This window comes from Hyperoodon ampullatus (assembly GCF_949752795.1).
Source record: "Hyperoodon ampullatus genome assembly, chromosome: 4".
In the NCBI taxonomy this organism is placed as follows: Eukaryota; Metazoa; Chordata; class Mammalia; order Artiodactyla; family Ziphiidae; genus Hyperoodon; species Hyperoodon ampullatus.
In genome coordinates, this window is record NC_136917.1 from 36,327,863 (window position 1) to 36,384,633 (window position 56,771).

The window sequence follows — 56,771 nt, forward strand, 5'->3', positions numbered from 1 at the left end:
AGGGACATCCTTCATAACCACTTTGTTTAAAGCAGCCCCGCTCTCCTACCGCATCACTCTCTTTTAGTATTTTAAGACTATCTCAACACGGAGCGAAATGGTTCATCTATTTATTTGCTTTTACTGTCTAGTCTCCTCCCCAATGATATTTAACCTGCATGAGAGCTAGGGCCCGTTTTGTTAAACACTTTCCCTCCCAATGCCTAGGATGGGGCCGGACATGCAGCAGGCAGTCAGTACATACACAGGTGGTGAAAGAACGAATAAATGAAAAAAAGCGAAGGGCAGGGAGGTGGGTGATTTTGTCCCTGGGCGGCTTCCGTTAACAGTCTTGCATTACCCAAAACCAAGTCCCAGAAGGGCGCGCCACAATCACTAGTCCGACCCCGCGGCGTCCACTCCCTGCCTCGCGCGCGAGGGGGCTCGGCGGCCACCGCTCCTCACCCGGTCTCTGCGGCCACGTGGCGAAACGGTGAGGTTCGCGGCTGTCACCGGCTGCGCCGCCTCTGGTCCCTTTCGGCCGCCGTACGTGCGCAGGCGCTTTGGCGCCGCCTCGCCTCGGCCTCCCTCAGCCCTGTGAACAGCTCCCGGGGTGACCACGGGTGACCGTAAGTGCACGTAAAGCCGAGGGAGCCAACAGGTGTGCGGCGGTGGCGTCTTTGTCTCCTTTTTCGGGCGGTTCCCGTTGCCGCCGCTCCAAGCAGAAAAATTTTTTGCCTCAGGAGTGTCCGCCCTGAAGACGGGGCAGTGCGCCTGCGCAAGAGGGTTTGGCGGCGGCTGCCTGCGCCTGTGCATCAAGGCTCGGCGGCGGCCTGCGCCTGCGCGGCGCGGCGCTGCGGAGACCGTTGGCTCATTTGCATGTCCCCGCCTCGCGCGGTGGCGGCGGCGGTTGAGGAACCTGAGGCGGCGGTTGGGGGCGGCTCCGCGTGCGGTGGGCTCGGGGTGAGGCCCGGGCCAGGGCGTTGTCGACGGTTGGGCCCCGGGGTGGGGGCTTTGGGCTGGACCCCGGGAATCCCGAGTCTCCACGATGGCGCCGCGGGCTCGGCCCTTGGCTGCGCGGCGGCCGCGTCGCGTCCGGGTCGGCCTGGGGGCTGTCTGCGGCCTGCCGGGCCCGACGCCCCCTTTTCTTCGTCCTCGGAGGCCGGTAGGAGGCAGGCCGTGCCCGAAGGGGTTCATCCGTTCGGTCGTTCATTCATTCAACCTGAGCCGGGAGAGACCCCTCTGGTGGGGCGATAACGGCGGCGGGGCGCTGAATCCGGCTCTTTGCCATTTTTTAACTGGTTCAGTCCCCACAGCAACCCCCATCATGAGCTGCCCATTCCATAGATGGGGAAGCGGAGGCACGGAAAGTTTAGGTCACTTGAATTGATCCCGGGCCACCTGGCCAGGAGACCCTGCCCTTCGGTAGTAGAGAAAAAGGGGGCCCCGGGAAAAGGGCTGAAGGATAGTAAAAGGGGGTGATGGTTATAAGAAATGACTATAAGGCAGGGGCAGACTTGGGTTGTGAGGCTGGAGGTTTCAAGATGGAAGGGAAATCTTGGTGGGTAAGGACACTGCCACTGGATTGCTCAGTGTTGCTTCTCAGTCTTTTTCTACTCAGTCTTCAGGGTTTTGTCCCCACTTCCAGTGCCCTGTTTGCCAGGTTTCAGTTTGGGCTGGCTGACCTTGGATGGGTCACTTAGCCTGAGTCTCCCTTTTGCATTTTGTGTAATTTCATTCATAATAGGACCCACTTCTTTATGGGGTTCTTGCAAGAAGTAACCGGGATTGTGGGAGTCCCTCCCCTGCAACAGGACCTGGCACAGAATAAGCTCTGTCAGTAGGTCATCATCACTGGTTAGGGATTTCTCCACTCACTCGTTGAGACACCTCTCTCAGAGGGGAAGTTAGCTCTCAGAGCCTCTTCGCCATGTCTGTGAAAATAGGAAAATAGAAATGGGAAAGATCACATCTTTCCTAACCACCATTTGCAAGGGTTATGCTCCTACTGCCCTACATTGTTGTGTTTAGCTATGTGTGTTGCTTCATGTAGTCCTTCAGCAACCCCGGAGGTAGGACTCCTTTAATAGAGCTTCTTTTAAAGGACTCTGGGAAAATGGGCTCAGAGATGCAAAATAAATTGTCCAAGATCAACATGCTTGTCTTACTCCTTCTCAGCCAATACACACCTGTGAGGTTCATGAGGGCAGAGCTCCCCTTAAAATAATCTGGCCTCCCTCTGAAGTACCATGCCAGATTATGGATTAGTGCCTCGTTACTTTGAGGATTAGGTGAAACAGATCAGGCTCTGTGAGCATTAGTTGTCATTCTTAGTGTTTTTCGTTTCCCCTTCTCACTACAGGTCAGAGAAACATGGCAGCAAGGAGAATTGCACAGGAGACTTTTGATGCTGTATTGCAGGAAAAGGCTAACCGATATCATATGGACCCCAGTGGTGAGGCTGTAGGGGAAGCTCTTCAGTTTAAAGCTCAAGGTAAATTAAAGTGCCTGTTTTTTGGGGGGGGATGGAGCGTGTGTTTAGGGTTGGGACAAGACCCCGACCTGCAACTCCTCAGATCCTACCTTCTTATTTGTTAAGGGGAGAGAAAATTTTCTCTTGGTCCACCTGTCATGTCACATCATTATGTAGAAGGAAGTATTGTCATTATCTTGAGGTTCTTCTCCCTGGGCACCTTCCCCCACCTAAAGACGGTTCTTAAATAAACCTCCTGGCTCCATCCCCACCATCGCTACCCAGGTTTGAGCTCTTATCAGTTCTCACCTGGATTATTGCAATAATCTCCTCCTGAAAGGTCTTTCAGCTTCTGGCTTCATTTCCTCAAATCTGCCTTCCCCACAGATCTCTTAATGCCAACCTTGCTGGGCCAAGTCCCTGCTTGGAACCTTGGGGCTCCCCATTTTGGGTATACATCCTCAGACAAGTGCAGGAGCAGCCAGGTAACTGGTATGTGCAAGACAGGAGGGCCTGGGGGGCCTGTGGAGCTGCTGAACGTAGGCCCTGCCTGAAAACATTCCTTTTGCAAAGTTTTGAAACATCATGCCAGCAGAATTAAAAACGGTGCCCATGGGGCTTCCCTGGTGGCACAGTGGTTGAGAGTCCGCCTGCCGATGCAGGGGACACGGGTTCGTGCCCCGGTCTGGGAAGATCCCACGTGCCGCAGAGCGGCTGGGCCCGTGAGCCATGGCCGCTGAGCCTGCGCGTCCGGAGCCTGTGCTCCGCAACGGGAGAGGCCACAACAGTGAGAGGCCCACGTACTGCAAAAAAAAAAAATGGTGCCCACACAGATTGCGGACAACTTGGAGGTCCTTCACAGCACACGAGGCTCCTAGCCCTCATCCCCTGCTTTGGGCCTGTTGTTTCAGTTATACTGTGTGCCTCTCTGTGTTTTGAATCCCTCATCCCAGCTCTGCATGGTTAATTCCCTCAGGCACTAAGACCCAGCTCACAGGTGCCTTCCCCCAGGAGGCTCTAGTAGGCCTGGAGATTGATTTTTCACTGTGTACTTGCTCCTCTGCCGTGGGCTGGCCTCCTCCAGGCCTCCTTTGGGCCTGTGCTGTTTGCTGCTGCACCAGCCCTTGAGCCAGCTGAGGTGTAGAGGAGGCTTTCTCAGTGTTGGCTGGATGCGCCTAAGTGCTTGGGGTAGGGATAACTGTTATTATGTGCTTTGGACCTGGAGAAACAGGCTAAGAGGCTGTCTCCAGATTCTGAGTTTTCAAAAATGAGTAGCAGACAAAACTATTCCTGTTACGAAAGATGGGAAGAATTAAGTTGTTAAGAATAGGATGTAGGGCTTCCCTGGTGGCGCAGTGGTTGAGAGTCCGCCTGCCGATGCAGGGGATGCGGGTTCGTGCCCCGGTTTGGGAAGATCCCACATGCCGCGGAGCGGCTAGGCCCGTGAGCCGTGGCCGCTGAGCCTGCGCGTCCGGAGCCTGTGCTCCTCAATGGGAGAGGCCACAACAGTGAGAGGCCCGCATACTGCAAAAAAAAAAAAGAATAGGATGTAAAAAGCCTCTTTGCTGTTTCCTTATCCTTCAGAAGTAACCATATCTGTGGTGTTTTGTGCATCCTTTAATTCTTTTAGCCATATGTGAATCCTGAATACTTAATGTGTTTTTATATATACATACATATACGTGTGTATATGTATGTGCATATATATGTGTATATACATAAACGTGTGTATGTATATGGGTATTTGAATCTTGGTTTATCTTTATCTAGAGACTCAAACACTAATACATATCTTAAGTTACCTCAGGAAAGGTTGGGGGCAGGGGAGACTGTGAACCCAGTAGGGTGCTAGATGGTTCTGGAACCATCTCTTTGTCACAGAGCTGCATGGTCCATCGGTCAGCCTTTCTCTGTGCGTGTGCTCTACTCTGCACTTTTCCAATGCCTTGTAAACCAAGTCATTGGAAGATCCTGTTGTGTAGAATCCAGCCACTGCTTTACCTCTAGTGCTACCACCCTCACCAGGCCACCAGTAACCATCACTGTCTGGATTATCTTGGCGGACTCCTTGCTGGAACATCCACATCCACTCTTGTCCCTTGTGGTCTGTTCCCCACAGCAGCCAGTGAGGTTGTCCCTCTGCTCCAACCCTCCCTCACCCTCCACCCCCATGGCTTTCTATCTCGTTCATAGTAAACCCCAGAGTCCTGTCAAGGGCCTGACTTGATCTGGTACCCACCCCGTTCTGTTTGCATCTCCTGTCATAATAGTTCCCTAATTTTGCTGCACATTAGAATCATTTGGGGGCTTTTTAAAAACCCTAATGCCCAGGTCAAACCTCATTCTAGTTAATTACGTCAGGATGCCCCAGGGACTTAAGTGTGCAGCAGAGTTTAGGTTCTGCCTTCTTTACCACTTTGCCCCTCTTTCCCTCTGTTCCATTCTGGCCACATTTGTCCCCTCCTCGTCTTACCTCAGGGCTTTGTCCTCACACTCCCTGTGCTTGGTAGGCTTTCCCCACAACTGCCGGTTCTGACCCCCACAGCAGGTCTCTGCGACTCAGATACATTGTTTCAGAGTTGCCCACCTTGACCAGCCTGTCTAAAAATGTCCTTCCCTCCTCACAGTTCCCGCCTGTTTATTTCTTATTGGCACTTCCTTACACCTCAAGGACTTTTTATGTTTGGCTCCCTCAACTGACAGGTCCAGGAAAGTGGGGTCTTTGCTATCTCCTTTCCCTGTTGTAACTTCAGGGCCTATAACAGCGCCCACATGCAGTAGGTGCTTAGAAAGTACTGGTTGGACAAATAAACTTGGATTTATACAAAGCCCTGGCTTCCTGTGGCCTCTTGGCCCATCACTACTTCCTGGCATCTCTCTCTCCCTTTTCTTACATTTGACTTTTTGACTAGGTAATAGATTCTGATTCAAAAGCTAGAAAGTAAGAAAGGCACTCTGTGCAAAGTCTCCCTGAGGCCCACTGTTCCCATATGCCCATAGTTCACTTCTGTTGCTGGCTTCTTACAGTTTCTTTTTTTTCTTCTTTTTTTTTTTTTTCTTGGCCACACCACGCCTCTTATGGGATATTAGTTCCCCACCAGGGATTAAACCCAGGTCCTTGGCAGTGAAAGCGTGGAATCCTAACCAGTACATCGCCAGGGAATTTCTCTTACAGTTTCTTTATGTACAAATGAGCAAGTGCAAACATAGTTTCCTATTTTTCTCATTTCTCCACAGAGGAGGACAAAAGTACACAGTGTTTAGTTTCCATTGTGGCCTCTGTTGTTGTGGCTTGTTTAGCTTCTGTCTTCCCTCCTATCTGCTTCAGTCTCTGTTTTTCCAGGAACTGGTTGGCCTAATGGACCTTTCTGAGGGAGCCTATCAGCCAACTTTGGGTCAGATGCTCAGCCAAGGCCCAGCCAGCTGTGGTGGGTGCAGTGTCAGATGTGGCTCCTGCCTCAGTGGCACTGTGGGCCAAGAGTTCCTCATAGGAAGCAGGGGAAGCAGACATCCTCTAGAAAACCCATCTGCTGTGTGATAGAAGTAGAAATACACAGATGTTCTGGTTGCAGTAAAGAAGCCCAGGTTACTTGGGGACCAAATACCCTTCCCTGAGTCTAAAAGAGGACTTGTAAAACAGAGCCAGGGCAGGAGATCTGAATGAGTGAGAGGCACTCCTGCCCAGCCTCGATGGACTTTCATCAGGGCAAATGCAGGCCCAGTACTTGTAGGTCTTCTGTTTTTTTTTTTTTTTTACTTTTTTTTTTTTGCGGTACGCGGGCCTCTCACTGCTGTGGCCTTTCCCGCCGCGGAGCACAGGCTCTGGACGCGCAGGCTCAGTGGCCATGGCTCACGGGCCCAGCCGCTCCGCGGCATGTGGGATCCTCCCGGACCGGGGCATGAACCCGCGTCCCCTGCATTGGCAGGCGGACTCCCAACCACTGCACCACCAGGGAAGCCCGGTCTTCTGTTTTTATAAGTAGTAAATCTATTTTTAAGTGAAACCACATACGTTTTAAATGTTGGCAACAAATATGAGCTTCTAAAATGCACTCTGACTGATAAAGCACCCCTGCTGGCTGGTGGTCTGTGGATCATCCGTTTGCAGCCTGTGGTCTAAAGTACGTTTGTGTTTCTTTTTGGATTGTTTATTTCAGATCTTCTAAGGACAGTCCCAAGAGCCAGAGCAGATACGTATGATGACATTCATAGCAACAGCAGATACACTCTGGGCGGATCTGTAGCTCATCCTCGAGACACTGGGAGAGAAGGCCTGAGAAGTGATATATTTCCAGGACCTTCCTTCAGATCAAGCAACCCTTCTGTAAGTGACGACAGCTACTTTCGCAAAGAATGTGGTCGGGACCTGGAATTTTCCCACCCTGACTCCCGAGACCAGGTCTTCGGCCACCGTAAATTGGGACATTTCCGTTCTCAGGACTGGAAATTTGCACTCCGTGGCTCTGGGGAACAAGACTTTGGCCATTCAGTTTCTCAAGAATCCTCCTGGTCACAGGAGTATAGTTTTGGTCCTTCTGCATTACTGGGGGACTTTGGCTCCTCCAGGCTGATTGAGAAAGAGTGTTTGGAGAAAGAGAGTCGGGATTACGAAGTGGACCGTCCAGGAGAGGCAGACACTGTGCTCCGGGGCAGCAGCCAAGTCCAGGGCAGAGGCCGAGGTCTAAACATCGTTGACCAGGAGGGTGCCCTCCTAGGAAAGGGGGAGACTCAAGGCCTGCTCACGCCTAAAGGAGGGGTCGGGAAACTTGTCATGCTGAGAAATGTGAGCACAAAAAAGGTACCCACTATAAGTTGTATCACTCCCAAAACTCAGGGCACTAACCAAATTCAGAAAACCACCCCAAGTCCTGATCTGACCCTGGGGACAAACCCAGGGACGGAAGAAGTCCAATTCCCCACTCAGAAAATCCCTTTGGGGCTTAATCTGAAGGATATTCGGCTCCCCAGAAGAAAGATGAGCTTCGATCTGATAGATAAGTCTGATGTTTTTTCGAGGTTTGGGATAGAAATAATCAAATGGGCAGGATTCCACACCATAAAAGATGATGTTAAATTTTCCCAGCTTTTCCAGACTCTCTTTGAACTTGAAACCGAAACCTGTGCTAAAATGCTCGCCTCATTCAAATGCTCCTTAAAACCAGAGCACAGAGATTTTTGCTTTTTTACTATCAAATTTTTAAAGCACTCTGCTTTGAAAACACCCAGAGTTGATAACGAGTTTTTAAACATGCTTTTAGACAAAGGTGCTGTGAAGACCAAAAATTGCTTTTTTGAAATCATAAAGCCCTTTGATAAATACATAATGAGGCTACAAGAGCGGCTGCTGAGGAGTGTCACACCCCTGCTCATGGCCTGCAATGCCTACGAGCTGAGTGTCAAGATGAAGACCCTCAGTAACCCCCTGGACTTGGCTATTGCCCTGGAGACCACCAATTCTCTCTGCCGGAAGTCTTTAGCTCTTTTGGGACAGACGTTCTCCTTGGCCTCTTCTTTCCGGCAAGAGAAAATCTTAGAAGCTGTCGGCCTCCAAGATATAGCTCCCTCTCCTGCCGCATTTCCAAACTTCGAGGACTCAACTCTGTTTGGGAGAGAGTACATCGATCACCTGAAGGCCTGGCTGGTCAGCAGTGGTTGTCCACTCCAGGTCAAGAAAGCTGAACCCGAGCCAACCCGAGATCAGGAGAAAACGGTTCCTCCTACCAAACCTGAAATTCAGGCTAAGGCTCTGAGTGGTCTGAGTGATGGTAAGGAAAGCAGCAAAAGTTTCTATTTGTTGTGATTTGCTTGCTTTTCATGTTTTCTTGTAATGTCTCTCATTCTCTTTGATATTTGTACATAAAACTCCTTTAGCCAGTTGGAAACAAATCAGAATTTTAGTAGTTAACTCACAATGACCCAGTATACATGCCTGCCATTCATTCTGTAATCATGTAAGCATGCATTAGGAATCTTCTGTCTGTTACAGAAGTCCTTAGACTTTCTGGGTCACAGACTCCTTTGGGAATCTGATGAAAAGCTGTGGTCCTTGCCAGGGAAAATACATATATGTTTGTACACAGTGTTGCACTTTCTGGGGTGTTTGTGTCCTCCTGCAGCCAAGTTTTAAGAAGGCTTGTTCCAACAGCACCCCTTCTCTACCCCCGCCAAGTTATTACTAGAAGGGAGAGTAAATGCTGGGCACAGTCTCTTAAGAATTCCCCAGGCTTCTAAGGGAAAGAAGTCACAAAACCCAGCCCCTCCTTTACTGGGATTAAGGGGGCTATAGGAGAGGCCCCAGCTCAGCTCAGCATGGGGAGTCGGGAAGGCCATGTTTGAGCTGTTTTGAGGGATGCGTGGTGGAGGCACCTTTTCACCTGCTCGCTTTTCTAGACTAGCTAAAGGTTGAGAGATCACTTAGGTATACCTGGTAACCTGCAGTTAACGAGTTGGCTTACTGGGGAGGGGAAAGACCTAGAAGAAGGTAATAGAAATAGAAATGACTGGCTGGTGTCCCTTGTCCCTCCCCCTTTGCTCTCAGGATGGACGTTCTTACAACCCAGACATCCCAGAGGTCATGAGCACACATAGTGGCCATGTGGCCATTTAGGAAGTCCCCTTTCCCTCTGATACAGTTTTCAGCTTCCATTGCCCCAGCCAAGTTGGGAAGTCTCATTTGTCCCTGAGTCTCTTCAATCCTCTCCACCCTCATGGAGCCCTGACTGTGATAGGCACTGGGTAGGTCACTCCACGGATGGACGGCCACACCTGCTCCCAGAGAGAGAGCCTTCCACTAGTGGGCTCAGGGCTGAAGCAGGACCTCTCCCCACATCCCCCAAAGTAGTGGGGTGGAAAGTCAGTATAACAGCGATACTGAAAAACTGTAAGGACAAAAAAGTCCCCCATAACCTAAAGTTGCCTGCCACCGTTCCCTGGTTGTGCTGCTATGCAGGCATGCCTGTAGCTGCAGTCTTGCTGTACTGAAAACACTATAATCTGCTCTTTTACAGGATTATCAAAGGCTCTTTTTTGTGTTTCTGTGGCATTTGCAGCATCATGACTAAATGTGAATTTACCTCACCTCTCCCTTGATGTTGGACTCATAGTGCCTTTTACTAGAGGCTTCTGAGGCTGAGCAGAGCTCGGTTCCCATGAGATTGGCATCTGCAAAGCATTGGCTCCTTTTCTGGTCAGCAGGTAGACAGCACCAGCGCCCACGTCTTATGGGGCGCTGCCCTGCCATTACTTCAGTACTGTTAGAAATGCTGGGATGACATCTTTGGTTGCATTTATTATTGCTGTTATTTTCGTTAAAAATGTTTTTGAATCCTCCCTTAAAGGAGATACTCACAGAATGATTGCTGGGCCAAAAGTAGGACCCACTTTCTGGCCCTTACTATGGTCATCTTCTCTAGAGATGGTTGCAGTGATGCACAAATTTCATTGTCTTTGAAAGCTTCTGACTTTGAATCTCTTATTCTTTTGTAAAATCATATAAAACTAGCAGTTCTATAAAATAAGAGCCAACAACAAAAAAAGGGAAAGTAATTTCAGAGGGGAAATGACAGGACAATTGAAGGATTGACTCATCCTGTGTTAAGAACTCACATTGATGTTTAAAATACCATTCCACAGAACAAACTGGAAAACCTCTCTAGTTTAGGGGTGATTTTTATTGAATGAGTGAACAAATAGACCATTTGTGCTATTAAAACTAGCAAATATCAGAAAACTAAACAATCTTAGTGTGTAAGGACATAATGCTCTTCTGCGTTGCTAGTGGCATTGTAAATTACAAGTCATTGGAGAAAATTCACACTTTAAGAAATCTTTTCTTTTCATACGTTCAGCAGACATTTTCTGTGAACACCTACCTTGGAACTACTGACTTTTTTTGTTTGCGGTATGCGGGCCTCTCACTGTTGTGGCCTCTCCCATTGCGGAGCACAGGCTCCGGACGCGCAGGCTCAGCGGCCATGGCTCACGGGCCCAGCCGCTCTGCAGCATGTGGGATCTTCCCGGACCGGGGCACGAACCTGCGTCCCCTGCATCGGCAGGCGGACTCTCAACCACTGCACCACCAGGGAAGCCCTACTGACTTTTTTAATTGGGAAATTTTTCTTTGTAAATTTATGTATATGTTTTATGATTACAAAACACATGTGTGTTTAACTTTTATAGATAAAGCAAACACACAAAATGAAATCCCTGATAAATCTACCACCCATAGATAACCTCTGTTAACTTTCTGGTATATTTCCTTCTAATTTTTTTCTGTGTGTCTGTAATTTCGTATCTCTTTTCCTTTTTTTCGTATTGCAACTCACAGTTTAGATATACTTTTTACATATTTTATACCTAGATACATTTTATGTCTTTTGTTCTCCCCTTAATATTATGAACATTCAAGTTAAGATGTATGCAAAAAGTGGTTTGGAGTTGCTACACACCATTTTCTCCTATAGAATATGTATATATATTGCTCTGTACAGTCATCGTAAGTTTGTGACTATTTCTCTCCTAGCGATTATGCTGTTACAGCTTTTGAGAGGATATTTTGCATATTGGTTTCAAGAATAACAGGCCCCTTTCCTCTTTTCAATGCTGGTCTGTCATGAACGAGGATTTCAGTTCCTGGTGCCTGCTTAGGCTCCACCCTAAGCCTTCAGTTCTGTCCTGGTCTTCCCAGGACCCATGTGGTCCAGTGTGTTTCTCAGAAAAGCCCTTCTGTGTGTTCCAGAGGTCCCCCAGCGAGCAGACCACAAGGTGGTGGACACCATTGACCAGCTGGTTACACGTATTGTTGGAGGCAGCCTGTCTCCCAAAGAAAGAGCCCTTCTCAAGGAGGACCCTGCTTACTGGTAGGTCTTTAAATGTTGCTCTTCAGAATTCCTCCCATTAAGTACATGGCAATGTTTTTGTTGCTCTGATGATGTCCAGAGAAGAGGGTGAGATGTTTATTTTGTGCTGTGGTGTAGTCAGTGGGAAGAGCATGAGGGTGGGTCAGGTTCATGTGGGTTCAAGCTCCAGCCTGCTGCTTACCTGCCATGTGGCCTTCTCTCATCGGGACATGGAGCACTTTGTCCCTGCTGTGCTGGTTTGAGGATGAGGTGAGAGGTGTATGCAAAGAGTGAGTGTAAGATAAGGAATATATCTCAGCAGTTGTTTGTGATTTATTGCTACTGTTTGTTAAACTTTTTCCTTTTGCCTTATTGCCTCTTCACTTGAATAGAACTTTTTAAAATTAAGGTTTTCACCGTAAATACAGTATTTGCTCATTAGAGAAGGTAAAGAAGAACAGAAAATTGGGCAAAGCCACCTGTGTGCTTACTGGCATTCACTGGCATTTTTGGGTATTTGCTTCCAGTCTTTCTGCTCATTGCAAGCTGGTTTTTAACACAGTTGTGATTATGCTGTGATATACCCTACTCCTTTTAGATAACACAGGAAAATGCTCGTATTCCCTACTTTTTGTAAACATTTCAGATGGCCGTGTTTAACAGTTCGCAGAGTAGGTGATCAGTTTATCTAGCCATTCCTCTCTTGTTGGATTTTTAGAATATTTTTGATTGTACACTATTTTTAATTTTTTCTGTGAATAGCTTAATGCGTCACATTTGTGTGTGTGTTTAGGATTATCTCTAGATTAGATTGCTGGAAGTGGAAAGGTTTTATACTTTGTTAACTTTTTAAAAAATGATCAAAGTGGCATACGCCCTTTGTAAAAATAGAGAAAAGTAAAGAGGCAAAGATGGAGTTACTCAGAGCTCTCCCACTTTTCCCCCACAGTGTGTGCTCTGTAGTTGTGTCCTGTGGTTTTTGTTTTTTTTTTTTGCGGTAGGCAGGCTTCTTACTGTTGTGGCCTCTCCCGTTGCAGAGCACAGGCTCCGGACACGCAGGCCCAGCGGCCATGGCCCATGGGCCCAGCCGCTCTGCGGCACTTGGGATCCTCCCGGACCGGGGCAGGAACCCGCATCCCCTGCATCGGCAGGTGGACCCTCAACCACTGCGCCACCAGGAAAGCCCGTGTCCTGTGTTTTAAACTTAACATAATTGTCCTAATTATCAATGAACGCATACTATTCCTTCTTACACAGTATACTACACTCAACCATTGCCCATTGGTGGATTCTTAGTTTCTAATAACGTTATGATGAATGTTGTTTTGCTTTTATTTATGTCTACATTTCTGGCAGTTTATTACGGTAATATCTGGGAGTAAAATTGCTAGTTTAGAAGGAAAGCTCATAGGGCTTCCCTGGTGGCGCAGTGGTTGAGAGTCCGCCTGCCGATGCAGGGGACGCGGGTTCGTGCCCCGGTCTGGGAAGATCCCACATGCCGCGGAGCGGCTGGGCCCGTGAGCCATGGCCGCTGGGCCTGCGCGTCCGGAGCCTGTGCTCCGCAGGGGGAGAGGCCACAACAGTGAGAGGCCCTCCTACCGCAAAAAAAAAAAAAAAAAAAAGGAAAGCTCATTTTAGAGGCTTTTGATCTGTGTCAGTGTTTCTCAACTGCAGCATTATTATTATTATTATTTTTTTAAAGAAGATGTTGGGGGTAGGAGTTCATTAATTAATTAATTTATTTTTGCTGTGTTGGGTCTTCGTTTCTGTGCGAGGGCTTTCTCTAGTTGTGGCAAGTGGTGACCACTCTTCATCACAGTGCGCGGGCCTCTCACTATCGCGGTCTCTCTTGTTGCGGAGCACAGGCTCCAGATGCGCAGGCTCAGTAGTTGTGGCTCACGGGCCTAGTTGCTCCGCGGCATGTGGGATCCTCCCAGACCAGGGCTCGAACCCATGTCCCCTGCATTAGCAGGCAGATTCTCAACCACTGCACCACCAGGGAAGCCCAACTGCAGCATTATTGATGTTTGAAGCTGGATAATTCTCTGTGGGGGGACTGTCCTGGGCATCCTTGGCCTCCACTCCCTAGATGCCAGTAGAATCCTCCATCCCAGCCAAAAATACCTTCAGACATTGCTCAGTGTCCCCTGGGGGACAAGTTGTCCCTGGTGGAGACCACTGATCTTTATCATCAGGTTATTTTCCGTGATTGACACCCTCACTGCCACTCTGTACATGTGCCATGCCCTCACATGAGTGTTTTGACTTAAAGATAATTTCATAGTGTGATGTTTTACCTTATATTCTTTTGTTAATTAAAGAGATTATGTGTTTACTCATAGGATTTCTAGTTGTAGTTCCTCTTTTTTGAGTGGTCTGTTCAGGTCTGGTATAGTCAATGTTGTATCCATACCAAACTCTCTATTTTTGCTGTTGTACTTACTAAAGATGCTTGAAAGGTGTAAATTTCTGGGTAATGGCACCAGGGCTTTGGTCCTAACCAGCACGATTTTTCAGGAGAAGAGTTGGAAATTGTTATGGTTTTATTTTTACAGATTTTTTTTTTTTTTTTGGCTGCACTGGGTCTGTGTTGCTGCACTCAGTCTTTCTCTAGTTGTGGCGAGCGGGGCTACTCTTTGTTGTGGTGCGTGGTCTTCTCATTGCGGGGGCTTCTCTTGTTGCAGAGCACGGGCTCTAGGTGCGTGGGCTTTAGTAGTTGCAGCACACAGGCCCTAAAGCGCGCAGGCTTCAGTAGTTGCAGTGCTTGAGCTCAGAAGTTGGGGCTCGTGGGCTGTAGTGTGCATGCTCAGTAGCTGTGGCTCACGGGCTTAGATGCTCCGTGGCATGTGGGATCTTCCCGGACCAGGGCTTGAACCCGTGTTCCCTGCATTGGCAGGTGGATTCTTAACCACTGAGCCACCAGGGAAATCCTTTACAGAATTCTTGAATTCATTTAGATTATGTTCCTGTGTTGAATAAGATAGGCATGTAACTTAAAAGGTAAAAAAAAAAAAGAAAGAAAGAAAAGAAACTCAGTAACCTAATTGCCCCAATATCATTTATTGAATACTTTTAATTTAGCAAATACTTTTGCTTTCTGTGCACTTGGTATCGTTCTAAGCACTTTACTGCTTTAAGCATTAGCTGGCCGAACCCTCATAAACCTTTTGAGTTAGGTATGTTGTCATCCTGATTTTACAGACAGAAAACTTGAGGCTCAAAAGAGACCTCTTGCCTCAAGGAGGCACAGCTAGTAAAAGACAGAGCTGAGATTCACATTCTGGCTCTGTGGTCTCAACCAGCGCTCATACTGAAGGAAGGAGGCTAGATAGCCTCAGATTGACAGATGAAAGCAGAGACCAAATCCTCTGGGTAAGATGTCATCTAGACTTGGAAGACCCAGGGGCAATTTCCAGGTGATTGCCGAGGTGATTGGGCTGGAGGGAAGGGGGACCCTGAGAGGACTAGGAGCATGCCTCTCTGCCACATGACCGCTGTGCACTACCCAGCAGGTTCATGATCTCTGACAGTCAGGGGTGGCGGACGGAAGCATAGCCAGAGCTGGGCGTATGTGTGGCGGTGGGAGGGGGTTGCAAATCAGAAATGAATATTGAGCTCTAAACCAAGTATTTGAGGGAAACTGGCAGCATGAAAGAGGGCCACCCAACCCAGCAGATCTGGCACCTAAGAAGTTACTAGAAGGAAAAGAAGATTGTCTACAAGTACAAATGTGTAATTAATAGTCTTGGGTGGATAATAGCATATTGTATCCATGAAATAGGAACTGCTTGTTATGGAAAAGAACCAATTAAGGATCTTGGAATTGACAAATGTGATTGTTGAAATGATCTCAGTGGTCGGCTGATAGAATTGACCTGGACGAAGAACAGATTAGGGAGCTGGACTCAGAGACTTGATCACCTGTGACTTCCTTCAGAAAGAATTACCCAGAGACTGTAAGAAGAAAGAGTGTGCAAAAAACAGTGTTAAAGAACTAGTAAACACGTGAAAGAATGCTCAACATCATTAATCATTAGAGAAATGCAAATCAAAACTACAATGAGATATCATCTCACACCAGTCAGAATGGCCATCATCAAAAAATCTAGAAACAATAAATGCTGGAGAGGGTGTGGAGAAAAGGGAACACTCTTGCACTATGGAGAACAGTATGGAGGTTCCTTAAAAAACTACAAATAGAACTACCATATGACCCAGCAATCCCACTACTGGGCATATACCCTGAGAAAACCATAATTCAAAAAGAGTCATGTACCAAAATGTTCATTGCAGCTCTATTTACAATAGCCCGGAGATGGAAACAACCTAAGTGTCCATCATCGGATGAATGGATAAAGAAGATGTGGCACATATATACAATGGAATATTACTCAGCCATAAAAAGAAACGAAATTGAGCTATTTGTAATGAGGTGGATGGACCTTGAGTCTGTCATACAGAGTGAAGTAAGTCAGAAAGAGAAAGACAAATACCGTATGCTAACACATATATATGGAATTTAAGAAAAAAAATGTCATGAAGAACCTAGGGGTAATATAGGAATAAAGACACAGACCTACTAGAGAATGGACTTGAGGATATGGGGGGGGAAAGGTAAGCTGTGACAAAGCGAGAGAGGCATGGACATATATACACTACCAAACGTAAAATAGATAGCTAGTGGGAAACAGCCGCATAGCACAGGGAGATCAGCTTGGTGCTTTGTGACCACCTAGAGGGGTGGGATAGGGAGGGTGGGAGGGAGGGAGACGCAAGAGGGAAGAGATATGGGAACATATGTATATGTATAACTGATTCACTTTTTTATAAAGCAGAAACTAACACACCATTGTAAAGCAATTATACTCCAATAAGATGTAAAAAAAAAAAAAACTAGTAAACTTAGGTTTTTGGTGTGTATATTGAATTCTTAAGTTAAAGTAGTACTTGTATGTGATTTACCAAAAAAATGAAATAAACACAAATGGCAAAATGTTTCTGCCATGATATCGATGGCAGAAACCATGGCTGTGTCCCTGTGGCATGCAGGATCTTAGTTCCCTGACCAGGGATTGAACCCTTGCCCCCTACAGTGGAAGTGCAGAGTCTTAGCCACTGGATGGCCAGGGAAATCCCCAGTTCCACTCCTTGGAGACAGTCGCTTTTAGTTCATTAAACTACTTTTAACAGTTACTTCTGTATCTCTAGAGATGATAAGCCTATGTTGCTCTTTTTTGTTTTGTTTTGTTTTTTATGACCACACTGCAGGTTTCGTGGGATCTTAGTTCCCCAGCCAGGAATCGAACCCGGGCCCCGAAAGTGAAAGCACCAAGTCCTAACCACTGGACCACCAGGGAATTCCCCAAAGCATTTTCCTTATAATGAAAAGTGTATAATTCAAGCCTCACAGCAACATGATGAAGTAGCTTATTATTATCATCCGTCTCATCTTACAGATGGAGAAACTGAGGCACAGAAAGATTGAGTAAATCTCACAGCTAATAAGTGGCTACACTGGGATTTGAACTATGCTCTTGATGTTATGCTCCACTAGAACTAAGGGAGATGGGTTTGTGACATGTCCTCACACAGCATGCACTTAGCATTAGAACCGACCAGGGGAAAGGGACTTACATCTTGGGTATCCAGGTCACCTGGGCACTGACTCCACTTTCTGCCCTGGATTAGGGGCTGCGTTTGACTTGAGAACTGGAGCTTCTGTGTTGGTCAACCTTCCCTTATGTGGCAACCCTTGCTTGTTAGGGTGCAATCTTGCAGTATGCTGCTGTTGGCCCAGCAGAGTGTCCAAGGCAGCAGAGGAGCCAGCACACAGGCTGTTTCCTCAGATCCAGCCAGACCTTGACTGTGCAGTGAGCATCAACAGGAGCTTCATATGGAGCTGCCCACCAGGGACATGCCACATCACACGGTGCTGCCAGCGTTCTGCTGTGCACTGCCACCTCACAGCCAATCAGCTTCTGTTATTGGTAATTGGGAACCTCATCTAATATATGATCTCAATGTCAAGCAGTCCAAAAGCCCCATGAAATATTGCCACACTCACCAAACAGTACTCGTTCTTTAACACAAACAAGCCTTGTTATGAATGAGGTCGTGGAGAAAATTACAGAATATCCCAGGAAAGGAAAATCACGTGGGCCACATTGTGCAATGCATAGAAGTTGAAACCAGCAACAGCCAAAATAAAACAGGCTTCTACATAACTTTTGTATGAAAGAGAATTAGAATTGGAATTAGAAACTCTTCAGAAGGAAGTAGCAGGGAGAGCATTGCATATAGAATGCAGCCGTTAACAGTGGTTGGGAGAAAGGTGCGACCTTGTGTGTGTATCAGAAATAAAGAGTGAAGGTAAGCATTCAACTCATGAAGCAAGAAAGAAATGGTGCAAAAAGCCCAGAGACTACAAGGAAAGGATTAATAGAGATGAAAGAAAGTGCTAATGAAATGGTCAACAAAGTAAATAATGTGACCTTCCCCTCCTAACCCAGTCATTCCCCTTTCTAACCCATTCCTTGAGCAAATCCTTAAGTTTGCTTTATATTCTTTCAACCTATGTGAAAAAACCAAATATACGTGGATGTCATGTACACAAAGCAGTTTCATATGATATGTATCAGTGTTGGTCGTCTTCTCTAGTTTGCTCTCCATGGGCTGTATTACGGATCTCTTTCTATGTCAGTACATGTAACTCAAACTCCTCTTTTCTGTACTGTTCTCATTAAGACTCTGGCACGTGATTTCACAGCAGTGGCACACTGGCCTTAATGATGTAGTTAAAAGGTCGCTGAGTGCCCACCATTTGAAGGGTGTCATCTCCTGAAAGTGATGTCCAGGAGCAACAACTGCCACTCCCTGACAGCAGAGCACTTCCATGGTTTCAGGGTAACTGGTTTGTGTTGTGAGGCCACCAGGAGCTGGGAGCTCCTTCATGGCTGCTGATGACGGAAATTGAGGAGGAATCGACCAGTGTTCGGTCAAAGCTCCTGGTCACCCTGTGGTCACTCTGAGCAGGACAGATGACCAGGGCCCAGCTCTGGGTCTTTGGTGGAGCCGGGCAGAGCCTCTCCAACAGCAGGGAGGCCACCAAGTAGAAAGGGTTTGCAGAAGTGTATTTACAGCGACAATTTGGTTATGCTGGTGTATTCACAAATGTTCTGCTATTCCTGTTTTGTTATATAGGTTTTTATCGGATGACAGTAGTCTGGAGTATAAATATTATAAGCTGAAGCTGGCAGAAATGCAGCGGATGAGCCAGACCTTGCCAGGAGCAGATCAGAAGCCGATGGCGGCAGCGTGTGCAGTCCGGGCCATGCTATATGCCCGGGCGGCCCGGAGCCTCAAGAAGAGGCTCCTACCAGGGCGGCGGCGGGGGCTGCTTCGAGCTCAAGGACTCCGGGGCTGGAAAGTGAGGAGAGCGACCACCGGGACCCAGACCCTCCTCTCCTCAGGCACCAGGCTGAAACACCATGGCCGGCAGGCTCCAGGCTCCTTGCAGCGAAAGCCGCCCCAACCAGATGGAAATGATGCTGCCAAGGACTGCCCACCAGACCCACCCGGACCCTCACCTCGGGACCCCAGCCCAGAAGCCTCAGGCCCACCTCCCAAGCCAGCAGGAGTGGATGTCTCCGAAGCCCCTCAGACCTCTTCTCCCTGCCTGTCTACTGATGGTGGGTGCTCACTCCTGTCCCCCTCCTCTGGGCCCCAGCCCCAATGCTCATCTATCCCCAGGGGTCTCTGCAGAGACAGGTGGCTTCAGTGGGCTGGGCTGGGCAGCAGGCAGCAGCGAAAGGGACCTGGCCAGGATGGCACACACACGGGCACTCTCTCTCCTCTTGCTTCCTCAAGAGGCTGGCCCTAGACTCCTGCTCCACCCTTCCTCTTATCCTGAGTGTGGAGCTGACACGAGGTGCTGCCTGGTGACTCTGTGCTTCCCTGCAAGGTCCTCCTGCTGGCCAGCAGGGTGTGCCATGTGCCCGTGCTTAGGGCTTTGAGCTCCTTGATCCATTTCTCTCTATTCTTGCCCGTTACATGTTCCATAAGGCTGCCCGTGTTCTCGTTCTGCTTCCTCTTTCCCGCTAAGGTCTCTGTTTCCTTCCTTAAAGTTAGTTGAACTGCAGTTTCTTTTGTTTCTCCCAGCCATTACCTCCTCCTGCTGCAACAGGCCTGCCCTCTGGCCAGTGCTTCCCACTCAGCACTAGGTGGGAATGGAGAAGGAAAAAAATCTACACAACTGCTACATTTCTCTAGCTGTTGCTACATAACAAGCCAATCCAAACTGTGGCTTCAAACAGGAGGCATCCAATGTTGCTTCGAGTCAGCTGGGCTGGGCCTGCAAACTGTCTGCAGGCAGCAGCCAGTTGTCTGGAACTGTCAGCTGAGGTGATAGGGGTAGTGGGCTACATGCCTGTCACCCACCAGCAGTTCACCTGACAGTCGGGTTTGGCCATCCAGGAGAGGCAGAGGAGGTGCTTGAGCCCTCACAGGCCTGGACTCCACATTTCTGTCACATTCTTAGCCAGCAAGAGTTCCAGGGCCAGCCCCAATTCAAGGGGAATAAAGAGAGTCCACCTCTGCTGGACAGAACTGCAGAGTCACATGGCAAAGGGCAAGGGTACAGTGAGGGACCGTCTTTGTAATCAGTCTCCACAACCCCACGATGTTCACATGGGAATTGGAAGCTCAGAACCAATACATGACAGTTGCTTTATTTTGTAGTTGATACGAAGACAATGGAGACTGCAGAGAAACTGGCCAAATTTGTTGCTCAGGTGGGACCAGAGATTGAACAATTCAGCATAGAAAACAGCATTGACAACCCCGACCTTTGGTATGTACCCATCACACCCCTTTAATCTGAGGCCATGAGTGTCCTGAGAGCCCACAGGAGTTCACCCCATGGGTGTCCTGAGAGCCCACAGTGGGTCGCCCTGGGATAAATCACGACTTCACTTCTGCTGAGCTCAGGGCTGTTAGGGAGCATCTGTTTTGGGTTGTTGGGGACCTGCCCTCATCTGGGGCATCAGGAAAAGCCTCCCCCGGAGGGAAGTTTAAGCTGGATCTGAAGGTTCAGTGGGCGTTGGCCAGGGGAAGGGGGAGAGAATGCCCTGGCCAAGGGACTTATAGTTTCCCCAGGACCTTTGCAGAGGCAAAGAGGAGAGTGTGTCCTCGCCCATGAGTCTGAGGAGGAGGAGGGCACTGTCCCTGGTCATGCTGGCTACTCTGGGCAGGATGAGAATGTGCTGGTCGTGTAGCATGTTGGTGGGTTTTGGTCCAGATGTGAGCAGCAAGCATTTTCACGCAGTGATGGCGTGGCACCCTTGTGCCAGGAGGGGGCACCATTATCCTCTCCATTCTTCAGATGGCGTAATCATTCAACACTACACAGCCCAGAGGCCACAGAACCAGAGCCCCACTCTGCCTGCGGGGTGCGGGTTCTCCTTCAAGGAGAGGCTGCCTGAGGGCCATGTGTTCCCAGTACTGAGCCGTAACCCGGCTGGGCTCCCCTTGGAGTGTGGGGTTCCCACGCTGTGTGGATCGTGTCCTATTGCCAGCTAGGGGTTCCAGGCCCTCACCCTGCTCCCAACACGCTAGAGAGTCGTGCCTCCGCTTAGTTAAGAATACAGGGCTTCCCTGGTGGCGCAGTGGTTGGGAGTCTGCCTGCCGATGCAGGGGACATGGGTTCGTGCCCCAGTCCGGGAGGATCCCACGTGCCGCGGAGCGGCTGGGCCTGTGAGCCATGGCCGCTGAGCCTGCGCGTCCGGAGGGAGAGGCCACAACATTGAGAGGCCCGCGTACCGCAAAAAAAAAAAAAAAAAAATACAGTTAAGGGCTTCCCTGTTGGCACAGTGGTTGAGAGTCCGCCTGCCGATGCAGGGGACACGGGTTCGCGCCCCGGTCCGGGAAGATCCCACATGCCACAGAGCGGCTGGGCCCGTGAGCCATGGCCGCTGAGCCTGCGCGTACGGAGCCTGTGCTCTGCAACAGGAGAGGCCACAATAGTGAGAGGTCCGCGTAACGCAAAAAAAAAAAGAAAGAATACAGTTAAAAACTTTACATTTCCTGGAGCATTTCTGGGACCCAGTAGTGGCTAAGCACACACTTCTAGTTTGGCCTTACACACAATCTCTTTGTGTTTGTGGTGAGAATTTTTAGGTATCTTCCAGAAGGGGATTGTTGAATCATAGTTCAATGCAAACTAAGTTTTGTTAGTGCAAATTCCCCTCCCTGAGGGCCACTCTCCTAGGAGTGTCATGAGTGCCTGTCCCCACCCCCCACCTTTTGGCATGCCTTTGAGCCAGTGGGATTGGTGAGGAATTTCTAATTTTCTCAGTGAAGTTTTAGTTTGCATTTTTCTTATGAGTGAAATTGAACCTCTCTTCATAAACTTGTGTCCTTTGAATATCTTTCTGTAAACTGTTCATATCATTTGCCCTTTTTTTAAAAAAAAGTTTTGTTGAGGTATAATTGACATGCCATAAACTGAACATATTTGTCGAATAAGTTTTTTTTATTAATTAATTTATTTTTGGCTGCATTGGGTCTTTGTTGCTGCGCGCGGGCTTTCTCTAGTTGCAGTGAGCGGGGGCTACCCTTCCATGCAGAGCGCGGGCTTCTCATTGTGGTGGCTTCTCTTGTGGAGCACGGGCTCTAGGCGTGTGGGCTGCAGTAGTTGTGGCACGTGGACTCAGTAGTTGTGGTACATGGGCTTGGTTGCTCCGCAGCACGTGGGATCTTCCTGGACCAGGGTTCGAACCCTGCGTTGGCAGGCGGATTCTTAACCACTGCGCCACCAGGGAAGTTCCTGTCTAATAAGTTTTTATGCATGTTTACACTCATGCAGCCATCACCACCATCAAGATGATGAACACATCCATGACTCAAAAGTTTCCTTGTGCCCTTTGTCATACCTTCCTGCAGGCAGCTGCTTATCGGGGCTCTCTCACTGTAAATAGTTTGCATTTTCTATAATTTTGTGTAAATGCAGTTTGTTCTCTCCTTTTGTCTGGCTTCTTACTCCACATAATTATTAGGGTTCATCCATGTAGTGTGTATCCATAGTTCATTCCTGTTTATTGCTGAGTGTATCGCATTGTATGGCTGGACCACAATTATTTACCCGTTCAGCTGTTGATGGCATTGAGATGTTTCCATTCTGGGACGATTTCAGATAAACCGTCTGTGAGCAGTCATGTACAAGTTCTGCTTTTATTTCTCTCCAGTAAAATACTGAGGCAGAGAAAGACTGGCTCACATGGTGGGTCTGTGTTTAACTTTTGAAGAAACTTCCAGACCGTCTTTCTAAGTGGTGACAGTTTTGCATTTCCAGCAGCTTGGGTGAGAGTTCTGGTTCCTCCCCATCCTCACCAGCACTTGATAGTGTCAGTCTTCTTCATGTTAGCCCTCTTGGTGCGGGGGAGGGGTGTTTCAGTCTGGTTCTCATTTGTGTTTCTTTAAGGACTAACAGTGCTGAGCATCTTTGCATGTGCTTATGTATTTCTTTAGTGAAGTGTCTGCTCGGATCTTTGGTCTATTGTTTTATTGGGTCGTTTATTTACTTATTAATGAATTTTGAGAGTTTGTTATGTATTCTTGATACAAGTTATTTGTCAAGTGTGTGGTTTGCAGATAATTTCTCCCAGTCTGTGACTTGTTTTCTCATTCTAGCAGTGTCTTTTAGAGGGCAGAAGTTCTTAATCTTTGCCCTTTTCTCGATTGGGCTTTTTGGATTTATTCTTTCTAGTTTCTCTGACCTTTTACCTGTAATGTAATTGTATCTGTTTCCTTCATAGTTGGATATTTATCTTTCACTTTACTTATGGTATGTTCTGCAGTGCAGAAACGTTTGATCTAGTAAAATTTCTCAGTTTTATCTCGTTGCACCTGGAAACAGAGTTACAGTTAGAAAGAATCTCCCTACACTCAGATTATAAAGACATTTATGTATTTTCTTCTACAACTTGTATGGCTTGGTTTTTACATTTAGATCTCTGATCGGTGTGGGGTTATTCAGGAGCAGAGAGTACAGCATAGATCCAATTTAAATATTTTTGTAAAAAGCTGCCCAGTTGTCCCAACACCATTCGTTGAAAAGACTGTTCTTTTTCACAGTGATTTGAGAGGCCACCTTCATCAGATACTGTGTTTCTGGCCTTTCTCTTGGTCTGTCTGGCCATAGACAAGTACCACGCTGTTTTAACTATAGAGGCTTCACACACCTTGTAATACCTGGTGGAACTGGGCCCCTTGTTGATCTTGTTCAGGGGTTTCCTAGATAGTCTTACATACTCATGTTTCTATATGAACTTAAGAATCATGTTCAGATCCAGAAAAAAATGATGCTTTTACTTCTATACATTAATATTTAATTAAGGGAGAATTAACTTCATTATGAGCCTGAGTTGTCCTGTCCAAGAACAAGGGCTGTCTTTCCTTTGGCCCAAGTAAATTTTGTGTGTTTTCGGTTTCTCACACCAGCCGCAGCTCCAAGCTGTGGCTAGGGCCATTGGACTCCGAGGCTCAGAGAGACCTTTTTGCCAGCACATTCACGCAGCTTTGCTGCAGGACATGAGGCAGGAGGTGACACACCTCTCTCCATCTCATGGCTGGAGTATGGGAGGAACCAGAGAGTCACAGTGAGCACACACAGGCCCAGAGTGGCCAGTGACGTAATCAGAAAGAGATGAGGTAAGGCCCAGGTCGGATCTCCTGGCTGTAGTGTTAGAGCTCGTTCTAGCATGTTCTCTGGTTGTCCCTGCATACCTTGTTCCTCCAGCTCCCTCCCCGAGAAAGCAATAAGGCCTCTTATGTTCTGGCTCCTTCGTTAAATTACTAATACTCTTCAAGCTTTCTATCTCATTGTAAAGCTGCCCATCAACCACAGCTGGTGGAAGGAGGTCATGTGTTCGCTTCTTTGTCCCACCCCCAGCTTTGTCAGGTCCATTTGGACAGTTTCAGAAAATATGAATGTTTATAGAGAACCCTCTCGTTAACCAATGTATTTCATCTTTATCCCAGGTTTCTACATGACCAAAACAGTTCAGCTTTCAAATTCTATCGAAAGAAGGTATTTGAACTGTGCCCATCGATTTGCTTTACTTCATCTCCACTGAACCTTCATGCCAGCAAGAGCGCCGATTCTCAGGAGAGCCCCCTGGAGCCCATGGAGGAGGAAGGAGGGTTTGAGGATGAGCCCTCTCAGCACGAGGCTGAGCTGGAGAGCCCAGAGGTGATGCCTGAGGAAGACGAGGACGAGGAGGAGGATGAGGAGGAGGATGAGGAAGGGGGTGAGGAGGCCCCCACTCCTGGAGGGGCCTCCAGGCCAGCAGGAGGGTCGACCAAGTCCGAGGGCTTGGAGGGCAGCCCCCCAGCTGATGGCCTCCTGAGTGAGGTGGCCGAGGATGGCCCGGCTGGTGCACCTGCCCTGTCACAGTCCTCCTCAGGGGCCTGCTTCCCCCGGAAGAGAGTCAGCAGCAAGTCGCTGAAGGTCGGCATGATTCCGGCTCCCAAGAGGCTGTGTCTCATCCAGGAGCCCAAAGGTAAGTGCCTGGCTATTGACACAGTGCCCCCAGCACTGTCTTCTGTTTAACACCTGAGGAGGAGTCATGGTGCTCGGTTGTGGGCCATGAAAAATTGTGGAGACGTTGTCTGACTGTTGTGAAGAATTTACCTGGCCCTCAGCCCAAGTTCAGGTGCAAGATGACCAGCTGGCCCCCATCACCCTTTCCGCCTCTGATTACTCCAGCTAACCTGGACATTACCTTCCAGAACACTCCCAGGGCCAACACAACATGGGGTTCTTCGGTCTTATGTTTTTAACCTACAATAGTCCTATTGGTTTTGCACACGGTCCAAAATGTTCATGAGAAACCGACGTTTCCAGTTGGTCTGAGGTTGGCACTCTAAGGAGATGCTGCGCTTGGCTTCTAGCACCCCACGTGCTGCTTGTTATTTTCCATTATTGCTCAGCTTCCAACAGGGGAGTCCTGGCTGTGGACGGAACGGGCCTGGGTCATCTTGGCTGTTTCCTGCCTGTGATCTTGAGGCGTGCCCAGCTTTCTGAGTGCCCCCATCTCCCCAAAGACCCCAGAGTAGTGATGACTGCTTAGTGACGATGAGGTAGGAGGACACGGACCGGGACCAGTCTTGGGCAGCCGTTAGTGGGAGCTGTGCAATCCATGCTCTGCCAGCCTTGGCCATGGAAGGCCATCTCCTTCCTGCCTGTGGAGAGGGTCAAGGTTCTTGAGGTACAATTTACCAGCAGTAAAGGTGCACCCTTTTCAAGTGGACAGTTCACAGAATTTTGGCAAAGGTGTATAGGCATGAGCCCCCCAGTACGGCTGAGCTGGAGCTCGTCCCAGAAGTGTCTCTGTGTCCCTCTGCAGTTTCTTCCTCTACCCAGCCCGGGCAACCACTGACCATCTTCTGGCCTTGTGATTTTGCCTTTTCTAGGCTGTCAGTAGGCAAATCACATCATGTCCCGCCTTTTGTTGGGCTGCTCGCTGCCCACCCAGGTCTCCACACAGCCGGGCCTGTGTGGGGCTGCTGCTGCGATGCTTGTGTGGCAGGTGGTTTTGGTGAACAGGGCTCCGCTCTGTGCAGAGAGCCTGTGTGTTCTACGTTATTGAGACCATCAAGTTCACACCCAGCAGTGTCAGTATAGTTTCTCCTGCTAAAGGAACAGTTCTCGTGGTTTGTGTTTGGAAACCTTGGTGTTGCAATGGATTTCTAACTGTTCTACTAAACTCTTATGTCCTTCAGAACTTATCAGAGTATAGTAGCACATCAGAATGCTTGTTAAGATGGCTTTCATGGGGGGAAAGTGGAATTCTTTCTACTTTAGAAGCTCTCAGTTATTTTGATAGGGTGGTTGATGAGATAGTACCAGACCTGCTGATCTCTCCTTTGTCAAATATAATAATAACAATAATAATAACGTGATGTGGTGCTGTGTATGAGAAGCATGGTTGTTTTTACTATAAAGTTCTGAGTGGACTTTACTTCTCTATCTATGGAACAGTCGCAGGGACATGAGGAGGGCACAGTGTTGCAAATAGCTCATTTGTTGAAGCAAAATGTATTCCTACGGTCATGGAAAATGATCCACGTGTCAGGTCCTTTGTCATAAACATGGGAGTCACGCTTAGGTAGACTCTCCCACAGCAAGGCAGCCCTCAGTTGAGCCTCTGTTCTGCCTCTGCACTCTGTGGGTCATACGATTCCTGAGAGGAGCCAGGGCCAAACGGCTGGCCCTGTGGTGCAGCTCCTAGCCACCTTCTGTCAGCAGAGGGGCTATAAGCCAAAACTGCAGCACCTTCATCCTCTAAATAATTTGGGGAAAGTACATATATGTGTATATATACATTTCTTTTGTCTTCCAGTTCACGAACCAGTTCGAATTGCCTATGACAGGCCTCGGGGTCGTCCCGTGACCAAGAAGAAGGTGAGTGTGGCTGTGAGTCCTCACGTGTGATGTAGTCAGAGTTTGCCAGAGTTCCAAAGGGCACTGGCGTGACTAAGCTATACTCATACTTCAGGCCAGGTGTCAGCATACAAAGCACAACACACAGCCTTTTCTCTCCCGGGACTTCTTTTTTTTTGTGGTACGCGGGCCTCTCACTGTTGTGGACTCTCCTATTGCAGAGCACAGGCTCCGGACGCTCAGGCTCAGCGGCCATGGCTCACGGGCCCAGCCACTCCGCTGCATGTGGGATCTTCCCGGACCGGGGCACGAACCTGTGTCCCCTGCATCGGCAGGCGGACTCTCAGCCACTGCGCCACCAGGGAAGCCCTCTCCCGGGACTTCTTAAAAGTGTTTTGCATTGCCCAAAACCACAAGAGGGAGTAATTAGTCTATTTAACGGATGTGTGAGGCCTGATATGTGCAATGGATTGGAGAGATGAACAAGATAATGTCTCAGCCAATGAGAAGTTCAGATTTAGTAGACTATAATTGTGGTTAAAAGAGTGCGCTACTTTGCTAGTAAGCCAAGTGCATGTGCCTGCGCGCGTGTGTTTATTAACTGGTCAGCACCTCTTGTGCTCCCAGCTCCATCTGCCCACCTAGAGGCAGCCGTGAGCGGGGCTGGCAGCAATAGAAATGTGCAGGACCGGGAATGGTGGGTGCTGTGGGTGCAGAGAAGCAGGTCAAAGGGAGGCAAGCAATAAGGTGGGTTGGGGGGTACCCTTTAAGCAGGGAGGCCTAGGAGAAGCCCCAGATCAGTCACAGGTCAGCAGGGAGCCCTTTGTGCCTAGAATGGAGTGATGGGGTGAGGAAGTAGAGGTGGCAAGCACCCAGGTCACATAGGGCTTGTAGATGGATGTCAGCACTGTGGCCCCTTCTCTGGGAGAGGCATTGGAGAACCACGGTGGGGATTTGGGTGGAAGACATGGCCACTATGGCTGCTGTGTTGAGAGCAGCCTGTGGGGTGGGGGGCGAGGCAGAGCCGGGGGGCCAGGAGAGGTGAAGGTGGAGTTGGTGGGACTTGCTCACGGATTGGATGTGGAACAGAGAAAGCCAAGAGTCCAGGGTGACTCCAGGGTTGTCGGCCTGGACAGTTAAGAGAATGGAGCTGCCATTGACTGAAATGGGGAGCCCCTGTGGGAGCAGGTCATTGGAAGGAGACGCGGGGGCACACTCCAGACAGCTGGGCTGACACATGTCGGGGCAGGTGAGGCTAGACAAGCTCACCTGGGATACATGTGGGGACATCACAGGACTCTAGAGGTCAGGGAGGTGAGTGGGGAACCAGGCGAGGTCTCTGCTGTGTCAGGGGGTGAGCAAAGCCCAAGTTGTGGCTCAGACCTGTTCTGAGTGCATTGCATCAATGTCAATGGCCAAATGAAGCATCAGTGTGACCCCAGTTACAGCTGAGAGCAGGGACCTTCCTGTACCCGAAGCTTGTGGTCTTAACAGCTGTGTTGGGTTTTAAGCTGACCCAGCACCCGGGTACCCATCTGGTGGCCTGGGTGAGGCACAGCCTGGTGAGAAAGCAGCCTTTTCAGGCTCAGCCTGGCCATCTAATCTTGGCATGTGAATCCTGAGGTTCTGTTTGTACATCTGGAAAGTGGGGCAGTTGCACCTATCTTGCAGGTAGGAGATACCTTGAGGATTAAATGAAATGTATGTTAACCCGGTGTGCAGCCAGCTGGTGTCCTGCAAACATGGGTCTCTCTTTGGGGTGACTGCAGGCAGGGAGGAGGTCTCCCCTGCAGCTCTCTGTGCACACCTCAGCCTGGCCTATGGTGCATGGCTTTGCTCCAACCCCAGGAAACCAGGCAAGGTGATTCTTAGACACAGTTGAACACTCACAAAGATCTGTCCAGCTGAGTGGACCCCTGTTCCTCCTGTTGCTCCCACCTGAACAGCTTTCCTGAAGGGGGATGCAAGCCTGCCATTTGGGAACCCGTGGCCAGCCTTCCCTCTGCCTTCCCCATCCTCTTCCCATCCCACACTTGTCCCCTGCTCAGACCCTCTGACACTAACCCCAGCTGCCTTGATCAGGACAGAGGAACCTTCTCCTTGGGAGCATGTGAGGCCCTGGGGACAGGCTGTGTTCAGTGTTTAGTAAACGGATTAAAGAAATAGGCTCAGGCGGCAGGGACTCTGAGCCCCCAGCTGCCCAGCGGTTCCAGCACACTGTGGGTGCTAATGAATATTCATGAGTGAATGGAAATCCCCTTTGCTCACACTGGGCAGGCTCCTCCTCCAGAGGCCTCTAGGCTTTTTAATTTGTCTTCCCACAGTTAGCTCTGGAGCCCAGACTTCCTCTAGGGCTTCTTACCTTTCCACCCACAAGGTCTTTCCCAGGCCCCATCCTTCTTCCCAGCTGCACTGGCTCTCAGTGAGGTCTGCTCTGTGCTAGACATGGACCCCAGAGTCCAAGTGAAACCCGGTCCCTGCCCTGGGGAGCTCTCAGAGCTTCAGACCTGGGAAGCACCAGACAGACACATAGGTCAGTCAGGTTTGCTGAGTAATGCCTGAGGGCAGCCAGGGAAGCTTCCAGGATGGGGTCACTGCTCAGAGTTTTGGAAGCCCATGGGAATGAATGAAGCAGTGGGAGAGGAGTGGGGGTCAAATAGGGAGGACCCTTTGAGCCTGTTTTTCTGTACAGCCTCTCTCCACTGCCTTTCTGGATCCCTCCTGCCTTAGCCCTGCTGCCCCTCTGACTCCTGTACTCCAGGGGCCTTCCTGCCTCAAGTCCTCTGCCCTGTGTCCCTCAGCCTGGGATATGCCCTCTGGTCATCACAGGGCCACTCTCTTTATCCAGGTCTCCACTCTGGGCTCTTCCTACTCACCCTTTGGCCCCAGGACCCACCATCCCCTCAACACTGCAACAAGAGTGGTCTTGGTGAAGCCTGAGAGGCTGGTCTGGCGTGGTTCTGTGGGGATACCTCAGGCTGGTGACCTCCAACCTTTAGAGGTCTCAACCCACCCAGGGAATGTTGCCAGGACCATGGCTTGATCTTGAGCATCTGTGGAGTCAGGGAGGCATTAGGGGTGTTAGTACTGGACCATGTCCAGGTATAACCCAGGGCAGACCCTTGCTCCAGGGGCTTTGCTGCACCTCACGTGCCACACTCTTCTCTCTCCTCAGAAACCCCAGGACTTTGATTTCGCCCAGCAGAAACTGACTGACAAGAACCTGGGGTTCCAGATGCTACAGAAGATGGGCTGGAAGGAGGGCCACGGCCTGGGCTCCTGTGGGAAGGGCATCAGGGAGCCCGTCAGCGTGTACGCAGCGGGTGCTGGGGGCCAGGGGTGGGGATGGGCAACCATGCCTGGGGAGATGAGGCTTTCTGTGGGATTCTGGTCCTAAGTCCTTTGACCTGAGCCTGATTCTTGGTTTTCTTCATGTCGCAAATGGCTTATAGCAGATCATTTACATATGCAGGTGTTATATAGCTCCTTGCTGCACTTGCATAGACTTGGTCCCTGGCATTTGGCCACATTCATTATTATCATAAAAGCCTGAGTGGTAATGCTGGCTAGTTACGCCAAGAGCCACTTCCCTTTTCCAGGAGCCCACATGCAGACTAGCCAGGGTAGAGCACGGCCCAGAGTTTATTAAGCCCCATTAGCATCCAGCAAGCATTTCAGTTAAAATTGAGCTTAGCACCTGCTGGGGAGGCTTTCTGCTGTAATCAGGGGCTGGCTTCTGAGCACACTTCTCAGAAAGTTCGCATGCTTGCACGGGTGAGTATCCCTTGTTCCCCACTGTGAATTGTGTCTTTATTTTCCCCCTCCCTTGCTGTCACTGTTGTGTGTCCCTCATACCTCTGTCCCACTCAGATGGCTCAGGCTGTTTTCCATCTCCTGGTGGCCAGGCTCTGGGCTCAGGTGTGGCTAACTCTCCATTTTGCTCCTTAGGGGAACTGCCTCGGAAGGGGAGGGGTTGGGTGCCGACGGTCAGGAGCACAAAGAAGACACGTTTGACGTGTTCCGTCAGAGGATGATGCAGATGTACAGACACAAACGGGCCAACAAATAGGTATGTGTGTGAGCTACTGTGGGGGGCATTCTGCCTAAGCTGATGTTCTGGTACACAGAGAAGCTTCCTCCAGAAAAGTTAATGTGCCCCACTCCTCAAAACCCAAACATCAAAATATCACTCCCCCCAAAAGATCATAAAATTTTGTGAGGGAAACAAAAGGAGTGTTTGGATGTGGGTGTGTCCCACCTCTCACCTTCCAGGCTGAAGGAACGAGCCCCATGCTCGCCAAGCGCCACTGCACGCAGCCCATGGTGCGGCCTCCGCACTGGGCTCCCAGGTGTGACTGTACATGGCCATCTTGTGGAAACAAGCCACCACGGGAGTGGCCTGGTGTCTTACGAGTGTAAGGGTGACCTGGAAGCTGGTGCTGCAGAGGACGCCACTCTGCCTCATCCCTTTCTGAGGATCTTCAAATCCTTTTCCTTCTGAGGGGCCTTTGGCCTATAAATATCCTATCTTTCTCCTCTCCTTTTAGTTGTCCTCCCCACCCATAATTTCCATCTCAGTTTTGAACAAAATCGTTCTCTCCCTGAATAGATGAAAACCATTGGTGAGAAAGATAAGGCTTGAAGCAGCAATTACTCTTAAAACGCCACCTCTGTCCCGGATCTGCCCTGGAGCCAGTGCCCAAGTAGGTTTGGTGTGTACACGAGAAACAAACGTCTCTGCAGTTTCTGGTGCGGAGGTTCCACCCGCTGGCTTTTCTTTTTCTTAAAAGAACGCACCATTTCCAGTCTGCTTTTGCCTTTCACCCTCTTCCAAATGCTTTTGGCAGCAAGTCTTCTCCAAGTCTCCCCTGGTTCCGCTCAGAAGGTGGGGCTGCCCTTGAAAGCACCAGCGCCCTATAAGTACTCAGGAACCAGCCCCTGTCGGTTTTCCTGTCCTGGGACACATTGCTCTCTAAAAGTGATCTGCTTGCAAACTTGATACCGAAACAGTCACAGATCATATCTTCTCAAATTTAAATAGGAAATATAAATCAGTAATAATGAGGTCTGTGCTCTGGTACCACAGCTGTCGGTTGGAGTGCTGAAGCTCTTTAAACAAGTGGAGGTACTGGATTCAGTGAACGTGTTATTTATGGAGTCTCATCTCTTAAATGCATCCCAAGAGACTTGACGAAATTTCAGCAATGTATTCAGCAGCTGTATTCAGTGGGGAGTAATCATTACACCGATGAAACTTTCCCCAAATTTACGTGTCTCTTAGAATCCACAAAGCAAACTACAGTTTTTTTTTTTAAACCACATATGGAGTCTCTCCTACAAAGGGGTGGGAGGTGTAAACTCTTCAAGACTCTTCATTTTTTGCATGTGTGGCAGTGTAAAGAATTGTTTTATTAGGGCCTTTGTACAGAGCAGAAAGGATCCTCTTGGGGTGGGCTCTGCAGCTGTTTGCTATTTCAAGGCGTATGATTGCCGCCCCTTCCAGCTTCTCGCACTCTGCCTCTTGCAACTACATGCGAAATTCTCAGGCTGTGGGAATCTCTCAGCCCTTCCTCATAAAGCAGCAGTGTTGAAGTTTTAAATACATGCTAAAATCTGGAAAACAGGATCCTGCTGATACTATAAGCTTGGGGGACACAGCAGTGAGTTACCCTGTCAGCCACTTGTATTGGCTGTTATGAAATCCTTGCTTTCTCAAAGCCCAAGACCTCCTGGGCTGTAGTCCCAGGCTCCTCTGGATCTGTCTTGTCTGTCTGGCCCACACTCACCAGCACAGCATCACGGGCCTGTGCTGGCATCTCACGTGCCTGCCTGATGTTGCCCTTCTTCATGCCACAGGTAGTCCCCAGGGCTCTGCTTGCTTCTGGTCACTTTTGTTGCTTTGGCAACTGGCAGATCTTTATGGCCATGGACATGCTGGAGGTTCTTCAGCAGAGTTGAAATAACCTGCAGGGGTGGTGTGGTTTGGGGGAACCACAGCTATGGGGGTTCACCTCCTTTCTTTTCTAATCTTTCCAACAGCCTTCCATGTTGGCTGGGGGTCAGGTAAAGGGATAGAACTCTGAGAACAGGGCCTCGATCCCGCATGGCCTTTCACAGAGCACCCTTTGGTGCTGAATGAGGTGTACACCCCCCAGCATGGGTCCTGGCTCTTTTTTCAAGCATAGCTTTGACCATCATATTCGCTTTGTCCTAGTATATTCATTCTTGGCTTTCTCTGCTTTTATTTATAAGTAAAATATTTTAGGAATTCCCAGGGTTTGAGCCCTGTTCCCACAGCCTCCTGCCACTCCTCCTCCTGGGGGTGTCCTGCTTTGAGCTGACACCGTGAGCCTTTGGCAGTCGTCAAAGGGAGCACCTACTTCTTGAGCCTGGAAAGTCCTGTAAGCACTCAGGTGGCGCTTCTGTGGAGTTGACATTGAGGCAGTGAAGGCGTTGCGTGGGTCGGGGAGGAGCGTGGTGGTGCGTCCCTGTGCCAGCTGTCGGCTGGGGACCAGTGCGCTGGCCCTCTGTGCCCGCCCTTGCCCTCTCCAGCAGAGGCCGCTCTGCGGGGAGCACGCGTGAGAGCAAGTGCAATGTGCAGTTGCATAGCCTTGTCAAAGTCACAGTGTCTTTTCTGTCATTCTAGTTCCAGGGTCTCTTCCATGAGGACGACAGGCATCCGGAAAGTGCTAACTCACCACTTTGGGTGCTTACTGTCTCTGCCTTGTTTCCATCACTGGAAATCATATAGAGAAATTTAGCGTTTTTGGTCCTTGGTAAAACCTAGAAGACGTTTGTGATGTTACAAAATGGAAGCTTTGGGGTTTTTTTCTTTTTTTTAATCTAAGAAGTTGTGGATGTTGTTAATCATTTAGCTGTTGAAATAAATGTAGAGGAAACCTAATTTTCCATGGTCTCCGTTGATGTGTTTTTAAATCAGACTGGTTGGGGAACACATGGTAGATGTTGTAGGGCCTACGTGGAGCCAGATCGTAAACACTGCTGCCTCCCAGGCATGCCCTCTGCCTGCGGGGCCTTTCTGACTGGCTTGCTGCAGCTGGGGGGCCTGGTAAGTCACTGGGAAAGCCTAGAGGGTGCCAGGAAGCAGGTAGTGATCAGGGCCAAACATAGTGGGTGGGTCCACCCTGTTTTCTGTGGAGAGGGGGGTTTATTGCTGGGTACAGAAATCTGCCTTTGAGAGGGTGTCGGGACATGGGAGCTTTACCTGAGCTGCCCACAATTCACCTGCCCACCTCAAGGCCTTCCCTGATCTCAGGGTCGGGGTTCCAGCTGCCAGAGTTAGACCAAGGCCCACCTGGCTTCCCCCTGAGTTAGGAGCTGGCCTGTGGGACATGTTCAAAGCTCCCTGCTGTTCCCATATTCTGCACAGCCTGTGTCTGATTCCTCCATCAGTGGCCCCTTGGCCCTTCTGGTGAGGAGGGAGGGTAAAGAGCACATAGGTGGGCAAGCCTGGCACCTACAGGACCTGCAGGGACCTCCACCTGAGCACAGTGTAATGGGCAGGAGCCTGAGATATGGTTGTGCCCGGGGTAACAGGGAGCCCAGGAAGGGTTTGGGGGGCTTTGTCAGCAAGAAAGGTGGGGATGGAGGAGACAGGGCCCCTTAGGAAGCTGGTGTCAGACCCCTGAACCTCTCCTCTCACTGTGTCCCAGAGGACACTCAGGAGTGACGAGGACCCATATGATCATGATGGGAGCTCTTGTCATCCAAGAACCTCCCACATGTTTGCTATCATCTTCACCAGAACCCTGGAGGTTGGTGTCTGACCATGAGCTTTAGTGCCACTCCCTGAGAAAGTTGCTCAGAACCTACAAGGACCCCACCCACTCTCCTCCTCCCTCTTGGGAGACCCCCTTCCCAGCTCCCCTTTATCACTGTGCAGGGCTGGGGAAGGTCACTTAGACAAAGGCACACAGAATGAGTTTCTCCAGCCCAGGACACTGTTCAGGCTTTGAGCTCTGGCAGGTCTCTCCACCTCAGGCCTCAGTTTCCCCTCTGCGATTTGGGAAGGATTTCTTCCTCTGCTACCTTGTCACTTAGGGCTAACTGGAACCTGAACATGCTATTGTCAGCCTGGAGGACCCCTCCCCTCCACGTCCTACCCCCACAGCCTCTCCTCTCCCTGGAAGCCTTCTGGACCAGGACCTTGAGAGGCAGAGGGTGCTGCCGGAGAAGCTCCAGTCTCCAGTGTTAAAGCAGGCCTTTGCTATGCCTGTACACGGACCTACATAACATGCACACGTAATACATGCAAATGTGCCCGTTCAAGCAACATGAGGACATTTTCTTTGTAAAAGATTTTTGAAAATGCAAGACCCAGATACACGCGGAACAAAGCACAGGGGTTTCCCCTCTTTCCCACTCCCATGTAAAAATAACAAAAAATAAATTTAATAATTTAAAGTAAGGCTTACCATGCATGCCGCCTAGAGACCTGCTTCCTCGTCGTCTCAACAGTCTTTCCACGTGAGTTTAATTTCAAGTACTGTTTGTGAATAAGTAATGCCTGGCTAAAGTCAGAAGGTACAGAAGTGTGTTCTGTGGGAAGATAATTTTCCACGACCCACAGCACTCAGGTATCAGATCCCTATGTGTAGATTATTTTATTTTCTTTATTTATTTTTGGCCACGCAGCATGTGGGCTCTTAGTTCCCCAACCAGGGATCAAACCTGTGCCCCCTGCAGTGGAAGCGTGGAGTCTTAACCACTGGACCGCCGGGCAAGTCCCTAGATGATTTTATATATGGGCATATATTAGATACCTTCTTAAAAATGAAAATTATACTTCACATTCTGTTTTGCCTTTTGCTTTTTTCCACTTAACTTTCCAAAAAACATTTAAGTATGTATAACAATGTCTTGGACTGTCATTTATCTCACGAGTTCCCCATCCATAGCCATATGGGTTATCCTGAAACTTTGGCCCCAGTTAGAACACCTTTGTGGATAAAGCCCTGCAAATGGCATTTCTGGGGTCTGCCCACCTCACTGCCTCCCTCCAGTGTTCCTGTCATCCGACTTTGGGGGCAACCCTGGGGGTTCCCCTGTTTCCCCAGCCACGCCTGCCTTGCCAGGGCGTAGTGGGGCTGTGGACCCTGGGAAGTGCTCCACTGCAAACCAGAGCCTGCAGCCCTGACCCCTCCGGACCATGTCCTTGCACTATATTCAGGACACAGGTCCAGCTGCCACCCCTCTCTTCTACCCCCAGATCCCTCTAACCCCGTCACCCACTCCCTCCAATTTTGACTGTTCTGGAGCCAGTACAGCTGCAGCAGTTGACCTTGTTTTCCCAGGGGGCCCATCGGCCTGGGCAGGGGACCCTGCCTCTCCAGGCCTTGACTTCCCCCTCTATCCAGTAATTGGCCAACACCCACCCAAGGGGCATCATGAGGGCTGGATATGCACCACCTGGGAGTTGGGGGGAGGGGAAGGGGAGCCTGCCACAGCAGGTGATGGGACAATGTGCCTGGTTTCCTCCAGTGAAATGGTACAGCCGATTTGCAGGGTAATCCAGGACCACTCCTAGAGAGGGTTTAGAGGGACTGGTTTTGTTACTGATCCTTCCATATCCTGTCCTCTTGGGCCTCAGTTTCCCCACCTGTGAAGTAGGCGTTGTCCCTGGGGATCCGTAACCCCCTTCACTGCGTGCCCTCCTCACCCCTCCCTGGCCAGCCCGAGGGTGGGGTCACACCCCCAAAATGCCCCCCTTCCACTGAGGAGGGGCTGAGGCCTAGGGTCCAGCCCCTAGGAGAGGGGTAAATTGTCAAACTCCCATGTGTTTAGGGCATGGGGACAGTCAGAGGGGAGGAGCAGGGGTGACAGTTATTGCTGGGGCTGGAGCCAAACTCCTGCCCAGCTACATGACTGCCAGCTGTCCTGTCCTATTGTACAGATGGGGAAACTGAGGCCCAGAAAGGGGAAGAGCCCGGTCTCAGGCTGCACAATGAGTTCTCCAAAGTCTCAGTGCCTGCTTGAGCCTCAGTTTCCCCATCTGGGTAGGGCTGGCACTGTGCTGCAGCAGGCAGCAAACTTTTGAGCCTGTTGTTGGGACTTACGGTTGAGGCCTGGGGTCAAGCATTAGCTCCTACTCCTGGATGTCAAGTGTTAGGGAAACTCCTAAGCTACGCAGCTGGCCATCAGTGGGAGTGACTCTCCACCCTGCCCCCAGGCTCCACTATGCCTGCCGGACCTCAATTCAACCTTCAAGGCCCACTTCCCATGTCTCCTCCTCCAGGCAGCCCGCCCTGCTCTCCCTGACAGAGGCCCTGCTGCCCCACTGGCTTCCCCAGGTCTGTCTCTTACACCCCTGGCTTGGGGCGTCCAAGTCTGGACCTGTCTCACCTGGGTTGAGAGCTCCTTCACCTGGGCCTTCTTGTCTTTAAACCCCCAGCATTGAATGAGTGTTTCATGAAAGGACAATGAACAAGTGTATTTTGTACAGTGTCTGAAGGGGACCGCTTTGGGGTGGGACAGGCAGACCCAAGTCAAGTCCTAGACCGGGGGCATGACAGTGGGTGAACTTGAGCAAGCCCCATGACCTCTGGGCCTCCATCTCCTTCATCCATAACATTGGATGATGATGTATGAGCTCGGGGAGTCCAAAATGTACCGTTAATTGAAAAGCCACTTTTCTCCAGTATTTACATTGCCGTTTTTTTGTTTGTTTGAATTTTTGGCCATGCTGCACGGCTTGTGGGATCTTAGTTCCCCACCCAGAGATTAAACCCAGGCCTGTGGCAGTGAAAGCGCTGAGTCCTAACCACTGGACCGACAGGGAATTCCCATACATCGCTGTTTTAATACACTGTTTTGAACTATATGGAAATAGAGATACAAACTCAAAATATATACCTGCACCATGAACTGTCACAGACAAAATCTGGAAAACTCCACACCCACCTATCAACAAGGGTTCCTTGGGAAGTGGGCTGAGCTGCAGGTGGAATTTTTCCTGTTTACCTCATACATTTCTGTGTGGTTTGAAAGCTTTGCTTGCATGATTTTAGAGTGACAAAAATTCATTGTCTATGAAAACGTGGATGATAAACTGAACCTTGGGTTTGCTTTGAGAATCAAAGGAGATCACAGTTGTCAACTTCGCAGCCTGTAGCTCAGACTATATACTGTGACAAACCTTCTGATAGACAGTGGTCTCTCTGGACTCTAATCTTCACATCCAGCGGAAACTGGCCCATTTCCCAGTGGAGAAACTGAGGCCTGGGAGCCTGACTCCAGACTCACACTAAATACCAGGATTTCCAGTTGGTCTCATCTGGTTTTGAAACTCCCCATATATACACACGTGTGCATGTACATGCATACGTACACACATACAAAGACGTGTGCACGTGCAGGCTCAAAAACACATGTATATATACAGACACAGATGCACACACACACGTGCACAAACACACATGCATGCACACGCACCATTCCTATTTCCCACCAAGCCCATACTCACCGCCCTGAGAACTTTGACACAGGAATTGCAGCTCCACGACGAATCTGACACCAGCTGCTTCCTTAAGGACCCAAGGAGGGGGACCTCATGAGCTGAGCTTTTCTTTGCTTGATTTTTCTCCAGAGATTCCTCTGTTGGGACTTGTGGGAGCACCACCTCCCAGTTCCTGGAATTCCTGGTCCAGGTGTGAGATTTGAGGTTTCAGCTTCAGGATTTCAGTGTCCACATCTTGATAATTTGCTTTGCCCAGAGGCAGCTCAGAGCAAAGCAGAACTTGAGGGTTTGAGTCCTCAGTCCTGTGCTGTGTCATCTGGGATGAGTGATCCACCTATCTGAGCCTTATTTTCCTCATTTATAAAATGGGAGAATGGTAGTATATAATGCCAGGCTTCTGAGAATCAGCACCAGCATGCTTCGAAGCTCACAAACATTCACTGCACTGTTTCCATTGTTCTGTGCCACTGGGAGTCTGTCATTGAGGTTTCCTGTTGGCCTGTTCCTCCTAAAAATAAAGTCCCAAGTTTGTGATGTGATGGGAGGACCACATGGGTGATCTTACAATATTCACCTCACCCCTTGGGACCTCAGTTTCCTCATTTGTAAAATAAGGAGATTACCCCCGTCCTGGAGCATCAACTGAGAAGTGTGTATGAGCAAGGGATCTGGAGGAAAGCAATGCAGGCAGCCAACAGGTACCTGAGAAGGGGCGTCTTTGCTGACCACACGCACAGACAAATGTTAGAATTGCTAATGCCCAGTGGTTGCCTGTGTTGGCAGGGACAGCACCTCCCTCCTTGCTGGCTTCCATGAGGATCACCCCAATTTTTTTGTTTTTTATTGATGAAAAATTCACATAACATAAAATTCACCATTTTAAAATGAACAATTCAGTGACATTTAATACATTCACAGTGTTGTGCAAGGACGATCTCTATCTAGTTCCAGAACATACCCATCACCCCAAAAGGAGACCCAATGCTCATTAGCAGTCACTCCCCAGTCCCCCCTCCCCCAGCCCTAATAATGTCTACTCTGCTTTCTGTCTCTATGGATTTGCCTGTTCTGGACATTTCATAGAAATTGATCATATACTATGTGGACTTTTGTGTCTGGTTTCTTTCACTCAGCCTGATGTTTTCACGGTTCATCCATATTGTAGCATGTGTCAGTGCTTCATTCCTTTTTTTTTTTTCTTTTTTTTTTTTTTTGCGGTACACGGGCCTCTCACTGTCGCGGCCTCTCCCGTTGCGGAGCACAGGCTCTGGATGCGCAGGCTCAGCAGCCATGGCTCACGGGCCCAGCCGCTCCGCGGCATGTGGGATCTTCCCGGACTGGGACACGAACCCATGTCCCCTGCATCGGCAGGCGGACTCTCAACCACTGCGCCACCAGGGAAGCCCAGTGCTTCATTCCTTTTTATGTCTAAGTAATATTTCATTGTGTGGCTAGACCATATTTTCCTCATCCATTCATCTGTCAGTGGACATTTGGATTGTTTACTCCTTTTGGCAATTGTGAATAGTGCTGCTCAAAACACTCGTGTATAAGTTTTGGCTTGAACATCTGTTTTCAATTCTTTGGGGTCTATACATAAGAGAGTGGAATTACAGGGTCCTATAGCAACTCTACATTTAATCTTTTGAGGAACTGCCAAGCTGTTTTCCTCGGGGTTGCTCCATACTCCAGCCTTTTTTGCCAACTGATCTGGGCGTCTTTAAAAGCCATGATTCTCTCCCTCATGGGGCAAACCCACTGAGGTCAACCCAGGGCATGACTCTCAATGTCCACAGATATGAGGCGGAATCCTGGGAACAAAGCAAATAGAGGGAAGGTAGGGAGAAGTTAAGGGGTCTTTGGATGTAAAATATGATGACGTTTTTCACAAAACAGACCCTGGAGGACAAAATCCAAAGCGTGATGTGATTTTTGTAGGATCCGAAAGGATGAAATTGCAAAGTGTGATGTGATTTTTGTAGAAAATATATAAAATGTAGACAGATTCACCCATGCAGATAGTGAGAGGGGTCTGCTCCAAACTGTCTGAGTCATGGGGAATGTGGTGGGGGGCGACGAGGGAGAAACTCTTCCCATCCCTTCCCCAGCCATGCGCCTGGGCACACCAAGAGTGCATGCTTATGCAGTTTGAAAAGAAAACCCATTGACGAACATTCAAAGGAAGTAAAAATGATGAAGCATGTGCTGGCGGCAATTGTCGGTCTTTGTTTCAGAGGCAGCTGTGGTCTTAGGAGAAAAAAGCACCAGATGTGAATCTAGACAGTCTCTTCCTGTGTCAAATGGGTGAGTAAACATTGCTTCCTCCAGGACCACTGTTTGGAGGCTGCCATGAAAGTCCCTCCAGCATCTCCCTGACAGTCTCTCAGTAGCCTCTGTCCATCTATCTGTTGGTTCACTCATTCACTCACTCATTCTTTCACTACATATTTGAGAAACACCTAACTGCTCCTTCCGGGTGGAACTTTCCTTCCAAGATCTAAAACCAGTATGAAATTATTGGGTGGGCCAAAAAGTTCATTTTTTTTTCCCCATAAGATGGCTCTAGTAGCACTTAGTTGTCTTTAACTTCATTCAAAACAATTTTGTTAGATTGTATGTGACAGCTGTCATATCGGCGTGCATTTAAAAAAAAGACATCAAAATTTGTGTAGCCATTTTAATATTGAAGATGGAAGGAAAAAAAGCAACATTTTGGGCATATTATGCTTTATTATTTCAAGAAAGGTAAAAATGCAGCTGAGGGCTTCCCTGGTGGTGCAGTGGTTGAGAGTCCGCCTGCCGATGCAGGGGACATGGGTTCGTGCCCCGGTCCAGGAAGATCCCATGTGCCGCGGAGCGGCTGGGCCCGTGAGCCACGGCCGCTGAGCCTGTGCGTCCGGAGCCTGTGCTCCGCAACGGGAGAGGCCACAACAGTGAGAGGCCCGCGTACAGGAAAAAAAAAAAAAAAAAGCAACTGAAACACACAAAAAGATTTGTGCAGTGTATGGAAAAGGTGCTGTGACTGATAAGACGTGTCAGAAGTGGTTTACGAAGTTTCATACCGGAGATTTCTCGCTGGATGATGCTCCACGGTTGGGTAGACTGGTTGAAATTGATAGCGATCGAATTGAAACAATAATTGAGAACAATCAATGTTATACTACACGGGAGATAGCCAACATACTCAAAATATCCAAATCAAGAGATGAAAATCATTTGCACCAGCTTGGTTATGATGTGACTTGCTTTGATGTTTGGGTTCCACATAAGTTAAGTGAAAAAAACCTTCTGACCATATTTCAGCATGCAATCCTCTACTGAAAGGTAATGAAAACGTTCAGTTTTTAAAACAAATTGTAACGGGTGATGAAAAATGGATACTGTATAACAATGTGGAACAGAAGAGATCGTGGGGCAAGCGAAATGAACCACCACCAACCACACCAAAGGCCAGTCTTCATCCAAAGAAGGTGATGTTGCATATATGGTGGGATTGGAAGGGAGTCCTCTATTATGAGCTCTTTCCAGAAAACTAAACAATTAATTCCAACAAGTACTGCTCCCAATTAGACCAATTGATGTATTTGGTCTAATTGGACGCATTTGATGAAAAGCATCAAGAATTAGTCAACAGAAAACACATAGTCTGGGACTTGCTTGGTGGTCCAGTGGTAAAGAATCCACCCTAAAATGCAGGGGACGCGGGTTCGATCCCTGGTCAGGGAACTAAGATCCCACATGCCACAGGGCAACTAAGCCCGCGTGCCACAGCTACTGAGCTCACGTGCCACAACTACAGAGCTCGCGTGCCTCAACTAGAGCCCGCGTGCCACAAACTAGAGTCCACATGCCCTGGAGCCCGTGCGTCACAACTAGAGAGAAGCACTCACACCACGAGAGAAGCCCTCATACCACAACAAAGATCCTGCATGCCGCAACTAAGACCCGACACAGCCAAAAATAAATAAAATAAATAAAAAATAAATCTTTAAAACAACAAAAAGGAAAACACATAATCTTCCACCGGGGGGCTTCCCTGGTGGTGCAGTGGCTGTGAGTCCACCTACCAGTGTGGGGGACGCGAGTTTGAGCCCTGGTCCGGGAGGATCCCACATGCCGGGGAGCAACTGGGCCCATGTGCTGCGGCCGCTGAGCCTGCGCTCTGGAGCCCGTGCGCCACAACTGCTGAGCCTGCGCACCACAGCTGCTGAGGCCCACGCGCCTGGAGCCCGTGCTCTGCAGTGGGGGAGGCCACCACAATGAGAAGCCCACGTACAGCTGCGAAGACCCAACACAGCCAAAAATAAAAATAAAGAATTAAAAAAAAAATCTTCCAGCAGGATAACGCAAGACCACATGTTTCTTTGATGACCAGGCAAAAACTGTTACAGCTTGGCTGGGAAGTTCTGATTCATCCACTGTATTCACCAGACATTGTACATTCGGATTTCCATTTATTTCAGTCTTTACAAAATTCTATTAATGGAAAAAATTTCATTTTCCTGGAAGACTGTAAAAGGCACCTGGAACAGTTCTCTGCTCAAAAAGATAAAAAGTTTTGGGAAGATGGAATTATGATGTTGCCTGAAAAATGGCAGAAGGTAGTGGAACAAAACGGTGAATACGTTGCTCAATAAAGTTCTTGGTGAAATGAAAAATGTGTCTTTTGTTTTTACTTAAAAAACCAAAGCGGGACTTCCCCGGGGGCTCAGTGGATAAGAATCCGCCTGCCAATGCAGGGGACGCGGGTTCGATCCCTGGTCTGGGACGATGCCACATGGCGTGGAGCAACTAAGCCCATGCGCCACAACTACTGAGTCTGCACTCTAGAGCCCATGGACCACAACTACTGAGCCCACGTGCCTCAACTACTGACGCCTGCGTGCCCTAGAGCCCACGCTCCGCAACAAGAGAAGCCATCACGATGAGAAGCCCACACATCACAAGGAAGAGCAGCCCCTGCTCGCCACAACTAGAGAAAGCCCGCGCACAGCAACAAAGAATGAACGCAGCCAAAAAACAAACAAACAAAAAAACTGAAGGCACTGTTTGGCCCACCCAATACAAACTGCAGTCAGTGATTTGAAGGAAACATCCAAGGTACAAAGAAAGGCCCATAAGGGAGCCTGGTCTGGGAGATAACATTTCACTGGAGAACTGAAGGATGAATAAGGGAATGCCAGGCAGAGGCAGTGGCATGTGCAAAGGCCCTGAGGTGCAAATGATCTCAGCTGTGGGAAGAGGAGTGAGATGAAGAGAGGAGGGTGGGAGACAAGGGTGAGGGGTTTCTGGGGTGGGAGACAAGTATAGATTTTGTCCTAAGGCAATGGGGAATCATGGAAGGCTTCAGAGCACAGAAGGGGCATGGCCCAATTTATCCTTTTTAAAAATTGTGGTAAGGGCTTCGCTGGTGGCGCAGTGGTTGAGAGTCCGCCTGCCGATGCAGGGGACACGGGTTCATGCCCCGGTCTGGGAGGATCCCACATGCCGCGGAGCGGCTGGGCCCGTGAGCCATGGCCGCCGGGCCTGTGCGTCCGGAGCCTGTGCTCCACAACGGGAGGGGCCACAACAGTGAGAGGCCCGTGTACCGCAAAAAAAAAAAAAATTGTGGTAAAAGTTACATAACATAGTTACCATTTTAAAGTGTTTAATTCCATGGCAGTTAGCACATTCACAATGTTGTATAACCATCACCTCTATGTAGTTCCAGAACATTTTCATCATCCCAAAAGGAAACCCTGTCCCCATTAGCAGTTGCTCCCCATTCTCTGTCCCCCAGCCCCTGGCAACCACTAGTCTGCTTTCTGTCTCTATGGATTTGCCTGTTCTGGACATTTCATGTAAATGGGATCATACAACATGTGGCCTTTTACATCTGACTTCTCCAGTGTATACTTTTAAAAGAGCAACTTAGAAGGACAAGAATGCAAATAGGCACTGTGCTGCTCCATCCACACTCCTCCATCCCGCTCCCTGTTTAACAACAGGCACCTGTGTGATTGCCTGTGATTGCCAGGGGCTCCCCTGGGCTGCTGGAGCACCTGTTGCCTGCATGACCAACAGAAGGCCAGAAGTGCCTTGAGTTGACATCCCCCAGGGCAGCCCTGATCAATAGTATAAGGTGTTTCCAGATCTCCCAGCAGGATAGAGCCAAAGTCACCCTCCAGGGATTCTGCTGGATGCACGCCCCTCACCACTGAATCCCAGTCTCTGCTCTCTCCCCTTTTCTGAGCCTCAGTTTCCTCCTCTGTAAAATGGGTCATAGGAGGGAGCATATTGCACTCAGTGAACAGTCAAAAGTCACACTGGGTTTACAAAAAGTAAGATCCACATTAAGAGTGCAAGGAAAGGACTTTTCTGAGTGCTGACGGGGTCCACTTTGGGAGAGGTGTCAGGCTCAGGAGTCAAGACCCAGCAGGGAACGTGTCAGGTGGTTGGGAGCAGCTGGAGGCACAGCAGAGGCTCAGCATGTGGCTGCTAGCCCAGCCCTGGGAGGTCAGCCTCTGAAGGCTGCATTCATCCTCCCAGGAAAATCACAATTCTCTCTTTCCCCTCAGCCCCTCCCCAGCCCCCTCTTCCGCCCTAGTTTATTATTTACCCATTCAGGGCCACGATTTATTTTTGGACAAGAACATCGTTCCTCCTCACTCTCGTGGCCACCCGCCAGAGCCGCGCGCTGGCCACGCTACGAGAAGGAAGGCCAGAGGGAATCCAGCCTAGCTGAGAGAAGGCGGGTCCTCGGGGGAGGGTCTTGGTCACGCCTGGCTCTTGATTTTTTGTTTATCCTCATAGACAGCAACTAGGAGTGCCGGCAGCTGAATTTTCGGATTTCTCCACACTCCTGACGAACGAAGAGACTGACATGCCAGTTTACAGCACTGTCTTTGCTGTAGACATAAACAACGTCACTTAGAAATTGACATGGGTGAGCCAGGCATGGTTTGGGGTGGGTTGTGAAGTGTCCAAATATACACTCCTTTAGTTCATGCAGACAAATAAGGATGCATTCATTTTCATTTTAAAAATTATGTTTATTTTATTTTGTTTATTAAATTTTACAAAGTTGAATTCACCCTCAGTCCCCAACTTCAACTTGGCAAACTCCTATTCATCCATCAAAACCCAACACACAGACTCCTTCCTCCATCCTTCACATGTCCACACAAATGCTACATCTTTCTCCTCTCTGTGCTGTAAGAAAGGAATCCTCCAGTACTATGGTCACCTGTTTATGACTCTGTGTCCCTCTCTGGGCTCTGTTCTAGCACCCAGTGCAGTGCCTGGCATATAGTGGGTGCTCAGTAAATGTGGAGGTTTGGGGGAACATTTTTAAAAACAGTTTTATTGAGATATAATCCACATATCATTCAATTCGCCCATTTAAAATATATAGTTCAATGGTTTTTAGGATATTCACAGATGTGTGCAGCCACTACCAAGATCAATTTTAGAACACTTTCACCACCCCCAAAATAAACCCTGTGCCCATTTCAGTCACTGTCACTCCTCCTCCCCCCAACCTCTGTCAACCACTAATCTACTTTCTTTTTTTTTTTTAGCTTTTTTTTGTGTGTGGTTTGAGAGATGGAAATTATTTATTTATTTATTTGTTTGTTTGTTTGTTTGTTTATTGGCGTGTTGGGTCTCTGTTGCTTTGCATGGGCTTTCTCTAGTTGCAGCGAGTGGGGACTACTTTTCGTTGTGGTGTGCAGGCTTCTCATTGTGGTGGCTTCTCTTGTTGCTGAGCACGGGCTCTAGGCACGCGGGCTTCAATAGTTGTGGCATGAGGGCTCAGTAGTTGTGGCTCTCAGGCTCTAGAGCACAGGCTCAGTAGTTGTGGCGCACAGACTTAGTTGCTCCACGGCATGTGGGATCTTCCCAGACCAGGAATCAAACCCGTGTCCCCTGCATTGGCAGGCGGATTCTTAACCACTGTGCCACCAGGGAAGTCCCACTAATCTACTTTCTGTCTCTATGGATTTGCTTGTTCTGGACATTTCATATAAATAGGATCATATAAATGGGATCATACTACATGTGGGCTTTTGTGTCTGGCTTCTCTCCCTAAGCATGTCTTCAAGGTTCCTCCATATCGTAGCATGTATCAGTGCTTCATTCTTTTTGATGGCTGAATAATATTCCATTGTGTGGTTGGACCACATTTCGTTTGTCCATTCTTCTGTTGATGGACACTTGAGTTGTTTCCACCTTTTGCCTACTGTGAATAGTGCTGCTGTGAACATGTACGTGGATGTATGTTTTCACTTCTCTTGGGTATGTCCTGAGGACTCACAGTAAATGTTCATGGTTATATTGAACCCTGTTAAACTGCAAAGAGTCACCTGGGTTGGGTAAATGAATGCTCCAACCTCACAGCTTTGAAATCAGAATGTGGGCTGGAATCTGCCCCCACTGGCTCATCTGTGAAGGGAACCACAGAGACTTCTGGATTCCTCGGATTGCCTTGTAAGGACCTCAGGGCCCCGTGAGTAGAAAATGCCCTTTCATTGTCAGCTGGTGTAATCACTTCCTCTCTCCTGGGTCTCTCCAAAATGAAATTTTTGTTCTTTGAGGCCAACTGGTCCACCCCTCAGGGCTTTTGGGACCAAAGACAACCCTGTCCATGGGACTGGAAACACCTAGATCTGTGATCTGGATCAGACCTCGGGTTTTGGTGGGGGCTGATCTAGAGGCACCCTGCCCTGGGTTTATTTTGATTGAGGGTGGTGGGCTGGGTCAGCACGTTGGGGGTAGCCTGTGCCCAGGACTGTGAAACCTGAGGCCTCGAATGTATGTCCTTGGCCAGCAGGTGTCTTGGGTGGCATCCGAGGCTGAGGGCCTGGCCTGTGTCCGGTCAGGAAAGGCCGAGGTAGGCTGTTCTTGCCTCTGGACACTCTCACTTTGTCAAGGAAATCTCATCTCTAAAAAAGCAAGCCCTGGGGCTTTCCTGGTGGTGCAGTCGTTAAGAATCCGCCTGCCAATGCAGGAGACACAGGTTCGAGCCCTGGTCCAGGAAGATCCCATATGCCGCGGAGCAACTAAGTTCGTGCGCCACAACTACTGAGCCTGCGCTCTAGAGCTTGTGTGCCACAACTACTGAGCCAGCATGCCACAACTACTGAAGCCCGTGCTCCTAGAGCCTGTGCTCTGCAACAAGAGAAGCCACTGCAAGCAGAAGCCCGTGCACCACAACGAAGAGTAGCCCCCACTTGCCGCAACCAGAGAAAGCCCGTACACAGCAAGAGACCCAATGCAGCCAAAAGCATTTTTTTAAAAATAATAATAAATTTATAAAAAAATAAAAATAAAAAATAAAAAACAAGCCCTGGACTTCCCTGGCGACCCAGTGGTTAAGACTCTGTGCTTCCAGTGCAGGGACATGTGTTCAGTCTCTAGTCGGGGAACTAAGATCCCGCATGCTGTGCAGCCAAAAAACTTAAAAAATAAATAAAATAAAAAGCAAGGGGCTTCCCTGGTGGTGCAGTGGTTGAGAATCTGCCTGCTAATGCAGGGGACACAGGTTCGAGCCCTGGTCTGGGAAGATCCCACATGCCGCAGAGCAACTAGGCCCGTGAGCCACAACTACTGAGCCTGAGCTCTAGAGCCCGTGAGCCACAACTACTGAGCCTGCGCGTCTGGAGCCTGTGCTCCGCAACAAGAGAGGCCACGATAGTGAGAGGCCTGCGCATCGCAATGAAGAGTGGCCCCAGCTTGCCACAACTAGAGAAAGCCCTCGCACAGAAACGAAGACCCAGGACAGAGCAAAATAAATAAATAAATTTAAAAAAAGCAAGCCCTGCCTCCCCGTACTGCCAGGCCTCTGGGTCCATGTATCAGTCAGGGCTTTCCAGAGAAACAGAATCAACATGATATATGTATATTATATATATGAGGATTCTTTATTTAAATAAGGTTTTATTTATTATTTTTTTATTTTTTTGGCTGCATTGGGTCTTCGTTGCTGCATGCGGGCTTTCTCTAGTTGCAGCGAGAAAGGGCTTCTCATTGCTGTGGCTTCTCTTGTTGCGGAGCACGAGCTCTAGGTGTGCGGGCTTCAGTAGTTGTGGCATGCAGGCTCAGTAGTTGTGGCTTGTGGGTTCTGCAGCGCAGGCTCAGTAGTCGTGGCGCACGGGCTTAGTTGCTCTGCAGCACGTGGGATCTTCCTAGACCAGGGCTCGAACCTGTGTCCCCTGCATTGGCAGGCGAATTCTTAACCGCTGTGCCACCAGAGAAGTCCAAAGATTTTTTAAAATTTTATTTTTAAATTTAAGTTAATTTTATTTTTTGATTTTATTTTTGACTGCACTGGTGTGCATTGCTGTTCACGGGTTTTCTCTAGTTGTGGCGAGCGGGGGCTACTCTTCATTGCAGTGCGCGGGCTTCTCCTTGCGGTGGCTTCTCTTGATGCAGAGCATGGGCTCTAGGCATGTGGGCTCAGTAGTTGTGGCTCTCGGGCTCTAAAGTGCAGGCTCAGTAGTTGTGGTGTACAGGCTTAGTTGCTCTGAGGCACATGGGATCTTCCTGAACCAGGGCTTGAACCCATGTCCCCTGCATTGGCAGGCGGATTCTTAACCACTGCACAACCAGGCAAATCCCATATGAAGAGATTTGTTTCAAGGAATTGGTTTAGGGTTTCTATGTTGCAGTCTTGAGGAGAATTCTTTTTTCCCAGGAGACTCAGTTTTTGCTCTTAAGGCCTTCAGTTGATTATATAAGCCCCACCCAGAATCTCGAGGATAACTTCCTTTCCTTAAGGTCAACTGATTGGAGATGTTAACCACATCTAGAAAACACTTTCTCTTTTTTTTTTTTTTTTGGCTGCACTGCGTGGCACGTGGGATCTTAGTTTCCCAACCAAGGATCGAACCCATGCCCACTGCATTGGAAGTGCGGAGTCTTAACCAGTGGACCACCAGGGAAGTCCCTAGAAAATACTTTCACAGCACCATTTAGACTAAACCGCTGGGCACCGTTTCCTGATGAAGTTGACACATAAATTTAAACCATCATTATGTTTCTGTGTCCCCACCCCACCACAAACCATCCATAAGAATGCCACCTCCTCTGAGAAGACTGCTGTGATGTTCCCTGGCCACAAAGGAGAGAACATGGGGGCATGTTGACCGGCTGCATCTGGACGGAGGGAGCCAGAAGGGAAGCAAGCAGGGCAGGCATGCAGGATATCTATGGGAAGGCAGTGGAGATGTCAGCAAGGGCAAGAGCTCCAAGGCCAGCCAAGGTTCTGGACTGTGCCCCAGGGCCATGGGGAGCCATAGTAGGTTTTAGGGCAGGAGAGTGATATGGTTGGATACACTAACCATTGAAAAACTTGTCACTGACTGATATGGGTCTCTCAGCACCCCTAGATGGGGCAGCGGGGGTCAAGGCCCCAGTCCAGGCAGGAAATGGCAGGGTCTGGGCCAAGGGCTGTGGGGATGGGGGTGGGGCCAATTTAAGAGTTTCCACGTACATCAGTCTGGGATGAGTGTGAGTTGCTAAACTGTCATGCTGAGCTCTGACCATCGGTTCAGGCCTCTGATCTCTTCCAGGAGTTATTTCAGAAAATACCTCCTTGGGCTGCACAAGGTCAGTGACCTGACTGTGAATGTCTGTGCCACCAAAGCCTCCCACCCACTGTGGGACCACTGGGGAGCTGTTGCATAGAGATGGCTGCCTCCTCTCCCTGCTCCCAGTGGAAAGCCAACCCTTCTCCCCTGGCAGACAGTCCGGCAGGGAAAACGGGCTCCATCTTGCCATTCCCCAAACATGAAAACCTTCTTCCTACCCCAGGGCCTTTGCACTGGCGGTTTCCTCTGACTGGAATGCTTTTCCCACCATTTTATCCATGGCCAGTTTCTCCTCGTCCCTAGGCTCAACTTAACTTTCACTGCCCCCAGGAAGCTCTCTCCACTATTGTCAGCCTCTATGACATCACTTGTTTTACCGCCCAGGATTTGAAACAATTTTATTTTATTTTATGCTTCCCCGTCTGGAGTATGGAGCCATGAAGGTGGGAATTTTTTGCCTTGATTACTGCCTCATCCATGGTTCCCACAACACCTGTCTCTCAGTAACTGCTTGTCGAGTGAATGAATAAAGAGCCACATCCCCTTCTCATCATTCTCTCACCCTTCAAACCATGACTCTGGACTCATGGATTCCTTCCCCTCCTCTCCCCAGAGTTTTGATGTCACCATGGAGACGCTGATCCCACTGCTTTCTTGGTCCTCTCCTATTGCTTGCCTGCAGCCATTCCTGCAGCCTCCACCCTCACTCCATCCATTCCATCCCCCACAGCAGCCTTCAGAGGAATCTTTTAAACATGTAAGTTTGGCTACGGGCCTCTCCTGCTCTCACATTCTTTGTGGCTCCCAATTGTCCTCAAGAGAACATTCCAACCCTTCTGCTCATGTCCCAGAGCCCTTCAGACTGGTCCCTGTCTCATTGCTCACTCTTTTCCAAACGCAAGTTGTTCCCTTGCCTAGTTTGCTCTTCCCCACCTCTCTGTTTGGTGAACTCCTATTCAACCTTCAAGACCCCACTCAAAGGGTCCCTCCTCCGGAAGCACTCCCTACCTTCAAACAGAGCCCTCACTCCCCTCTGAGGATGTCTGCATCCAGTTCTGTCTCCCAAAGGTTGGGGACTTTTGGGGGACCCCTGATATCACCTGTGAAAGATGGATCACACCGTCATCATTTATTTAACACAGGTAAGCATGTAGTCAGATATTTGAGTCACATTCTGAGTCACCTCTTCTTGGTTTCCATGTTGGGTCCAGACTGTCAACCACACAGACATACATCTGGCTAGCCTAGCCAAGGAGAACTGGGACAGATGCCGCTTGGATCCCTTCCTGCAGTACAGCTCCATCTTTGTCTATAAGGCGTTTTTACATTTCTACATGAACTTGTGAGGTCAAATCTTTCACCTGCTGCTGTGCAGCCCCCAAGCATGTCCCTCCCTTCTACATCTGAGACTGGATTCGATGAGTTGTGATTCTTTTAGAAGTTGGGATTCTTCTCCAGGTTGTTGAGATTTGTCAACTCTCCTTCAAGGAATGTGAAAAAGCTTAAAAGCTGCATGTGAGCCAAGGGGACATGAGACATGCCCTGTTGGGACATGCCGTAGAGAATTCAGCTCCTCTCAGGAACGTTCTACCTTTTGACACTTAGTTGCTCTGCAAGACTGGTGAGAATTGGAAAGCCAAACATTCTTGCAAGAGGTTGTATTGATGACGTGAAAGGATCTTGCCTAAGGTGCAGTGCTATAGACCTCACAGCAGCCTCACTGGGGGTTCATCTTAGAGTTGAGAAGTTGGAGGCTCGGGGATACCATCCACCTGATGGTACCCCCTGGGGGAGGCCTGGACTCTGCCCCACCCGCTTGGGACACGGGACATCACTGAGTCTCATGTTCCTCACCTGAGCAATGGGAACCACAGTTAGACTTGGTGAGGAAGTGCTATGTGGGTCCGCACAAGGCAGTGCACAGTAGGACCTCAATCTTCATACTGCTCTTACGTTATTACTTTTTTTTAGTTTGTCCATTGGTGGAATATATATATAACATAAAATTTACCATCCTAACCATTTTTAAGTGTACAGTTCAGTGGCACTAAGTATATTCACACTCTTATGCAGCCATCACCACCATCCATCTCCAGAACTTTTTAATCTTCTCGAATTGAACCTCTGTCCCCATTAAACATTATAAACTTCCCATCCCCATCCCTCCAGCCCCTGGTAAATTCTCTGCTTTCTCTCTCTATGAATTTGACTACTATAGGTTCCTCACATTAGTGGAATCATAAAGTATTTATCCTTCAAAAATTTTTTTGCCTACTGTATAGCACAGGGAACTCTACTCAATATTCTGTAATAACCTGTATGGGAAAAGAATCTCAAAAAGAATGCATATGTGTATACGTATAACTGAATCACTTTGCTATACACCTGAAACTAACACAATATTGTAAATCAACCATACTCCAATATAAAATTAAAAATTAAATTAAAAAATTTTTTTGTAAAATACAACATGAAATTTACCATCATAACAATTTTTAAGTTCAGCAGCGTTAAGTACAATATATTCATTTTGTTGTGCAACCATCACCACCATTCACCTCCAGAACTCTTTTCACCATGCAAAACTGAAACCCTGTGCCCATTAAACAACTCTTTAGTGCCACTTCCCTCAGCCCCTGACACCCACCATCCTTTCTGTCTCTATAAATCTGACCATTCTAGGTGCCTCATGTTAAGTGGGATCATGCAGTATTTGTCCTTTTGTGACTGGCTATCGTCACTAAGCATAATGTCTTCAAGGTTCACCCATATCATAGAATGTGTCAAAACTTCATTCCTTTTTAAGGCTAATGTTCTCTTTTGTTTATCCATTCATCCATCAATGAACACTTGGGTTGCTTCCATCTTTTGTCTGTTGCAAAAAAATGCTATAGGGCTTCCCTGGTGGCGCAGTGGTTGAGAGTCCGCCTGCCGATGGAGGGGACACGGGTTCGTGCCCCGGTCCGGGAAGATCCCACATGCTGCGGAGCAGCTGGGCCCGTGAGCCATGGCCGCTGAGCCTGCGCGTCCGGAGCCTGTGCTCCGCAAACGGGAGAGGCCACAACAGTGAGAGGCCCGCGTACAGCAAAAAAAAAAAAAAAAAAAAAAAAATGCTGCTATAAACATGGTGTACAAATATCTCTTCAAGTCCCTGCTGTCAAGTTCTTTGGGTACACCCAGAGGTGGAATTGCTGGATCATGTGGTGATACTATGCTTAATTTTTTGAGGAACATCAACTGTTCTCCACAGCGGCTGTACCATTTTACATTCCCACCAGCAATGCACACGGGTTCCAATTTCTCCACATCCTCAACAGTGCATTATTTTCCTTTTGTTTTTATTATAAACATCCCAATGAGTGTGAAGTGATATCTCACTGTGATTTTGATTTGCATTTCCCTGATAACTAATGATGTTGAGCATCTTTTCATGTGCTTATTGGCCATTTGTGTACCATCTTTGAAGACATGTCTATTCAAATTCTTTGCCCAAAAATAGGGTTGTTTGTCTTTTTGTCTTTGAGTTGTAAGTAATTCTTTATATATTTTGTGTATTAATCCCTTATCAGATATATGATTTGCAAATCTTTTCTCTCATTCTGTGAGTTGCATTTTTACTCTCTTAATTGTTTCCTTTCATACACAAAAGTTTTTAATTTTTATGAATTTCATTTTATATATTTTTTTCTTTTGTTGGCTGTGTTTCTGGAGTCATATCCACAGAATCATTGCCAAATCCAAAGTCGTGAAGCTTTTGCCCTACGTTTTCTTATTTTTTTTCCTCTTACATTCAGGTCTCTGATCCATTTTGAGTTAATTTTTTAAAAGTCTTTATTGAATTTCTTACATATTGCTTCTTTTTGTGTGTGTTTTGGTTTCTTGGCCACGAGGCATGTTGGATCTTAGCTCCCTGGCCAGGGATCGAACCCACACCCCTGCATTGGAAGGCGAAGTTTTAACCACTGAACCACCAGGGAAGTCCTATTTTGAGTTAATTTTTGCATGTGATGTTAGGTAAAGTTCCAACTTCATTCTTTTGCATGTGGAGATCCAGTTTTTCCAGAACCAGCTGTTTTGTTGAAAACCCTGTCCTTTTCCCCATTGAATGATCTTAGCATCTCTATCAAAACTTGACCATATATTTGAGGGTTTATTTCTGGGCTCTTTATTCCATTGGTCTATTTGTCTGTTTTCATGCCAATGGCACACTATTCTGATTATTGCACCTTTGTAAGAAGTTTTGAAATCAGGAAGTGTGAGTCCTCTAAATTTGTTCTTCTTTTTCAAGATTGTTTTGGCTATTCAGGTTCCCTTGAGATTCCATATAAATGTTACTGATTTTATTTTTTAATTTTTTGGCCATGCCACATGGCATGCAGGATCTTAGTTCCCCTACCAGGGATTGAACCCATGCCCCCTGCAGTGGAAGCATGGAGTCTTAACCACTGGACTGCCAGGGAAGTTCCAAGATTCCATATAAATTTTAGAATAGGTTTTTTTTTTTTTTTTTGCGGTACGCAGGCCTCTCACTGCTGTGGCCTCTCTCATTGCAGAGCACAGGCTCCGGACGCGCAGGCTCAGCGGCCATGGCTCACAGGCCCAGCTGCTCCGCGGCATGTGGGATCTTCCCGGACCGGGGCACGAACCCGTGTCCCCTGCATTGGCAGGTGGACTCTCAACCACTGCGCCACCAGGGAAGCCCTAGAATAGGTTTTTCATTTCTGCAAAAAAAATGTCATTGCAATTTTTATAGGAGTAACATTGAATCTATATATGCCTTTGGGTAGTATTGTCATCTTAACAATATAAGTTTTCAATATATGAACTCAGATATCTTTCCATCTATTTATATCTTCTTTAATTTCTTTCAGCAACATTTTGTAGTTTTCAATGTACAAGCATTTCCCCTCCTTGGTTAAGTATGTTCCTAAGTATTTTATTCTTTTTGATGCTGTTGTAAGTAGAATTGTTTTCTTAAGTTTCTTTTTGGGTTGTTCATTGTTAGTGTATAGAAACATAACAGATTTCTACATGTTTATTTTGTGTTCTGCTACTTTGCTGAATTTGTTTATTAGTTCCAACAGGGGTTTTTTGTTTGTTTTTTGTTTTGGTGTGTGTGGAGTCTTTATGGGGTTTTCTACATATAAGATCATGTCATCTGTGAAGAGAGATCATTTTACTTCTTCCTTTCCAATTTAGAAGCCTTTTATTTCTTTTTCTTGTCTAATTGCTCTGGCTAGGCATTCTAGTACTAAGTTGAATGGAATTGGTGAAAGCAGACATCCTTGCTGTTATAGACTGAGTGTGCCCAACCCCACATTCATATATTGAAATCCCAACCCACAACATGATGATATTAGGAGGTAAGGCCTTTGGGAAGTGATTAGGTCATGAGGGTAGAGCCCTCATGAATGAGATTCACGTCTTTATAAAGAGATCCCAGAGAGCTCTCTTACCGTCATTTCACCATGTGAGGACACAACCAGAAGGCAGCTCTTTGCAACCCAGAGGAGGGCCTTCACCAGAGTCTGACCATGCTGGGCACTCTGATCTCAGACTTCCAACCTCCAAACTGTGAGAAATAAATTTTTGTTGTTCATAAGCCACCCAGTCTATGGTACTTTATTATAGCAGCCCAAACTGACTGATACTTGTCTTGTTCCTGATATTAAAAGAAATGTTTTTAGTTTTACACTAAAAGTATCATGTGAGTGTGATGTGAGTTGTGGGGTTTTCATGCATGGTCTTTATCCTATTGAGGAAATCCCCTTCTATTCCTAGTTTGTTGAATGTTTTTACCATGAAAAGGTGTTGGATTTTGTCAAATGCTTTTTCTGCATCAACGGAGGTGATCATGTGATTTTTGTCCTTTTTTAAAGGTGGTGTGTCATACTGATAAATTTTCGTATGCAGATTAGTTTTGCCTGTGCCAGAATCTCACATAAGTGGAAGTAGAACTGATTCCACAGACGCTGTTGTGGGTTGGCAGTTGGCTCTTTTTCATGGCTGTATAGTATTGCACAGCATGACTCAAGCACAGAGTCTCCATCCTTCTGTGGATGGGCATTTTGGGTGGCTTCTGGTTGGGGTGACTAGGAATGGTGCTTCTGGAAACATCTGTGTCACATTTCTGTGGGGCAAGTCGCAGGAGTGAAGTTGCTGGCATGGGCATGGGTGCAAGCTAGGGGTGTTTGGATCCCAGCTCTCTCCACATCACACCATGGTTCATCATGTACACGCTCACTTAACCTGGCCTCTTGGGTTGAGTCTGGGGGCCGCTCCCAATTTTCCCCAGTATTAGAAATGTTGGACTTCCCTGGTGGCGCAGTGGTTAAGAATCCACCTGCCAATACAGGGGACACGGATTCAAGCCCTTGTCCGGGAAGATCCCACATGCCGCAGAGCAACTAAGCCCGTGTGCCACAACTACTGAGCCTGTGCTCTACAGCCTGCGAGCCACAACTACTGAAGTCCACGTGCCTAGAGCCTGTGCTCTGCAACAAGAGAAGCCACTGCAATGAGAAGCCCGCTCACTGCAACGACGATTAGCCCCCACTCGCCGCAACTAGAGAAAGCTCACGTGCAGGAGCGAAGACCCAACGCAGCCAAAAATAAATACACAAAATAAATACATGAAAAAAAGAAAAAAAAAAGAAATGTCACTGAGCTGTGCATTACTGTGCCAAAATTTCACAGCCACCTCTCGAGGAATGAGAGGGCAGGGGCATTTGAGAGTCCTTGATGTCCATCGCCACCTGGCCTTCCCTCCAGAAGTCCCCAGTGATCAATGTCACAGGGTTCCTGCATGCTGATTTCCCTTCAAACCTTCCACTTATTTTTTTTTTGGCTGCACTACATGGCTTGTGGGATCTTAGTTGCCTGACCAGTCATTGAACCCGGGTCCTTGGCAGTGAAAGTGCAAAGTCCTAACCATTGGACCACCAAGGAGTTCCCCAAACCTCCCACTTCTGACTACAAAATTACTAGCTGCCAGTGCTCT

General features: G+C 48.5%; 1 protein-coding gene across 1 annotated transcript; it reads left to right on the plus strand.

The window, feature by feature from the left end:
- Positions 1-2,340: 2,340 nt before the first annotated feature.
- Positions 2,341-33,632, plus strand: SUGP2 (SURP and G-patch domain containing 2). The gene is made up of 11 exons (XM_079701647.1): positions 2,341-2,473; positions 6,610-8,217; positions 11,190-11,310; positions 18,490-18,977; positions 20,026-20,137; positions 24,325-24,845; positions 26,688-26,749; positions 29,904-30,040; positions 30,677-30,797; positions 31,338-31,431; positions 32,981-33,632. Exons 1-9 carry the CDS (start codon positions 2,353-2,355, stop codon positions 30,795-30,797), a joined length of 3,291 nt encoding a protein of 1,096 aa, XP_079557773.1. The 5' UTR covers positions 2,341-2,352; the 3' UTR covers positions 31,338-31,431; positions 32,981-33,632.
- Positions 33,633-56,771: the final 23,139 nt, after the last annotated feature.

Bases quoted from the DNA above. Each gene is read 5' to 3' on its own strand.
- SUGP2 (XM_079701647.1), top strand. From the start codon at position 2,353: ATGGCAGCAAGGAGAATTGCACAGGAGACTTTTGATGCTGTATTGCAG. The intron at 8,218-11,189 runs GTAAGGAAAGCA...TGTGTGTTCCAG, and splicing joins TCTGAGTGGTCTGAGTGATG to AGGTCCCCCAGCGAGCAGAC. The intron at 20,138-24,324 runs GTATGTACCCAT...TCTTTATCCCAG, and splicing joins ATTGACAACCCCGACCTTTG to GTTTCTACATGACCAAAACA.